Source organism: Chelonia mydas, chromosome 3 (genome assembly GCF_015237465.2).
Source record: "Chelonia mydas isolate rCheMyd1 chromosome 3, rCheMyd1.pri.v2, whole genome shotgun sequence".
Lineage (NCBI taxonomy): Eukaryota > Metazoa > Chordata > Testudines > Cheloniidae > Chelonia > Chelonia mydas.
The window spans coordinates 64,677,321-64,738,268 of NC_057851.1; the positions used below are offsets into that span (position 1 = coordinate 64,677,321).

Genomic DNA, 60,948 nt, shown 5'->3' on the forward strand with positions numbered 1-60,948 from the left:
TTCTATAAAAACAAAACAAATCAATTTATTGGAAAAAAACAACCACACATAATTGTCTGATGGTTTGCTTATTATCTGGGTGTAATTCATATCAATATAACTAATAGTTGAGCTTTAAGTTTGTGGGTTATCCACATCCTATTATCCTCTCTTGCCATCTTATATCTCTAAGAATCTCATTGCATATTCAGACAAGGAATTCCACATTTTAGATGCCCCAACAGAAAAGAAAAATTTCCTGAGAAATCTTCTAGTAAATTGTATTATCTACTGTATTTTTTTATTTTTTTATATTGTATTGTTTACTTCTACTTTACTTACATATGCAAATAGTTCAAAGAATTTGTCTAAAATTTATTTCTGTCATGATGTCATCGTTATAGAGAGGACTGCTGAAAATGAAGATTATTATTCTACTTTTACATCTTTGCCTTTTATATATGCAAATATAAAGCTTTCATGTTTATATATTCAATATCCTTTCTGTGAAAATAATAAATTCATTTTTTATGGTATGGGGCCTCTTACACTTGACATAGCGTAGGGCCTCAGAATGTCATAATCTGGCCCTGTCTGCAAACGAAAAAAGGTTGAAAACCACTGGTTTAGTACTGCACATTAATAGACACGAATCTGGAATCAGATGGGTCTGCATTGCCACTAGGCGGCACTCAAGGTCCATAAATACTGAATAGGATCAAAGACAGATACACAGAAAATGCACCTTCTATAGCAAAATTAAAACAAAAACAAAAAGCATCCAGCCCCTTTTCAATTTTCAGTAAAACTTCACACATTTTCTACATCATATTCACATTGTCACACATCCAAGACAACAAACTTGGATGACTGAAGACAATCTTTCTGGAAGAAAGCTTCCTTATCAGACTTAACTGAATGTGCAGTTGGGTAAAACAGATAGCACAAGAGATTTGCAGGAATCAATAATCTGTTATCTCCTGTCACTTAAGGCATGATTGCCAAGTAGAAGCATTTAGGATAAGGCTGCAGTGGAGGCCTGAAATCCTTACACATACTCAGAGGACAATATTTCAATTGGGAGAGTTCTACAATTATAACCTGTTGTCTCTGGCAGTAGTCATACGGGAATGAGAAAACAGCAGATTGATTTCCCCCCACCGCCACCCCCAACACTGAAATAATGTAGAGAGGAAAGGAGTTATTCAGTAATTTGTCTATCTATGTATATCTGATGTGCAATTGTGGTATCTGCACATCACTTATACCAATTTATCCTTTAAAAATAGTTTTATGTTTGTTTCTGCTTAAGTTCAAAGGAGAAAAGCTTAATTTATGTTGCCTGAAGATATTAGTGAGGACAAGCCCTTAGAGAAAGGATTGGACAATCATATGGATAACAAGAATATTTACCAAGGAGTCCAGTGGCACCTTAAAGACTAACAGATTTATTTGAGCATAAGCTTTTATGGGTAAAAAACCCACATCTTCAGATGCACAGAGTGAAAGTTACAGATGCAGGCATAAATATACTGACACATGAAGAGAAAGGAGTTACCTTACAAGTGGAGAACCAGCGTTAACAAGGCCAGTTCAATCAGAATATTCAGTTATAGTACTAAGGATTATTTTTCAAGTTTGGAAAGGATACAGACCCTCCTGCATCAGGGCATAAAACAACTTCCAACTCATGGGGTTAAGAAGAAATGTTCCCTGTAGCCATGTTATTCCATAGCTGTCTACTGCAGAGTTTGTTGCAGCCATTATTGGCCACTGACAGAAACAGCATGCTGAGCTGATGGATCAATGGTCTGATCAAGTATCAAATATTCTTCAACAAAAGAACTTCAAAAACAGACTCCAACGAGAGACTGCTGAATTGGAATTAATTTGCAAACTGGATACAATTAACTTAGGCTTGAATAAAGACTGGGAGTGGATGGGTCATTACACAAAGTAAAACTATTTCCCCATGTTTATTCCCCTCCCCCCCCCCTTCCTCAGACGTTCTTGTCAACTGCTGGAAATGGCCCACTTTGATTATCACTACAAAAGGTTTCCCCCCCCCCCCCACTTTCCTGCTGGTAATAGCTCATCTTACCTGATCACTCTAGTTACAGGGTGTATGGTAACATCCATTGTTTCATGTTCTCTGTGTATATAAATCTCCCCACTGTATTTTCCACTGAATGCATCCGATGAAGTGAGCTGTAGCTCACGAAAGCTTATGCTCAAATAAATTTGTTAGTCCCTAAGGTGCCACAAGTCCTCCTTTGCTTTTTGATCAAGTATGGAAATTCCTATGGTGCTAAATGCAAACACGAAGCAAAATAATGCCTGTTAACTATGGCCACCACAGGAGCTCCAAATTCTTGGCCATTGTAAATGGTGACCACTTTATAAAGGGGCGTGGGGGGAGTATTCAGACAACTTTCACCTATCTGAAAAGTTAAAATAATGAAATTATTTTTTCTTCACCTTAAAAGACAAATTCCTAATCTTGAAGCAATTAGTTCTCCAGCTCCCTTTGCAGAGTGATAGCAATACATTTCACATGCTTGACAAATGTGTGGATGCATAGAAACACACAGTAGCCATACTATTCCGGAGTCTTAGGGTATGATTCTGCACTGCACAGCACAGAGCTCCCTTGCAGCCTAGAGGAAGGAAGGGTTAAAGTAGCTTAAGGCACCTTTGCATCCTCTTGATCCTGGAAAGGCCCCCAGCAAAACTTAGACCTGGAGGCTTGTTTAAATTACAGAAGCCTTCCTGAGCTGTCCTATGGGCTGTGGCACTGCCTGGAATTCCCTCAGCCTATATGCTGAGGCCTCAGCCCTGACACAGCCTGCCTGGCCCCAGCCCCAGGACTTGAGAGGAGGTCTTCAATAGCAAGCCTTAAGGCTGTCTTCCACAGTACTTGCACATGCAGAATCCTCCCACAGCCAGATCCAGGGCTGTTAGGGCCCCTTTAGGCTGCTTAAACCATTTTACATGGCTGTGATGCAATCTACACACCTCATACTAAACCAGAGCAAGGCATGGAGCAGTACTGGGCCAGGAAGGCCTCGCCCCTCAGCATAAGCAGGGCATGCTCTAGGTGGAGGGACAGTTTACATTGGTAGTAGGGTAACCACCTTTTCAAAAGTCAAAAGCAGCACACATGCAGGAGCCCCGTCCCCCTCTGTGGCCCTTCCCCCTGCTTCTTCTCTTCCCCTGAGGTACCACCACTTGCTGCTCCTCTTCCCCCGAGGCTCCACCCTGTGTCCAAGCCAGAAGCCCATGGTAAGACTGCCCAGAGTCTCCAGTCCACTGTGGGGAGCCCTGGGCGCTCTACTTGCCCTGGGTGCGGGAAGTGGGGTGCCTGAGAGCAGCCCCCAGCTCTGTCCCCGCCTCCTACAAGACACCTACAAGAACCCAGTAAGCTGATTATGGCAAAGTTAGAGGGAAATTGATATATTTTGCAAAAAATAATTGTTTTAATAAAGCATTATACTACTTCAGAAGGCCAATTTGCTACCATGACCACTTTACGAATTTGTTGCACCTTTTTTCCCCTTGGTTTGTCTGCCTTTTAGCTGGCAAGTTCTTCAGAGCAGACGCCAGGTCTTCCTTTATGTTTGGGAAGTGCCTAGTACATTATGGGTAAAATTCAGTAATAACAGAAAAACAGGAACTGTCAAACTGGATTTGGCCCTAGAGCAGTCTAGTCCAGTGTTTACTGACAGCAGTGGCTAATACCTGATGCTTCAAGGAAATGTGAAAAACAACTATCATGCACAGCCATTTGTGCTGAGCAGCACATGATGGAAAAATTGCTTTCTAATGCCCCCAAGGCCAGCTTACTCCCTGAAGCATAATATTTGTTTACACTTATCATTATCTTAGCCTGCATAGTTACAAATGTTATTAATGATTATGCCATTATCCAATTCTTTTAAATGTTAAATTCCAGCAGATACAATCTGCTAGCTCCAGCCTTTTTACTCTAAGCCCCTGTCATCTGGAACTCCTTCCCTCAGACTCCCAGGAAACTGCTCTCTCTCTCTTTATGTCTTTTCAAGAATAAAGTTCAATATTTGGGGCTTTAATGTATTTGGTGGCTTTGAAGAATTGCTTTGTTTTTTACTGGAAACCTCCCATGGGATATTTGCAGGATAAGGAAGTGATAAATGGCTTAGCATAAAGATATGAAATAAGCAAAGTGACAAATGTAGAACTACAATTATTCTAACTCAAGTGGACTGAAAAATTAAAGGGGAAAAAAGTGAATAACTCTCCCTGAAATCTCTTTCCTGTCCTTATCTGAAGCTGCTTATGAAGCCCTAGATTGTGACTTCGGCTAAGCACACGTGCAATACTGTAAAAAACTCTATGAAGGCTACTGGCTCTTGGGGCTGAGTGCTCAGTGTTAAAGATACTGCCTTATCCTCTTACTGCTTCTCTGGAGCAAACGGCCAGGGAGGGATGGGGAATGAGCAGACCCTTGGTGTGCTGGTCTACTCACTATCTAGCTTAGCTCAGGCAGCCTATACTGTTGTAAATTACCAACCATCCCCGCACTTCTCAGGAGGGAGGAGAAAGCAGGGAAGGAATTGTGACTCAGAGGTATGTTTCTGAGTCCCAGTGCCTCCCAGATCTACTCCAGGGGGTTGTACAGCTTTCGCCTCACTCTTTCTTCAGGGCTGTGCTTAATATCACAACTATCCCTTACTACGTGGGGGATGGAGGTGTGGGAAGAGAGACTGCAGGCAGGAAGCTTCAGCTCTGCTTTATCTTTGAACCTATACATAAATGTATCTGGGGAAAATGTCTTCATGGAATTCCATCAGAGGAATATTTGATCTGTCCTGGACCTGACCTGACAACAAAGCCAATTACATTTCAGAAAGCAGTTTAGAGCAATTTCTAGCAGCCATTGGGTGGATGCTTTGTCTGTCCCAAGTAGCAACCTGAGCCAGCTAGACACTAAAAAGTAAGGAGTGGACTAGTAAAGGATGCTTAGAATGTTAAAACACAATAGAGTTGGCACACATGGCAAAAAACAGATGCTGGAACAAGCACAATGTGCAGCTTACAAGATGCATGTGCTTTTCAAAACTAAATAAATGGGAGGGGGAACTATTTCATTTGCGGAGAGACACTGTTCGATGTTCTGATTTCTTTGGATTGAACCACATTTCCACATATTTATATTTAGGCTCACTTCTGGAGTGAGTTCACCTTCTCTTTTGCTGATGTTTCACTCAGTAATTTACCTTCTGACCAAAACACATGTCCTAGAAGCACTGGCTGAAGCAATTCTGTTGGACTTAGTACGTAAGACACAATAGGATGTGTACACAGAGATATTTCCTTCTCTCATTCCCACCTGGAATTCACCTGTCAACTGAGTGTTTAAAAGAAAATGTGCCAGAGACTCGAGAAACTGCAGATCAGAATAGCAATCAGGGACAACCCCTAGCGAGCACCTCCAAAAAGAGGAAACCCACAGACCGTAAATGAAATGGTTTAACTGACATTTTTGCTTCATAATGCAGTGTGCTTACTCATTGCCTGAAGTCCCTGCTCATTGAGTGAGGCTGTCGCATATGGGTTACCTAGTTTCTCAAACTAATGCAGGACCGCCTTCCTAAAGTTGCAGCTGTAGAGCGACCATGTACAAGCCCTGACTGGTCATAGTGAATAAATCCTGGAATTATTCCTCCTCACCACTATTTTAAAGTCATCATTTAGCTGGGAAATTGCAAGACAGGGTAAGGAAAGGAGGTTTAATACTCAGTAATGCCAACCCCAAATATTCAAAAATAATGAGTCAGACACACCAAAAATCATGAGATTAGCTTTAAAATCATGAGATTATGTAAAAACAATAGATTTGGTGTTCTTTTTATTTGCCTTCTGCTTTCTGTACATTTTGGATGCATTGGGGTCACATTTTGAAGCTTTCCCCTCAGCCATGTGGGCTAGAAACTTAGATTTTATTTAAGAATGAAGGCTGAAATCATCACATATCCACTTGACTCCAGGAGCTGGGGTTTAAGAGAACAATAATTATCATGGGTTTCATAACATAATCATGAAAGTTGGCAACACTGAATACTGATTCATGGCCTCCCTTAGTGTCTAGGGAAATTAACTTTTGCCAAAGGCATCACAGTACATCTATTAGTAAAAGGTTTTGTCTGAAATGGAATTTATTGAAAATAGCTGTCAGATGTTCATTTTAGCCAAGGGCTTTTTTCCTTCTGTTGAGAATATGGCACCCCTGAATTTCTGCACTGTGGATTGGTACCGAAGTATACTTTGATTGATTTTAGGACTGTGATCTTTTGGATTTATATAGGTCACTATAATAATCTAAAATTACATTATTTATCTCTGCAGGATGTGAGCATGCTTGGTCTTCAGCATTTTTAATTGTGAGTATTGGCCTGGCTGCTTTATCTCTAGTTATAAGCTGTGCTCACAATCACTCAGTTTTATCTCTAAGTTCATATACCCTCATCCACAGATGGAGAAGATCCTCCTTGGCTATTTGGGTAAACAAGAGATTAGTCTCTGTCTTGATTTGATGAAGTTCTCGCTCAGTGTCCTCTGGATAATATATCACTGATTTAGCCTCCAGCTGAGCCATTTTATACTGTAAGGAAGTTATGGCTTCTGGAATTGAGGTTCTGGACCGGCCTTCCAACAGGAGTAGTGAGGGCAATCAACCTAAACTAGTTTTAAAAACAGTGGTGCAAGTAGAAATTATTTCTTGTGGGTATGCTGCACTGATGGGAGGGACACAAAGGGGGGGCATGTGACCACCCCACGTGATCCCCCAACGTGACTCCTCCCCGCCCTGCCCCCAGCCTGGGGACCCCACGCTCTCCTCATCCCCTCCCCATGATCCACATCCATCCCACATTACTTGGGTGTGGGGGGGGGGCTCTGTCCTCCTCCCGCTGCACCAGAGACTTCTGCTGTACAGATCCCAGGCAGGAGGACTCAGGAGACGCAGCTGCGTGGAAGGGCTGCGGCCCGGCTGGGGGCGGTACAGCTGCACAGGAGGAGCTGCTGGTGTGGGAGCGCCCAGTCCCACGTTCTGCCCCTTTCGCCACTGGGCTTCCCGGGAGCTCAGGAACCGCAGTGGGGAAAGGAGTAGAACCGCCAGCAGACCCTCCGGCGCGGCTGCTGTACCACCCCAGCCCCGCCCCCTGCCCTTCCACAGAGCTGTGCCTCCTCCCTCAGTACAGCAGCCCCACCGGAGGGTGGGGCTGGGGGCGGTACAGCCGCACTGGAGGAGCTGCCAGCGTTCTGCTCCTTTCCCCACTGCGCTGCCCAGCAGGGAAAGGAGCAGAACGCTGGCAGGTCCTCCGGCGGCTCTACCGCCCCCACCCCCGCAGCAGTGCCGGGTTTACAATGGCTCCAGTGGCTCCATGGAGGCGGTCCCATGCTCAGAAGAGGCCCCGGTCTGCTCCGCTTGCACTGCGGCCCGAGACCCCGCTGGCTCCCCCGCCCACCACTTGCTCCTCTCGGCCTGCCCACCAGCTGGCCGAGGGCTCCTCTCTGCCCCCTGGCCCCACCCCCTGCTCCTCTCAGCCCCCTGGCCAGACCGCAGTGCGCCTCCAGCTCTGGGCAGTGTCTGCTTCCCACCACCCGTGGGGCCCCACCTGTCTCCCCGGATCTCAGCCGCCTGGGACTGGTGCAGAAGCCTGGCCAGCCTCAGCCAGGTGGCAGGGGTGGAGCAGGAAGCCACTATGGAGGGCTTGGCTGGGCCCCTCCAGGCATGTGCGTCTTGAGGGAGCCTGGCTGGGGCAGGCCCTGGCCTGGCTGATCACGCCACTCCCGTGGGGCCGGAGCGATTCCCCACCCTGGGACCAGGCCTGGCTGTGCTGCCTGCTCAACCTGGCAGACCGTCACCTCCCAGCAGGCTGGTAAGTGCAGCCGGGAGGCAGAGCTGGGGGGAGTGGGTCGGGAGGGGGGGGTGCTGGGCTGTGAAGGGGCAGGGAAGATCTGTGTGTTGGGGCACTAGGGAGTGGGGGTTCAGTGTAGGGGATGCTGGGCAGTTGTGGTGGGGCTGTGGGCAGGGGTGGTGTTGTGCAGGGCGCTGTGCATTTGTGGGTGGGTCTGGGGGGGCGCTGGGCATAGTGGGTCCGGGGTGGCTCTGGCCACAAGGAGTTGGGGGGTGTTGGGTGGGGCGGCTGTGTGGTGTGGCATAGGCCCGCCCCTGAGGAGAAGGGGCATGCTGGCAGCACAGGGCCGGGCAGGCGACTATGCGTCTGGCAATTGCCTGTTTGTAAATAGTGCCCTCGCATTGGGAGGAGCAGGACCGCCCGTGCCATGCCATGCCCCCTTGCCTCTGGCTGTCCCCTCGCTCCGGGACTGATCTCTCCACACCATGCTCCATTGCCTCCATGGGGACCCACAAATATGTTTGGCGCCGGGCCCACAAAAGGTTAATCCTGCCCTGCCCCCCAGCCCTGTCCTCCGGCAGCTGTACCGCCCCCAGCCCCACCCTCCCAGCCCTGTCCTCCGGCGGGGCTGCTGTACAGACAGAGGAGGAATGGCTGGGGCAGGTTCTTCCTCTGTCTTTCCAGTAAGCCGTACCAGCTATAAATATCTCACTGGTACAGTGTACCGGACCGGACCACTGTACTTGCACCACTGTTTAAGAAGGAGCTTGATCAATTTATGAATGGGATTATAGGATTGGATTGCCTGCAAAAGCAGGGGCCTGGACTCGATGGCCCAGAGGTCCTTTCCAGTATTACGTGCCTACATTTCCCTCTTTTCTTTTCTATTTCTACTAAAAATCCAGCAGAGATTCTCCTTATATATAAATCTGGAATGCCTCCCAGTGTATGACCTTATTCATATCCCAAATGGTTTGGAAACTACTTATCCTCAAATAGGGTCAAATCCATTAACTTTCGAGTGACAGATAGCAATTGTTTCTAGCCCTGATGGTTCATGAGATATCAGACTTAAATTCAAAATTATTCTGATTATGATCTTGTTTTACATTCACTTCGGTTCTGACCTGATTTTAGTAGCCACTATCTCAAAATCTGTGATAGCTAGGACTATTGTTGTACATCATCTGCAACCTTGTATGCATAAAGTTGGAATTAATCTTTAAATCTAAGGCTATGTGAGAACACTGGCTTCTAAAATCCTGAAAGAATGGAGGTTTGGGTGGTAAGTGAGAAAGAAAATGATATTTTTGTGGTTGTTAAATGATAATTAAGAAAACTTCTCACTAGTTTCAGAAAAGGTAAAGAAAAGTTACTGATTGTCTCTTAGCCAGTCCCTTCTTGTGGACAGCACAGGACTAGGGAGACACAAGCAAGGAAGTGAGGCTGGCAGAACAACAGCGCAATGAGGTAAAGGCCCACTCCATGGAAAAGTTTGGGAGAGTGAGCAGGCAAAGCCCCTCCAGCAGTGAACTTCAGAGAGTAGCTCCTTACGTGGTCCCCATTTCAATACAGTGAAATCCGCAACCTTAAATTAGTGTATTTTTAAACAACTTTAACCATAGTCCCCTGAGTTCTAAAAAGCTGCTAATGCCAAGCTTTTATATCATATTTTAGTTGCATTTTTGCTCTTGCCCTACATGTTGCAAATATGCCAACTTTTAGGCTTATCCCCAGGATGTTGTGAGGCCTTAGAATCCCTCATTTATCCTTTCCAACAGATGATCCTACAAGGAACTTCCATTTGGGAAAACATAATTCCAACTATACATATAAAATGATGGGGTCTAAATTAGCTGTTACCACTCAAGAAAGAGATCTTGGAGTCATTGTGCATAGTTCTCTGAAAACATCCACTCAGTGTGCAGCAGCAGTCAAAAAAGATAACAGAATGTTGGGAATCATTAAGAAAGGGATAGATAATAAGACAGAAAATATCATATTGCCTCTGTATAAATCCATGGTATGCCCACGTCTTGAATACTGCATGCAGATGTGATCGACCCATCTCAAAGAAGATATATTGGAACTGGAAAAGGTTCAGAAAATGGCAACAAAAATTATTAGGGATATGGAACGGCTTCCATTTGAGGAGAGATTAACATTGGCACTTTTCAGCTTGGAAAAGAGACAACTAAGGAGGGATATGATCGAGGTCTATAAAATCATGACTGGTATGGAGAAAGTAAATAAGGAAGTGTTATTTACTCCTTGTCATAACACAAGAATTAGGAGTCACCAAATGAAATTAATAGGCAGCAGGTTTAAAACAAACAAAAGGAAGTATTTTTACACAAAACGCAGTCAACCTGTGGATGCTGTGCGTTTTGTGTAAACGCCAGAGGATGTTGTGAAGGCCAAGACTATAACAGGATTAAAAAAAGAACTAGATAAATTCATGGACAATAGCTCCATCAATGGCTGTTAGCCAGGATGGGCAGGAATGGTGTCCCTAGCCTCTGTTTGCCAGAAGCTGGGAATGGGTGAGAGAGGTTAGATCACTTGATGATTACCTGGCATTGGCCACTGTCGGAAGACAGGATGCTGTGCTAGATGGACTTTTGGTCTGACCCAGCATGGCCGTTCTTATGTTCTTTGATTCCTGGGGTAATCAGTCTTCAGCTTCAGAGAATTCCTCTCTTTGCACAAAAATCACAGGCAGTTTATGGCACATACACACACCAACCAGTAAGTCCCTGAATCACATGTCTTATAAACTTGGATGACAAAATTTGCAGTTGTGAGTTAGCTCTACTATTTTAATCAGCTCCGGTGTCTATGGTGATTCTCAAATTGGCACTGTTATGACAGCTGGGCCTACAAATTTACCCAAATTGTGTGCCCAACTGTAAAAAACATGTAAAAGTTCATAAGAGGTTACAATAATCTATAATAACCAATGTTGATGGGAAAAGGTACAAAAAGGGAGACAGAATAAGTGAATTAGTCTAAACAAAAGGGCCAAGATGATATGATTGAAGGACCGTGTGTAAATTATGCTTGTTAAAAACAGTAAGTGTGGAGCCAGAAATTAATGAGCCAAAAATGGGATGTTGGATATTAGACCTAACTGGTGGACAAAATAATGAGGGGCTGGGTTATTCCAACCATCACCCCCTTTTTAGGTCCCTAAAAGAGAAAGAGTTTGTGGGGAAAGGATGAAAGAATGAAAAGTATGACAGAGGCTACTAGTGCAAGCTTCACCATCATGGCTGCCACTACCACCACTTCCTGGTACTCCAGACCTTCATCTTCGTGATCCTGAGAGGTGTCCTGACCAGAACAGGTCAGAGAGAGAGAGAGAGGGATCCAGGTGACATCGCAACCCTTATCAGCCCCAGGAGAATCCAAACCACCACCTGGGATGACAGTTATTACCATCGTTAATACCATCTAAGAGATTGTCAGACCAGAGGGCTTTTTCTTCTAAGACTGGACTTTAACAACAACAGCAGCAATGACATCTCCAGCCTGTCTCAACGAGCTTCTTCTCTTTTCCCCAAAAAGGATTTATTACCATCTTTGATACCATCTAACAGACTGTCAAAAAAGGGGTTTTATTTCCTTCTAAAACTCTCTCCAGCTAAAGGGAAAGGGAACAAGGGATGCTGTTAAAATGAGAGTCTTATTCAATATTTTACATTTCAAATGTTTTCACTATTTTCGTTCTTTTCTAAAAAGTTAAAAGGATTTTTAATGTGTGTTTGCCATGGTGCTAACAAGTTGAGGTCTCTGTAGACCAAGACCTGGACCTTGTTTAACACTGTTTAATGTTGGACAGTGACTGGGTTACGTTGATACCATTAGCCCATTTATTTTATCTAAATTAATACAACAGCACCCACATGTACTTCTATAATGTCCTGAGCAATGAGCTAAATGATTGATAGGGCTCCTCGTTATGGTGTCAGGGAGTGCCATGGTGTATATTTTATAATATTTCAAAATGGCTTAAAAAGCATGAGAAACCTGCTTCAGAGCTGCCCAGTTCCTACATACAGTCACTACTCTGCTCCACCAGGCCCACTCCCCTCCATCCTATCCACATCCCACTCCCAGTATACCCCGACACCCCCTCCTTTCCTTTACACTGGTGGGGTTGGGGGCACAGCTGGTGTAGGAGATTACAAAGCCACCTGTACCCAATTTATACAAGTGGAGCGTTCCTCTTGGAAGGGGGAATTCTCCACTGGCCATCTCCAGCTCCTTTAGCGGCTTTAGCTAGCCAGAAAATCTGACTCTCTGTTTGTGCTGGGTTATACAGCCCCATTGTATATTTTCTCTATATATTCAGGAGTTGTCTGGGGAAAAAACAAAATATCAATACAATCAATTTTCAATACAAGCCTTTATTTGAAATTGGGTTATGTATGATGAGGTTCTGTTCTATACCACCCTCATGATCATAGTATCTGAGCACCTTAAAATGATGGCCTTCAAGTTCATGACCAACATTGAACATATCCCCTTTATCTGAAACCCTATTTTATAGAATAAATGCCATGTCAAGTAAATGTGGTTCAACTGAATGGAGACGGGTTTTGTCATCACTCATCTTCTTTTGCCAGGGATGCTCAATAAGGGTCCTATCAGAACTTTGTATTCTTCTTACCCCTAGACTTCAATGGTAACTTTGACTGAGTAAGAATGGATGAATAGAGCCCTTGGGTAGAATATTCAATTAATTTCTTCTGTTATAAGATCTAGAAAACAGGACATCAGCTACACAGGATGACAGACTGACTTGTGAACTGAACAATTCCTGCAAAGCTGGAAGCAAGTGCGGACAGGGCAGACTCGGAGCATCATGTGTATCATGTATGCATTCCTCCTGTTCTCCATTTGCCACAAGTGGGGTCAGCAGCATCCTCTCCTTCCTGTTCAGTGTGGTCAGTCATCCTGGTACCTGGCAATCCAAAAAGGTCCACATTTCTTCGAGCACCATTATCATGTATTTGCTGTGAGTGCACAGGTAGATGTGCTAATAGCTCAGGAGTTGTCTGACATGGGCTGGCATGTGGGTAATGTTTAGAAAAATCTAAAACATCTAAAAGCACTTTCCAAATCATGGGCCAAATCTTGACCTTGGTTCCTCCATGGTTGGAAGTTTGACTGGAGCTGTGCAGTCCCTGGGGTACAGGCCACAGAGACCCTCAACATATTGTGAAAGGATTATTCACTTCACAAGCACCTGTGTAAGCATCTGCCTGACTTTTCCCCATGCTGAGTAGGTTCTTCCCCATCTCATTGAGGGCAAATGGAGCTTGAACGTTTCAAACCAGATAATTAGATTGCTAAACTTAATTATTTAATGTCTGAACGTGTAATGTAAATCAATATGTAAGTGCTATTATTTATCTATTATAAAAAACCTCTCCAGATCTAAAAGATTGATATAAAATATGTCATGGACATTTCTTGGGTAAATTACTTCATTATTTATTTTTAAATATGCAAGTATCCAATAATGTATTGTATTTTTAGATATTGGTAGTATTCAATATTATATTTAAATAAGAAAGTTTATTCACATTGTTTGTTGAAAGTTCTACAATGCCTCTGAGCTACCGTTTTCCTGAGTCACAAATAAATATATTTCCCAGCTGTTTCTTCCTTCCACAACTCCTCATCCTTTCTCAAATGTAAACTTTATTAATAATAATAGAATAACTAGTCAAGTGTCTTGAAATGTAGCCACAGTGTGTAAGTGGCACTTGGGAGAGACACCAAGTTCCTATTCCATGTTCCAAGGAAAACTAGAGCCACTGCACAGAACTCACAACCAGGGGCAGACATGCCAAACCCACGAAAAAGATGTAGAAATTGGGCTTTTGGGGGGGCTTAATTGGCTTCTGAGTTGCTTGTTGGCTAGTTTTTGGCTTGTAGCTTGTTACTTGTTTGGCTTGTTATAGCTTGTTGCTTCTTGTTGTTCTTCTTTTCTTTCTTTCTTTTTTTCATCTGCTCCCAGCAAGCAGGGGCAAGGGGCAAGCAGGGGCAAGGAGGGGAGAGAGTCAGGGGTGCACAGCAGGCCCACCACAATCCCGGACTGCACGCCAGTGGGATCTAGTCACATAGAGTGTTGAGGTTCTTAGGCACTGGCTTGTTTTGGCCTTGTTTTGAAATGGAATTAGCTTGATTTTTGGCTTATTGTGAAAGGCGGGGTGCTTATTTACCGCGTGAAAGTTGGGAACTGTGCTCAGTGGGTGGGGGAGCTATTATGCATTTAAGTTACTTGCAGGCCCTTCAAATCCAGAAAGCTCAAGTTGACAAAGTTGTAATGCTTGAGTTTTTCTGAATACTAATAAGCTATCACAAAAATGCAAGAGGTCTGAGCCTCAGAAATTTTCTTTTTATGATTGAGCTGGGTCACTGCGGGGTACTGTGTTTTAATAAAGCTGCTGTTGCCTCCTATTGCTCCACTCAGCTCCACTTCACCATCTACAGAGGCTCCATCACCACCCCACAACACCTAGCTCAAGTTCCTGCCTCTGCCTCCATACCGGTTGATTGTTTAGGAGCTGAGAGCCAATCAGGTTCTGACCAGGCCCACCCCAGCCCCAGCCCCACCCTCAGCAGTGGCAGGGGCAGGGCACAAGCCCGACAGTGGGGAGGAAGTAACCAGAGCTGGCATGACAGAAGGGCAGCCAGACCAAATTTGAGTGGCATTGCAACCTAGCTCTTGGGCTCCTGCTCCCCGTTCCAGAGTCCACTCGGAGATTTCAGGAGTATGTGAGACAGGGTTCATATGGATGAGTCTCACAGCTCAGGTGTGAGACTTGAGGTGTCTGCCAAATCCTGAGTTGTTCCAGAGCCCTGGCATAATTTAGATGGTTCTGGGGGGCTGTCTATATGACAGCAGTCTCTTGGGGGCTGCACGGTACAGTGCAGCACTGGCCAGAATCTTAACTGCAGTTATGCCCCCAACATGGCCCTTTCACCCTCACAGTCCCACCCTGGTGCACCCCCTGTGCCAGAGCTTCCCAAGGGGTTCTCAGAAGGCTGCTTTACAGATGTCTTCCACAGTGTCTGCACCAGGGGGATCCTCGCCCGGACAAACAAGACACCTTTACCCACTCCAGCATTTATACATGGCATAAAGGGCCTGGAGCTAGCGTGAGGTGCTTACCCAAAGTGTTTGGGCTTTGTGTGGGCAATAAGCAAGGGCTGGGAGAGATGCAATTCATTTATCCCACTACCTGCAGGCAGGCCTCAGAGCTGTAGAGCAATTCCTCTATACGCATTACTCCAGCCCGTATGCTGGAGGAGTGACCCCTCTGCAAATCCTACATAGGATTTTAGGAGTAATGGATTTGCTCTGGCAAATGTCCCATGCTGCACACTGGCCAACCATCCCTCCTCTCATATGCGCTTGCCCATTTGGGGCTGATGCATTGCTTTTGTAGCTTATATAGAGCCCCATTCTATGGTGCACAGAGAGTTCTGAGGCCCCCTTTATGTGGATGGTCTGTCTGTACCACTCCCTCTTCTCTGCACACCCCACACATGAACGCATACCCTCTACACCCTGCGTGAACTGTATTTTAGGAGCATCTGATCTTACATCAAATAAAACATGTCAGAGAAGGACTAGTTCAAACAAGTGGGGAAAGGTGACACAGAAGGAGACCACTACATAAAGGTTCTATGTGGCTTCCTATACGGGTGAACTTCCTTGCCCACAATGGAAGTTGTGAAAGGAAAAGGAGGGAAAACAGGAGAACAGAAACTTTGCAAGTTTCAAAAAAAACCCATAAAATATATATCTAAGCAAAAACAATAGACTTGCGTTCCTTTTCCCCTTGCACCCCCACCCCACAAAGTCCTGGGACTCAACCCCTGCAAAAATGTTTTTAGTTTTAAACTATTACATTGTCTTTTTCCTGACGAAAACATTGATACTTTAATTCACACTTTATTTAAAAATGGATCAAGCTTTTTTTGTCATGCAAAGTGCTATATTTCACTCCTAATGGAAATAATTAAACTTGGTTAAATACGTGACGAAGTAAAGAGGAGATAAACAGCTGTACATCTCATCAGATCGTACACTAAAATGCCCTGATTGGAAAACCTAATATTTTAAATAGAGGTGCTATAAAAGCTGAAAAACAAACAATTCCATTCATTGTCATCCGTGGTCACTATCGATGGGACAGGCTTTAAGATTTATGATAGTAGCAGGTACTGCAATGACAGTCTGTGTGGTTCTCTATCTTCACGTTGTCCTTAAGGGTAATCTTTTAAAAAGAAACACACACAAAATTACAATTAACTACATTGCTAAAACAAAATTCTTCATGCAAAGTGTTTCTGAAGCCTTTCTTTTTTCAACTAGATACCGTACAAATGTCTTTTGAGATATAGGTATCGAAATGGCACCTGAATCCTGTGTACTATTACACTGGTTTTCTATAGCTCAGAGCCACAAAGCCTGAAGGCAAGGTTTTCAAAAGCACTTAGTGATTTTGAGTGCCTAACCTGGCACATAGAATCATAGAATATCAGGGTTGGAAGGGACCTCAGGAGGTCATCTAGTCCAACCCCCTGCTCAAAGCAGGACCAATCCCCAACTAAATCATCCCAGCCAGGGCTTTGTCAAGCCTGACCTTAAAAACTTCTAAGGAAGGAGATTCCACCACCTCCCTAGGTAACGCATTCCAGTGTTTCACCACCCTCCTAGTGAAAAAATTTTTCCTAATATCCAACCTAAACCTCCCCCACTGCAACTTGAGACCATTACTCCTTGTTCCGTCATCTGCTACCACTGAGAACAGTCTAGATCCATCCTCTTTGGAACCCCCTTTCAGGTAGTTGAAAGCAGCTATCAAATCCCCCCTCATTCTTCTCTTCTGCAGACTAAACAATCCCAGTTCCCTCAGCCTCTCCTCATAAATCATGTGTTCCAGTCCCCTAATCATTTTTGTTGCCCTCTGCTGGACGTTTTTCAATTTTTCCACATCCTTCTTGTAGTGTGGGGCCCAAAACTGAACAGAGTACTCCAGATGAGGCCTCACCAATGTCGAATAGAGGGGAGCGATCACGTCCCTCGATCTGCTGGCAATGCCCGTACTTATACATCCCAAAATGCCATTGGCCTTCTTGGCAACAAGGGCACACTGTTGACTCATACCCAGCTTCTCGTCCACTGTAACCCCTAGGTCCTTTTCTGCAGAACTGCTGCCTAGCCATTCGGTCCCTAGTCTGTAGTGGTGCATGGGATTCTTCCGTCCTAAGTGCAGGACTCTGCACTTGTCCTTGTTGAACCTCATCAGATTTCTTAGAGGTGCCTGTGTTTCAGACACTGTCAAGCATCCACGCTCTGAAATTTCAGGCCCCTTTACGGTATCTGAAGGTGGTCCTCCAAGCATGGAGACATTCAGAACAACTAGTCATGAAAAAAAAATCTTGGCCAAAGTATATTGGCTGAATGGGAGCAAGGATAATCTGGGTGAGCTAGAGCAGTGGTTTTCAACCAGGGGTACCACTCCTCCATTCCTCCCTTGATGACCCTAAAACCACCTCCATGCTTGCCTATGTGGAGCTGGCACAGAGGTTGGCTATGCTGTGCGCAGTGGGTGTGCAGTTCTGCCACATGCCCACTGTCCAGCCATTGTGGACTCACTGGATTGGTGGCTTTACACAGGCCCACACCCCTGGGTGAATTTAAGGCTGTGTTCTATGGAAATGGGTTACAAATTAATAGGGGTAGGTGAAAAACAGGCTTCATTGGAGGTATACTGACACTATTTTTTACCCTACCTTAATAATCATTTCTTGTCCTGACCAGTCTCCGTGCTGCTCAGAAGGGTTCTTGCCAATGCAGGGAATAGGCAAGGGAAATCACACCAAACAGAGTCAAACACCGATTGAGTGATATTTAGTGAGATATTGCATGTCAAGGGGAATTTCCAAAAAAAATAACCTGGGGGAAGGGCAATAATTCAGGGCCAGACCTTCAGAAGGTATAAATCAGTGCAGTACTATAGAAATCAGTGGAGCGCCCACAATTTATTCACACCAGCTGAGGATCCGGCCCTCCATGTTTATCTAATGTTTAACATGCTAATTTCTTTAAAAGAATAGAAATCAGACACTCAGAACATAAGAATCTAGGATTTTTTCCTCAAATGGTGGTTAAATGCCCTACGGCAGGAACATGCTCTGCTCTATTCATTGATTTATGTCATATCATAAAACAAGCTTAAACAGGATTCGGCCTTGTCCTCACCTTTGTAAAGGTTTTTGCTACACAGCATGTTGCCTCTGATGTAATGTTCTTTGGAACCAGCATTGTCTTCTTTGACCTCATGGGAGTGGGATACGCCCTGGAGAAACAGCACCCTGTGCACTGGTAAATGGGAGCTCCTGGCTTTGAGAAGAACCTGTTCTCCCCTAGTTTGCATTCTGGACAACCTACCACAAATACATAAGTAACAGAAACTATAAACAAGCCACTGAAATGTTTCCCTATATGCCATAGCCGATTTGAAGTTAGATTTTTATTTTCACTAACAGACCAAAAAAGAAGCACAACATGGGTTACGCCGCTGGTCATCCCCAGTTATCATCTAACAACAGAAAGAAGGATTTTCTCTGTTAAGGGTTTGGAGCTCTGGAATACCCACAACTAGCAAGGCTACATTCATGGCATCTTTCCAGCTGAGATGCAAACATTTATTGCTACTTTTCCATGTTTCTCGTTAATTTTCTTTTGTAGGGTTGGGTTGTAGGTGAATATATATAGTTGTCATCCCTAAAAACTTGTTAGTGGCTAAACAGTATTATCACAGTATTTGCAGTATTCTTTAGACATTCCCCGTGATAAGAGATTAAGTTATCTAAGACAATAGGGAACAGTTTTTATCACTGTTGCCAAGGTTTTTCAAAAGTGATTGGTGTTACTGGGTGTCTCCATTGTTACATGTCTAACTTGAGATTCATCAAAAGAACCTGATTTTCAGAGAGCAGATGCTCCCCACTTTTTAAAAGTCAAGCCCCTTTAAGCATATCAAGTTGGGCACCCAAAAATTGAGCACCCATAATCCCTAGTAACAGGAGTATGAGTTTAAGGTTAAGCATGTGCTTAAGTGCTTTCTTGAGCAGGGATTAACTCAATCACGTGCCTAAAATTAAGCAGGTACTTAGGTTCCTTGCTGAAATGGGATCTCATTTGAGATGATCCTCCTTGCCAATCATGAGTACTGTGTTCACCCCAGTTTGAAGTCAATGGGACTTAAGCATATGCTTAACATTGAGCATGTGTATAAGTGTTGTTCTGAATTTGGCCTTTGATTAATCAGGGCATAAACATACCACATATTGTACAGAAAAAATATTTTACAAATGTTGTAGAGAATTTTAAATTTTTTATTGGGTCTTATTTTTATAATCTTCCCTATGTAAAGTCCAGAGGCCAGGTTCCGTGCTGCACAAGTATCTAAGAACTGCAGTACGGAGTTCACAGCCCAGGAAGTAGCACAGCAGGGGGGTCTGTTTAAGTTACAGCTGCCTCCTCAGGCTTCCCTATGATCTCCATAACACTGCGCTGCATGCTGTGACCCTGCCCCGACACATTCCTCCCACATTGGTTATGTCCACACTGCACACCAAGCCTGGGCCCTGACTCAGGATTAAACTAACACCCCTCTTCCGTTCACACACAAATCAGTCTGACTCAGATCAGCAAGCGCTCAGGACCCAAGTCGTAAGATCCTGCTGGAGGAGGGTGGGGGTGGGGTCAGAGCCCAAGTCCTGCTGGGACTCAGGTTAAAGCACTATTATTTTGCAGTGTAGACGCAACTCAAGCCACAGACCTGAGTCTGCTGTGTAATGCAGTACAGACATGTTATCACAGTTCTGTGAGACTCGAATACAGCAACTGTAAACCCAGGTTTACAATGCAGTGTGGACACTCAAGTATGAGCTTGGAAACACCAAGTCCATAAACCCAGGTCCCACAAACCTGGGCTTAGTGTGCAGTGTAGTCATACCCTCTCAGCCCCTCCCTCAGCATGGCCTTTACACCAGGGTGTGTGAGCAAGCTTTGGGAGACAGCCTTACTGCTGTCTTCCATAATGCCTTTGCCGGGGACTCTTCTACAAGGCTCCTTGGGCCTTTTTACAAGGTATCTGTCATTTTACACAGCATAAGGGCCAGAGCAGGGGTAAGGATCTCACCCGGGGTGCGTTAGTTAGCGTGAGATCAACTGCACAGGACTCGGGGGGAGAGAAAAAATGATAACAAATTTAAAATACTCTAAAACTGACCTAAAATATATATTTCTTTAAAATATAATGACGTCTATAAAATCCACTATCCCAGGCTCTACGAGGCATAGACGCATATGCTGTGTGTTATCAAGAGAAGCAAGGCTCTTCTCTTTCTAATGTTATAAAGCTGCCATTTGTAGCCCTAAAGGGTCACAAATAAACTTTCAACTTGCTCTGGTTCAGGAATTAATATTACTCCCCAGCACCTGAGGGCAGTGTCATTTGGGGGGAAATCCCACGTTTGGGAAAAATCCTGCATTTGGGGGAAGAAAAGGAAATATTTTATGGCAGACTGGCTGAGGGGGTGTTTTTTAATAATGATAGCAGCTTAAAGTTTCTTATAAGTTTGGAATGATAGAAATTGTCCTAATAGAGAAGGATTAGTAGGGAGAGTGCAGAGAAGTGGGCAAACGTCATATGTGTGGGATGGAGAGACTGGGTTGGGTTTCACAAAATGAAAAACATGATGGAGGGTATGTCTACACAACAGAGATTACATGTGCCAGCATAGCCCCATAGGGTTGAAGTAGCCTACATGGACAGAAGGGATGTAGGAACACAACTCGTTAGCTGTGGTGACGGAAGTCCTCTTCTGTCAACATAGCTGTGTCTACACTGAGAGTTATGCTTGCACAGCTACCTCAGTCAGGTGTGGGGGGGGGGTTTTGACCCATGTAGCTATGCCGATGTAGCTTTTCAGTGTAGACCAGGCCCAAGTTGCAGCTGAACAAAGAGAATTTTCTGTTTGTAAAACTCTGAACTGAACAATGTGGTAAGAGATGTCTCAGTGTTAGATGCAATGTATACAGTGGCATTTAAATGAATATGTAATATATCACTACAGCATTATATTTTCATTTCATGTTCATATTACAGTCTAGCGTGCCAAGAAATGTATCTGGCAGATAAGATTTATGACCACAGTATACAATGAGTGGAAATTTAATTAATGTTTTTATTGATACACATCTTATGTTTGTATTGTCATTGCTGAATGTTAAAGGTAGCTCACCCTGCATGAGGAACTCTCCATCTGGAAAAGAATGAAGAATATGCAGAAATACGGACAACATGACTAGAGTGACCGCTGCGTACTTCCCATAGTAATCCATGATTCTTCTGCAAAAAAACAGACAGAAACAAAGGCTTCATCTGACATTCTTGCATTATTGTCATTGGAAACACCATCAACTATAGAGACTATTTAGAATGATGATTAGAAACTGCAGATGTATTGTACTACTGTTCATTTTACAGCCTGACATCATCATCATCATCATCTTAACAATAATAGTTTCTATCTTTGTATTTTTAATACATTTTTCTGGATGTCAACACTAACATAAAATATAAAAGATATAACTGGCTAATATTTATGGTCGGTTCAGGGGAAAACAGAGAAGCAAATATTTGTAGTCTGACCAGGATAAGGAACCTTGAGTTTTCAGTTAAAATAATTGCATAATTAGCACATGAAATTTCAGGCTATGGGCCCGATTCTCATCCCTCCTCTGACCCCCGTAAGGGCTAGAGGAGCATAAAGGGACCCTCAAAGTCTCGTATCCACCTGGGAGAGGCTTCCCCTGGTGCAGGCACCACAGAAGGCTGCCTCCTGGACACCACAAGCCCAGGCAGAGGTGACACTCAGGGGGGTGAGGCTGGGAGCAGAAGGGTAGAATGCTGGGGAGGTTGGAGTGGTGTAGTAGGCCGAGATTCCAGGCAGAGTGGCAGGGGGCTGCTGCCTCAATCAGACAGCCCCCAGGGCTCTCAAAGTTATACCAGCAGCTTCTCCAGCCCCCAGAGCAGCTCAGGCTCAGAAGGGGGTAAAGGTAGTTTAAAGCTATTGTCACAGAGTGGCTGGCCCCTGCAGATGAAGCAGGTCTGGCTCCCTTATGCCAGAGTAGATGCTGTCAGTTTGGCCAATTAAGAGGATGGAGCAGCACCCGGGGCTAAAAAAGATCCAGGGGAGCCCTGCGGAAGGTCAGTCAGGAGACTGGAGGAGAAGATCTCCGGGGAAAGCTGCTGAGAACAGAAAGCTCTCTGCAGGCTGTCCCTGGAAAGGGTGGGTAGGGGGGTTATCAGGAAGCCAGTGAAGGAGCTAGCCTCAGTCAAAGCCAGTGGTAGAAGGCAGAAGAGAGCTAGGAAGCCAGTGGAGGGTCTATCCTGTTGACACTCCTGACCCAGAGAGCCATGGAGCGGGCGGCAGAGGGCTGAAGGCAGACAGCAGCAGAGGGAGCTGCCTCCTGGCTCTCAGAGCTGGAAAGCTGAAGCTAGAGGGCCAAAGGGGGCTGAAGACTGGGATTGAGGTATGGTGAATTTTGCTGGTGTTCTACCTCTACTTGATGGATTGTCTGGACTATGGTTATGGGGCTTAGGTTATGGTTTATGTGCATACGGCTTTCTTTTGTAATAAATTAACCCTACAAGGGCTACTTGTACTTAGAAAGACTGTTGGGACTATTTCTGGGGACTATGAAGGAGAGAAACTGATGCAGGGGCACCTGGCATGCTGCAGACTGCCACAAGAGGGTGCTCCAAATGGGGCTGCTTTGAGATGGCCACCATAACTCCCCTCCCTCTCGGCTGTGAGCACTTTCATACACACAGCACCGAATCTCACCCCAAGTGCTTTTCTTATCTGGCCCGTGGTTTGTTTGGGTTTTTTTAAGCCTTCACTGAGGAGGAAAGAAGCCTCCATTTTCTCTCTATCCTAACTTCAGGTGTGCCATGCTAATAAAGGTTACTCATTTTGGAACAGACAGAATCAGCAGGAAACTTTTTGACAAGTACTGTGGGGTTTCTTGCATCTTCCTCTGAAGCATCTGCTACTGGCCACTGCTGGAGACCATACTGGACTAGCTGGACCGTGGTTCTGATCCAGCATGGCAATTCCTATGACAAAATTCAGACTGACTTTCTCTTGCAGAGCCCAGTCTCAGAGTCGGGGTCATTTGACATGGAAGGGTCCTGCACACGTCTTCAAATGTTAGGTGGACTAAAGATAAGTGTTAAAGTCTTGTGTTAATCTGCACTATCCAGTGCTGAACATTTCAGCTATTGTAAATCAGTTGGCCATCTTTCAACACAGATAGCATCTTTAGCATGAGGTCTGCAAACTTTCTTCTCAAGCACTAAACTTCCTTATTGCATTGTCAGCCAAAATGTGCCCATTCAGCCCAGCTAAATTTACTTTTGTCCCAGCTTTCTCAGAAAACAAGCTATAATGGCAATTACCCATTTTAAAATAACTCTCCTAGAATGGATAGACCTAGACCTCACCTTTTGAAGTGAACTGAAGTTATTTATGTCCTGTGCTGAGATAATGGAGTCCATGGAGAAAAGCATTATATAAAGGAGAGCTAAGTACTACATTCTACAGCTAATGCAATCTGGTCAGATAGTAAATAAAGGTAGTGCTCTTTTGGTCTAACAGGGCTCAACCATGATTCAGTTTAAGGATTTTATTTCAGGTCTCTTTACAACTGACACACCCAATAGCTTACAACAATGGATCCTTCATTGCCATTGTAGACTGCCCTGTCAGGGGGTTCTGAGTGATTCTTACATCCAAATTATTCCACTGTCATGTATTCACACTACGGCCCCAATCCTGCAACTGGATCCTCTAGAACAGACACCTGCAGTTGCACAGAGCCCCACTGACTTTTCTGAGCTAAGCTCAGGCACTGGAGTCTGTGCTAGCAGATCCAGTTGCAGAATCAGAGTCCAAGCCTGTGAGCTAAATACATACATAATTTTTAAAGAGAAAACCTCACTGTGCAGAGGCAGTAAAAATACATGTCTAAATCAATTAACTTTTTGTACTTAAACTTTTTCTTTATCAACACTGCTACTAAATTATAATGATCCTTGAGGCAGGGATCATACCAAAAACTAGCACTGGGACACTAAATTTTAGCTAAAGGGATCTTCTAAAAATACAGAGGCAATCAAAATAACCCTAAAGCCAAAATGAAGAAATTAAAGCCCTTAGACTTCTCGTGCAGGTTACGTAAGCATCCCATAACGCTCACAGAAGGCATGCATTGCTCTAATAGCAGAAAGAAAGTGGGAAAAGAGTATAGGTAAATGACAGGTATCCTCCAGATAATGGCAATCTGAATCTAATGAAGGCACCAGAAAGGAACAAAAATTAAAGAGGCAATGTGCAAGGTGGAAATTAGCAGAGTGAAGTGAACTTTGAAGAGCAAATAGTGAAAGACATAAAAACAAATAACAAGAAATTGAAGTATAGCTGAAGCAGTGCTCAAAATCATGCAGTAAAATATGTAAAAGCCAGTTTTGAAAAGAGGTAGGATGAGATCTTCATTCCATTCTAGCTCCTTTACACTGTGTAAAAGGGCCAGAGTATCCTAAAAGGGCTCAAAGTTCAGTATCTGGCTGGGTGAGAATTCCGCCTAGCACAGGCATGGCAGAAGAAACTGTAAGGCTGCTTCTTGCAAGCTCTGGCATAAGTGGTGTACCAGGGGTGAGAAGTGTAACAGCATGCCTGGAATTTGGAAAAAGAAGCACAGGTTGCAAGAAGGAAGAGTTTGGAGGAGATGCCACAAGGAAGCCAATCTCTGCACATGGCTAGAATACTAGACACAGCTGCAGCGTTTCTGTAAATAGTATTCTTAATACAGAGCCAGTTTAGTTTTAGAAACATGGAGTCCTCTCATGTTATTACCCAGCATGTGGTACATGAAACATGGTGGCAATGGCCAGTCTACAATAAAAGCATTCTGAGGCCAGAGGCAAATTTGGGCTGTCAATAAAAAAAACCCTGTGAAACAAGAGACATTATCATTTGCAGCTTATAGTAGTTGACATACGGGAGTACCACCCATGGCTGGGCAGCAGGGCAGTGCAAACCATGGATTTGATCACAGTGCAACACCAGAATATCCTCACCATGAAAGAGGAAGGAGAACAGTCATTCTAGCCAGCATTCTAACAGAATATAAGGACATATTTCAAGGAGATGAACACCGAGGGCAAGCTGAAGTTAGAAATAGACTTGCCAGTGCAGCCCATGAGACTACCAAAATGTAGAATTGCATCAGCCTTTGTGGAGCCATTGAAGAAGAAACTGGCAAGTCTGCAAAGAGCCATTGCTACACCTGTTGAAACTAGTGCAGCATGGGTCAGCAGCCTAGTAATAGTGAGAGAACCTTCAGGTAAAGGGAGGATCTGCATTGATCCAAAACCACTTAACAGAGCACTGAAAGGAAGTCAGTGCCCATCACCAGCCATTGAGGGTGTACTACCCAATTTAACTAGTGCAAAAGTGTTCCCTATGTGATGTCAAGAATAGGCTCTGGCATATTGAGCTACATGAGCCACCTGACAACCTTTGCCACATCTTTTGGCAGGTATCACTGGGTACAAATGCCTACGGGCATTAGCCCAGCCCCATAGGTGTTCCAATGTAAATCAAACCAGACACCAAAGGACTCCTAGGTGTTAAGGCAGTAGCTGATGACATTCAGAGAGGTCAAGGAAGAGCCAATCCAGGACCATTATACCAAGCTGCAACAACACCTGCTCAAGTGCCAGGAGCAGGAAATTAGGCTGAATGTAGACAAGCTGAAGATGAGGAGAACCGGGGTCTGCTACATCAGACATATGTTGATTTCCGTGGCATCTGGCCAGCCCCTGGAGAAGTGAGAGACATTAAGGAAATATCCAGACTTGTTGGGATGATGCCAAATTGGTGTGGCCATACTGAATAAATGGTGAGAGCATAACTTGACATGACTTAAACATGGCTGAATGGCTGCAGAGGATCCTGGGAGCAGATTCCCTTTAAACGGAAGCAAATTTAATAAAGACCTGGCAAAGTCTGCGTGTACAATCAATATTGAACCTATTGGTCGGCAAATACGGGCCCATGCAAAAGTAAATATCACATGTATAAAGTTCCAGCAAGGAGCACAGGTTGACCTGGTTGTAGTGACCTTACAGCAAGGACACCATGCAGAGAGCCAGAGTGAATGATTAATGAGTAAGTAAATGTGGGGTGATCTTCATTCGGTACCACCCCTCCAGCCCCTTCTAAAATACTAATGCGTGAAAAAGCAACGCTGCTAGACAGAATAGCCAAAACTCTGCTCCGTGAGCTCGAGTAGGACTGTGAACCAGAGGGGTCTCAAGGCAACCAAGGCCTTGCCTTGAGGGAATCCGAGACAGACCAGAGGGCTGAGAAGGACAGACCAGGAGGAAAGAAGCTATCTATAACATTGGTAACCACTTTCTCTGTTTGCCAAGCAGGAACTGCGTGAGGCTAGCACAGGGCCTGTTTGTATGTTTGTAAAAGAGAGACTCATTAAGAGGAGTGTATAGCTCTTAAGGTATGGCTCTTAATGTCTAACATAGAAGTTATGTGCTTAATATAACCCTTTACCGCTTATGTAATTCCTTCTCAATGAACTGCGATGTACTGAAGATAATTACTGAGGACCTTTTTCACTGGTATGACAGTAATCTGCTCCGCCAGGAGCCAGTAAAAATCCATTTCAGAGGTAGTAGCACCCCCTGTTGTCAAAGGATGTGAAGGGAGTCCACTGATTTACAGGGATAGCCGACTATCTTTCCAGATTCTGTGCACACCTATCAGAAGCCTGTGAACCCTTGACACAGTTGACACACAATGACAGAGCATGGGATGGATCAGAGACCCAATTACAGGCATTTGGAAGAGTACTGAAAATCATAAGCAAGGCACCAACCCTAAGCACTATAGTCCTGTGGAGCAGCTAGAGCTACTGTGTGAGGCCTCAGAAGGAAGCCTAGGAGCAGCACCGATGGGCTGCTGGCTTTGCATAGCATTTGCTAGTGGAGCCCTAACAGACCCAAAAATGGGATATGCTCAGATAGCAAAGAAACCAATGGCTGTGCTCTCTGGAATGGAATGATTCTCTCAGTTCCCTTTTGGGCACAAGGTGGACATGCAGTCTAATTATAAGCCATCAGAAAGCAACATAAAGAAGCCACTGCTGAGTGCACCCAAGTGACTACTACATGTTATTGAGACTCCAGCATTATGAGGCGAGGATAAGGTACTGTCCAGAAAAGTCCCAACGGGTGGCAGATACACTGAGCAGAGCATACCTTCAAGAGTACAATACAGATGGCTTTGTGGAATAGGAGATAGATAGACTATCAACATGCTACAATACTGTCACACTTCTAATGGGAGACTCCAGGCAATTCAACAAAGCAACAGACATGATGAGATGCTGCCAGCAGTGAAACAATTTATTCTCCAGGATTGGCCACATTGCAAGAAACAAGTGCCACCAGACCTTTACTACTAGGTGAGGGTGGATCTCTGCTGGTTGGAAGGCATGAGATGCACTGTCCTGAGATGGGGGGTTCCACGACCACCACTCCCAAGAGAAGGAGGCGGGTGGTGGTGGTCGGGGACTCTCTCCTCCGGGGGACTGAGTCATCTATCTGCCGCCCTGACCGGGAAAACCGAGAAGTCTGCTGCTTGCCAGGGGCTAAGATTCGTGATGTGACGGAGAGACTGCCGAGACTCATCAAGCCCTCGGATCGCTACCCCTTCCTGCTTCTCCACGTGGGCACCAATGATACTGCCAAGAATGACCTTGAGCGGATCACTGCGGACTACGTGGCTCTGGGAAGAAGGATAAAGGAGTTTGAGGCGCAACTGGTGTTCTCGTCCATCCTCCCCGTGGAAGGAAAAGGACGGGGCAGGGACCGTCGGATCGTGGAAGTCAACGAATGGCTACGCAGGTGGTGTCGGAGAGAAGGCTTTGGATTCTTTGACCATGGGATGGTGTTCCATGAAGGAGGAGTGCTGGGCAGAGACGGGCTCCATCTTACGAAGAGAGGGAAGAGCATCTTTGCGAGCAGGCTGGCTAACCTAGTGAGGAGGGCTTTAAACTAGGTTCACCGGGGGAAGGAGACCAAAGCCCTGAGGTAAGTGGGAAAGTGGGATACCGGGAGGAAACACAGGCAGGAACGTCTGTGAGGGGCGGGCTCCTGCCTCATACTGAGAAGGAGGGGCGATCAGCAGGTTATCTCAAGTGCTTGTATACAAATGCACAAAGCCTTGGAAACAAGCAGGGAGAACTGGAGGTCCTGGTGATGTCAAGGAGTTATGATGTCATTGGAATAACAGAGACTTGGTGGGATAACTCACATGACTGGAGTACTGTCATGGATGGTTATAGACTGTTCAGGAAGGACAGGCAGGGCAGAAAAGGTGGTGGAGTAGCACTGTATGTAAGGGAGCAGTATGACTGCTCAGAGCTCCGGTATGAAACTGCAGAAAAACCTGAGTGTCTATGGATTAAGTTTAGAAATGTGAGCAACAAGAGTGATGTAGTGGTGGGAGTCTGCTATAGACCACCGGACCAGGGGGATGAGGTGGATGAGGCTTTCTTCCGGCAACTCACAGAAGCTACTAGATCGCACGCCCTGGTTCTCATGGGTGACTTTAATTTTCCTGATATTTGCTGGGAGAGCAATACAGCGGTGCATAGACAATCCAGGAAGTTTTTGGAAAGCGTAGGGGACAATTTCCTGGTGCAAGTGCTAGAAGAGCCAACTAGGGGGGGAGCTTTTCTTGACCTGCTGCTCACAAACAGGGAAGAATTAGTGGGGGAAGCAAAAGTGGACGGGAATCTGGGAGGCAGTGACCATGAGTTGGTTGAGTTCAGGATCCTGACGCAGGGAAGAAAGGTAAGCAGCAGGATACGGACCCTGGACTTCAGGAAAGCAGACTTCGACTCCCTCAGGGAGCGGATGGGTAGGATCCCCTGGGGGACTAACATGAAGGGGAAAGGAGTCCAGGAGAGCTGGCTGTATTTCAAGGAATCCCTGTTGAGGTTACAGGGACAAACCATCCCGATGAGTCGAAAGAATAGTAAATATGGCAGGCGACTGGCTTGGCTTAACGGTGAAATCCTAGCGGATCTTAAACATAAAAAAGAAGCTTACAAGAAGTGGAAGGTTGGACATATGACCAGGGAAGAGTATAAAAATATTGCTCGGGCATGTAGGAGTGAAATCAGGAGGGCCAAATCGCACCTGGAGCTGCAGCTAGCAAGAGATGTCAAGAGTAACAAGAAGGGTTTCTTCAGGTATGTTGGCAACAAGAAGAAAGCCAAGGAAAGTGTGGGCCCCTTACTGAATGAGGGAGGCAACCTAGTGACAGAGGATGTGGAAAAAGCTAATGTGCTCAATGCTTTTTTTGCCTCTGTCTTCACTAACAAGGACAGTTCCCAGACTGCTGCGCTGGGCATCACAACATGGGGAGTAGGTGGCCAGCCCTCTGTGGAGAAAGAGGTGGTTAGGGACTATTTAGAAAAGCTGGACGTGCACAAGTCTATGGGGCCGGACGAGTTGCATCCGAGGGTGCTAAAGGAATTGGTGGATGTGATTGCAGAGCCATTGGCCATTATCTTTGAAAACTCGTGGCGAACGGGGGAAGTCCCGGATGACTGGAAAAAGGCTAATGTAGTACCAATCTTTAAAAAAGGGAAGAAGGAGGATCCTGGGAACTACAGGCCAGTCAGCCTCACCTCAGTCCCCGGAAAAATCATGGAGCAGGTCCTCAAGGAATCAATCCTGAAGCACTTACACGAGAGGAAAGTGATCAGGAACAGTCAGCATGGATTCACCAAGGGTAGGTCATGCCTGACTAATCTAATAGCCTTCTATGATGAGATTACTGATTCTGTGGATGAAGGGAAAGCAGTGGATGTATTGTTTCTTGACTTTAGCAAAGCTTTTGACACGGTCTCCCACAGTATTCTTGTCAGCAAGTTAAAGAAGTATGGGCTGGATGAATGCACTATAAGGTGGGTAGAAAGTTGGCTAGATTGTCGGGCTCAACGGGTAGTGATCAATGGCTCCATGTCTAGTTGGCAGCCGGTGTCAAGTGGAGTGCCCCAGGGGTCGGTCCTGGGGCCGGTTTTGTTTAATATCTTCATAAATGATCTGGAGGATGGTGTGGATTGCATTCTCAGCAAATTTGCGGATGATACTAAACTGGGAGGAGTGGTAGATATGCTGGAGGGCAGGGATAGGATACAGAGGGACCTAGACAAATTGGAGGCTTGGGCCAAAAGAAACCTGATGCGGTTCAATAAGGATAAGTGCAGGGTCCTGCACTTAGGACGGAAGAACCCAATGCACAGCTACAGACTAGGGACCGAATGGCTAGGCAGCAGTTCTGCAGAAAAGGACCTAGGGGTTAGAGTGGACGAGAAGCTGGATATGAGTCAGCAGTGTGCCCTTGTTGCCAAGAAGGCCAATGGCATTTTGGGATGTATAAGTAGGGGCATAGCGAGCAGATCGAGGGACGTGATCGTTCCCCTCTATTCGACATTGGTGAGGCCTCATCTGGAGTACTGTGTCCAGTTTTGGGCCCCACACTACAAGAAGGACGTGGATAAATTGGAGAGAGTCCAGCGAAGGGCAACAAAAATGATTAGGGGTCTGGAACACATGACTTATGAGGAGAGGCTGAGGGAACTGGGATTGTTTAGTCTGCGGAAAGAGAAGAATGAGGGGGGATTTGATAGCTGCTTTCAACTACCTGAGAGGTGGTTCCAGAGAGGATGGTTCTAGACTATTCTCAGTGGTAGAAGAGGACAGGACAAGGAGTAATGGTCTCAAGTTGCAGTGGGGGAGGTTTAGGTTGGATATTAGGAAAAACTTTTTCACTAGGAGGGTGGTGAAACACTGGAATGCGTTACCTAGGGAGGTGGTAGAATCTCCTTCCTTGGAAGTTTTTAAGGTCAGGCTTGACAAAGCCTTGGCTGGGATGATTTGATTGGGGATTGGTCCTGCTTTGAGCAGGGGGTTGGACTAGATGACCTCCTGAGGTCCCTTCCAACCCTGATAGTCTATGATTCTATGATTCTATGAGGGACGAGCTGTGTACACAAAATGGGATTTTGCTTACAGGGGACCAAGCAGTAATCCCAGCATATTTAAGAGCTGACATCATGAGATGGTTACACATGTCACACCTGGGTATAGAAACATGCCTGAGATGAGCCACAGAGTATATCTGCTGGTCAGGCATGTGTCCAGTGTAGGATTCATACAAGGTTCATGCGCTTGGCAACATTCAGGGCACACCCGGAGTGTTGTGCAGGAGCTGCGCACACACAGCTCCTCTCAAGGGCATGAACCTTGGAATCTCTCCCAGATGACATGAACCGTGGGAAGCCTCCCAGGACTGGGCTTAAGGCCCGAGAGCAAGGAATGCGGTAGATAGAAATTGGTAAATAAGAATGTTAAACAAAGCCAGTGTATTCCTTTTATCTGTTGGAGAATGTAATGCGCGGGGGGGAGAGAGAGAATAAAGGGGAAGGTGGAAAGCTGACAGGCAGAAGCCCGTTAGCAGACCAGCCGCTTGCATGCTAAAAGCTGTGTCCCGTCTTGTCATTGAACCGCCACAACTGGCGCCCAAACGTGGGGCCCTCAGCACTCACCTCGCCCGGCAAGGGTTTCAGAAGCGTCACTCATCCACTTTGCGGATCCGGGTGAGTATTTTTCATTGTGGTAAGTATGGGAAGCTCCCTCTCTGCTTTGCAAGTGCAACACCGCAATGAGCTACAGTATTTGCTGCGTAAGGCTCAGCATGACTGCCCCACTCGAGAACTCACTCTCCTGCTACAGGAGGTGAGTGCCCAATGCCCGTGGTACCCTGAAGCCGGAACCCTTAAGCTAGCGGACTGGGAGCGGTTGGGCCAGACATTGCACAAAGAGCCTCGGGCGCCCGTGCAGGCTTTACATGCCTGGCACCTCTGCCGTGACGCAATACAGCGTGTCGCCTCGGACAGGCTCTCCCTCACGAGGCTGGTGATCTCGCCACTCCCGTCCATTCCTGCAGCCATCCCCCCTCCTAGCGATGCGACACACTGTGTCGCCTTGGAAAGACCCTCTCCCGCGCCAACAGAGGGGCTGCCGATCCCGCCACCCCCGTCCGCTCCTGCAGCCATCCCTCCCCCTGCTTCGCCCCCAGTGCCTCTATTGCCACCGCCTCCCTTGCCTTCCCCACCGGAGCCGGTGTGTGATCACCCTCCCCCCGTGGGGCCCCATGTTCCGGGGCCCCCGGGGGGGTCGTCCGCGTCTGCCCAGGGGCTTTCGCTGGTGCAACAAATGGTTCACGCAGCGAAGACTCGCTCAAACATTACAGCAGAAGAGCTGGCTGATCTGGTCTCAGTTTGTCCGGTGACCTGGCAGGATGATGGCCAGGGCAACCAGGTTGCAAACCGGGTTAGTTTGCCTTACGCGGTGATCAGAGAGGTAAAGAAAGCGATTCGCGAGTTCGGCCTCACTAGTATGTATGTACGTGGTCTCATTGAAGGGCTAGGTACTGGGTACACCCTGATCCCTGAAGATTGGAAGGCGCTGTTGCGCATGATGCTGACGCCCAGTCAGTATGTTATTTGGCTTAGTGAGTATCGGCAGATGGCGGAACACCAAGCCCAGGTATATAGAGAGCAAGGTATCATTTATGAGCACTTGGCAGGGGAGGGCCAGTTTGCTACTGTTCAGCTGCAGTCTCAACTCCCTCAGGCCGTCTTCCCCATTATTTCCACCTGCACCCAGCATGCCTTCCAGAAGGTCCCGGATTCGGGCAGGCCTACTAAAAGCTTTGCCAGTATCCGTCAGGGTGCATCAGAGTCCTTTATGGATTTTACCAACAGATTGCAGGAGGCTATCCTCCGACAGATGGATAACCCTGCGGCAGCTCAGGAGATCCTGTTAAAAATGGCGGTTGAAAATGCGAACGAGGATTGCCGCCATGCTCTCCAGGCTGCACAAGCTTCTGGAATTCTAGAGCTGTCGGGCATGCCAAAACATCGGAACCCAAGCACATAAAGCTGGGGTTCTGGCCGCCGCCCTGCGGAAAAGCGGGAAGGAGGGGAAGCGTTGTTACCGCTGTGGTAAGGAGGGTCACTTTCAGCGGGAGTGCCGCTCATCGACGGCGCCCGCCCGCCCCTCAAAGAAGTGCCCCAAGTGTCAGAAGGGCTATCACTGGGCTAATCAGTGTCGTAGCAGGTCGGGAAACCGCACGACGGGTCTCCCCCGAACCCAGGGCCAAACGGGGGTGTTCCCCACTCAGACAACTGTTCCTCTGCCTTACTATCCGTAGGCTCCATGAGGGCGGCGACTGCCGGAAGTGCAGGGCTTGATTTGATTATGCAGGAGGACGCTGATTTTCAGTTGCCAGGGGAGGTCTGCGCCATACCTACGCAGGTGACGGGACCTCTCCCTGACGGATTTGTGGGTCTGGTTCTCCCTCGCTCACACGCTGGGAAACAGGGTTTTTTTGTCATCCCAGGGGTCATTGACGCCGATTACACCGGCGTTATTAAGGTTCAGGTGTGGACCCATCTTCCGCAGTTGCTCCCGCGTGGATGGTCAATTGCGTAATTGATTTTAGTCCCCTATCAGGTGCCAGCCGCAGAGGATCGAGCCCGGGGCGGAGGCGGCTTTGGATCAACGCTGTCCCAGTTGCCGTCTCACAACACGTCCTCTCCACTTGTTGCTCTGACAATGTCGGTCCGCCCCTCGAAACCTCAATTAACACTTCTCTTAAATAATGTTCCCTTTACAGGGCGGGTGGACACTGGAGCTGACGTTACGGTGATTCGTGATCCGGAGTGGCCGGTCGGTTGGCCAACAGTTCCTTCTAAAGAGTTGTGGGGGATCGGGGGTAGCAAACCTGGGCGCCAAAGTTTGTCTTGGGTCACGGTCTCTAAACCAGGAAGCCGTGCCCTTGCTACAATCCGCCCTTTTGTGCTCCCTGTCCACCTCAATGTTTGGGGCCGTGATTTACTTACAAAGCTGGACACCACCCTCGATATTAATATATAATGGCCCAAAATCCTCCCTCACCCACCTTGCCATCCTCATTACCATTGGTATGGCAATCCTTAGAGCCCGTATGGATTGACCAGTGGCCCCTCCCTCTAGAAAAGCTGAAAGCACTTCATTCACTTGTACAACAATATTTGCATGCACAGCGCTTGGAGAGCTTTACTAGTCCTTGGAACTAGCAGCTGTTATTTTGGCCTTTCAACTTTTTGCTGATTGTCCCTTTAATTTGATTGTGGACACGCATTATGTTTATTAGGTAATTGATTATTTACCCCTTGCCCTCATTACCCTCAGGTCGATGTGGACCTTCTTCGCCTGTTTTTGTCCTTACAGTATCTCCTCACCACTCGTAATTTCCCTTATTTTGTTGCTCATATTTGCAGTCATACCCCTCTGCTTGGGCTACTCATTGAAGGTAATGCGCGCACCGATCACGCGTTACGTGGTCAGGTAAATTCCCTTTTTTCTGACCCCATTGAAAGCCATTCCTTTTTTCATCAGTCTGCCTCTGTTTTGGCCCAACAGTTTCATATTTCTGCTGATCATGCATGTTCTATTGTTCGTTCCTGCCCCCACTGTGCCGCTGCTGCCCCTACCTTTTCTTATGCTGTTAACCCCAGAGGTACCACAGCGAATCAGCTGTGGCAAATGGATGTCACTCACGTGCCACAATTCCGCCCCTATTCGTTTTTACATGTTTCCGTTGATACTTATTCGGGATTCCTCTGGGCGACCCCATAGTGTGGGGAAGCCACTCCCAAAGTTATTCACCATTTGCTAGCCTGTTTTGCTGTTATGGGTCACCCGAGCCAGATAAAAACGGATAATGCCCCAGCCTATTGCTCCACAGCCCTCTCCACCTTTTGTGCCCAATGGGACGTCCGTCTCAAACACGGGATCCCTTATAATTCCACAGGCCAAGCTATTGTTGAACGTGCAAATTGCACGCTAAAAACCTTGCTCGACAAACAATTAAAACAAGGGGAGCTGCGTCTCCGAACCTTAGGAGACATTCAGCAACAAATGCATATCTTTTTGTTTACTTTAAATAATTTAACGCTGAACGCAGATCAGCAGACCCGCGCGGATCGGCATTTTCACAAATCCGAGGTACTGGAAAGACCGCGTGTCTATTACCGTCAGCTGCCCGATCCGCAATGGTTGGGCCCAGTACCTTTAATTACTTGGGGTCGGGGATATGCTGCTGTGTCTCTCCCTGCAGGACCGTTGTGGGTTCCGGCCCGGTGTGTGCGACCGGCACTGAAACAGCATGGCGTGGCACCAGGGGCTGTAGAACCCCATACCGGAGTTTCAGCTGACCTTGGAGGAGAACGCGGTGCCTCCCAGGTCAACAACGACGGGACGGAGACGGAGGAGACATAGCATCCCAAGCCAGCCCGTGACATGGGGAGCAGTAAAAGCATTGGTCGCCGCGGCTCAACGAAGACTGGCAGCAAACCAACAGCCAGAGACTCCTGAGACTTTGTTTGTGGCAATTCTCGCCCAAATTACTGCTAATTCTGTATTGATTGTATGCCTTTTGTGCCTGCTATTTCCTGGAGGGGTTGACTCGGGAGCGCTTCCTCCATTACGGGCCCGAATGACATATAACCTATGGGAAAGATTGGCTTCAATAGCAAATGTTACCCACTTTTGTTCATTTGATTTTGTAGCAGCTGAAGAATTGTTAGGTACGTGCCTTATTCCAGTATGTCATCACCCTGAGGAAATTGGGAATGAGATTATGCTCGCTGCTTACTCGAACCTCTCTTCCCAGTACTCTAGCATGGCTAATTGGGGCCCTGCCAATTACACTTTACCTTTTTAAGCTTATTTTTTGCTGTTGCTGTGTGCAGTGTATTTCCTTTTTGTTAAGGCTTTGTCGAGACCCGCCCTGGCAGGCTCCATGAGTTATGACCTTGTCTGTCCGGGAGTTAATTGGCTTGCAAAAGCAAATTGATGGCTACCATGAGATGGCCGAGCACAGATAAACAAAAAAGGAGGGGATGTAGGATTCATACAAGGTTCATGCGCTTGGCAACATTCAGGGCACACCCGGAGTGTTGTGCAGGAGCTGCGCACACACAGCTCCTCTCAAGGGCATGAACCTTGGAATCTTGCCCAGATGACATGAACTGTGGGAAGCCTCCCAGGACTGGGCTCAAGGCCCGAGAGCAAGGAATGCGGTAGATAGAAATTGGTAAATAAGAATGTTAAACAAAGCCAGTGTATTCCTTTTATCTGTTGGAGAATGTAATGCGCGGTGGGAGAGAGAGAATAAAGGGGAAGGTGGAAAGCTGACAGGCAGAAGCCGGTTAGCAGACCAGCCGCTTGCTTGCTAAAAGCTGTGTCCCGTCTTGTCATTGAACCGCAACAGTCCAGTTAAGAACTTTGCAGATCCAGGTGTGCAAAGGTCTGCTCAGAGTACAGTGATCGACAACAAGAGGAGATACTACAGCAGTGGCAGCCACAGCCCTATATACCTTTGCACAGTGTGTATAATTGGCGCTGAGCAGAGACCCAGCAGCCTCTGCCTCCCCTCCCATCCATGCCCAAAACAGCAGAGTCGGCAGCCCTGTGGCAGGGGAGCTGCCACCTGCATAGGGGGCAACAGGCTGCGCTGCCTGCATCCCAGCCCAATTTGGCAGCCCCTGTTGGAGTCCTGGCACTGCTGGCTGGGAAGGGAGGCCCAGACGAGGCAGCAATGGGGAGGGGGGTTGCACCCAGATGCTGGGGCTTTCCATTGGGAGCAGAGGTGCTGGGATAGTACCTCCCTCTGCGCTTCTTCCTGCCCTGGCACTGGGATTGGTGTGTCCCACTGCTTCACTTCCCTAGGGCTGATTGCCTAGTGTGTGCTCTCTGGAATGGAATGATTCTATCATTCATTGATCCCAAACCCTTTAACACAGGGATGGGCAAAATATAGCCCGCGGGCCATGTCCGGCTCATCAGACGTTTTAATCCAGCCCTTGAACTCCCGCCGGGGACCGGGGTCTGGGGCTTGCCCCGCTCCGCGCGTACTGTGGCTCTGCACAGCTCTCAGAAACAGTGGCATGTCCTCCCCCGCAGCTCCTATGCGTAGGGGCAGCCAGGGGGTTCCGCACCAAGGAATCATGGTCAATGGGAGCTGCAGGGGAGGCGCCTGTGGATGGGGCAGTGCGCAAAGCCGCCTGGCCGCCCCTCCATGTAGGAGCTGGAGGAGGGCCATGCCACTACTTCCGGGAGCTGCTTGAGGTAAGCGCTGCCTGCACCCCTGACTTCCGCCCCAACCCCTTGCCCCAGCCCTGATCCCCCTCCCCCCCCCTGAACCGCTCATCCCCAGCACCAGAGCCAGAACCTGCACCCCCAGCCGGAGCAGCCCTCACCCCCTCCTGCACCTCAACCCCAATTTTATGAGCATTCATGACCCGCCATACAATTTCTGGAGGACGCTCTGAAAAGAATTGTCATCAAGAATCATAGAATATCAGGGTTAGAAGGGACCTCAGAAGGCCATCTAATCCAACCCCCTGCTCAAAACAGGACCAATCCCCAATTTTTGCCCCAGGTCCCTAAATGGCCCCCTCAAGGATTGAACTTACAACCCTGGGTTTAGCAGGCCAGTGCTCAAACCACTGAGCTACCAGTCCCACCCTGCACTCCTGAAGGCTGATTTTGTAAAGTATGGCATACCTGAGACAGGGTGTTCAGACAATGGGCAACAATACTGAATGCAGCAGGATTCAAACAATTCAGTGCCAAATGGGAATGTAAGCACAAGACACCTTCCCCTGGGTCTCACAAAGAAACAGGAAGGCAGAGTCATCAGTAAAGACAGCCAAGAGATTGATGGCAAAGGCAAAATTGACAGGAAGGAATCCCTACTTGGCAATGTTGGACCATTTCAATACACCCTCCCAGGGACTATATAGCGTAGAGACTGATGGACTATAGAACGAAGACTCTGCTTTTCTTGAGGAGTTCTCTTGTTCCAGCCTAGTGAAGGAATGACAGACAGTACACAGAAGCAGTTAAAAGAATGCCAAACTAGGGAGTCAACTAGCTACACCGAAGGAGCCAAGGACCTGAGACCACTATGCACGAGTGAATGGGTCTGGGTTCAACCATCAAGTAGCAACACAAAACAATTGCAAAAGACAACAGTCCAAGCTGCAGTGGGACACGGGTCATGTGTGATATCTACAGGCTCAGGATAGCAGTGGAGATGAAACTGAAAACAACTGCAGACAGCCTTCACACCCAGACAGACAGGGCCAAGGCAGGAGCAGAAGGACATAGAACAACCCCCAAACTTTAGCTGACCTCATGTAGGATAGTCATCAGAAAAGTGGTTAATGAGTAAGGCTAAGATTTTGTCATGGTTATTTTTAGTAAAAGTCATGGACAGGTCATGGGCAATGAACAAAAATTAATGGAAGCCATGACCTGTCTGTCTGCTCCATGGTTTCCCCTGCCAGCTGCAGCTCCCTGGTTTTCCCCTGCCACCGTGGTGACTGGGAGCTGCAGGGGTCTCTTTCTCCTCTCTCCCCACACTCCCCTCGAGGCTGTCCCCAGTCGCTGGAACCCTGAGCAAGGCCCCCTGAGGAGGCTGTCACTTGTTGCTGGAAACCTGCAGGGGACCCTGAGGAGGCTGTCACCTGTCCCCTGTTGCTGGCACACTGCCAGGGCCCCACTGGCTGCCAGCTCCAGTCCTGCAGCCTTAGGGGCTGAAGCAGAAAATGTCACGGAGGTCTCACGAAAATGTCACGGCATGACATAAATTTAGCCTCTTATTTATGAGCAATATGGGAGACAAACTGGACACCATCCAACAGAATGAAGGCAGCAACAGAATGGAAGCAAGTCCCTACCAACAGCAATAACACAATCAAAAAATGGGAGAGTGGTTGGAGATCAGCACATATGAAGGACTATGAAAGCTAATAGGCCACAACAAGCAGGTGGTAAAGGCCAGGTGCCTATGGTGGGCTATGTACTAGTAATTTTTGGTAAATCAGCAAACACTGTGTCAAAGTTTGACTCAGACTCACAATTTATCAGACCACTCTGTTTTATTAGCAAAGCTGCTCTGCTAATACATTTAGAAGTGAGCCCCCCGAGTGGGGCTTGTGTCTCTTAATTTATACAAAAAGAAAAGGAGTACTTGTGGCACCTTAGAGACTAACCAATTTATTTGAGCATGAGCTTTCGTGAGCTACAGCTCACTTCATCCGATGAAGTGAGCTGTAGCTCACGAAAGCTCATGCTCAAATAAATTGGTTAGTCTCTAAGGTGCCACAAGTACTCCTTTTCTTTTTGCGAATACAGACTAACACGGCTGTTACTCTGAAACCTGTCTTAATTTATACAGTTTTTTGGAGAACAAGTTACAGAGAAGTTACAGACAAAAGAAGAAAAAGATTTTAGTCACCACCCTTCGAGATCCCTGAGACCAGTCACGTAACTTCAATTACCTGCCACCCTTAACAATCTCCTTTAACAGCTTCTAGTTAACTTAACTAATTGCCCTTCACACCTTCCATTCTGATGCCTGCCTCTTAGACATGCTGGCTCTATCTTAATTGCTTCTCCATTCAAAAGCTAACTGTCCCTACGTGTGCTCCCTCAGATACTTTGTAACATGTTTTGGCATGCCCTCTCATATACAATGTATCCAGCATGTCCCCTTATACAACGTTATACTTATACAATGTTATACTTCCACAATCCCCCCTTTTGGTCAAGGCTACGCCCATGACCAATGACTTACTGGATTCCATACATCAATCGTTCTTTTTCATTACTTTCACTGGTGACATTTAACAACATTAGATTAGCACTCTGGTTAGGGGTAACCTGATGGATGGTGTGTCTTGTGCAGTTTTGGATACAACAAGAAATCAATTGAAAACACACAAAGATTATTAGAATTCCAAATAGGATAGTCAGGATTCCTTGAAACAACCAGTTTCCCAGACTAGAGAAATTGAATAAGTTACTTATCCATTTCCACATGGAACTTGGTTCTTCGTGGGGAAGGTATGCAATTTGCTCCAGATGGCTAGCACGATTTACTACCTCATTAGTATTATCAGGTATGTATACACAGCATTCTGTTCCAATTAGAGCACAGGTCCCTCCTTTGGCTGCCAGTATTATATCTAATGCCCGACGGTTTTGGAGGGCCACTTGTCGGTCCGCTCCTGCTTCTTTGGCTAGAGCTTTTAAGCTCTCTCCTGTTTCATTGGCCATGATCTCAACCACCGCTTGTAACCTTAAAAGCCTTTTTGCATGGTGGATTACCCCCCCTACTGGGACTAAAGAAATGCCAACAGCTTCTTCCCAAGTTAGGGGGCTTATGTTATCCACATACCATTTAGCATCTGGCAAGTCCCTCCTTTTTCACCTGAAATTACGGAGGCGATTTCGTGGGAGGGATTCAAGCACCCGGAATTGTGGGAAAAGCTGAGCAGGATAACAGATACCTGACCAATTTGCTGGTAACACAGTGTAAGCATTTTCCCCACAAACCCAATGATGTCCCATTAAAGCTGGGAAGGGTTGACTGCAACCCTTTGACATGTAAGAATTTACGAAGGAGGAATAGTATCCCCCAAAGGGCACAGGATGATTTTCACTGGGAGAAGAGGTAGCATTCACATGACATTTGTAGATGGTGCTGTTTTTCTCAGGGAGGCTGTAGGGGGAGCAAGAGATTGAATCTTTGGTTTGATCCCAGGTTGAGAGGAAGTTTATCTTTCCATACCCAGTTCGCCATTCTCCAACCTTGTTTGAATAGTCCCATACACCATGGGACACGATGTATTGGAGACAGCTGCTCCTCCCTAGATTCAGCCCTGTCCCATTACACACCCAGCACCAGTGGCCCTTTCCTTTCACCACACTTATAAGTTTAGGAACATATGTTTTTCCCAGCCCTCAAGTGTCATTTTCCTTCCATGTCCTTTTAAGTGGATAGGGTTCTCCAGCAAGCTCTGAGGAATTCAAAGGGATTGCCATGGTGGGGATACTAGCTTGTGAGTGAGCTGGGATGTGGCTGCAGACCCAGCAATTAGAAATATTCAGGACAGTTGCAAGGCAGTCATGGGGTTAACCATCACTAGGTAAAGGAAGGAGGGTAGCAGGGTTTAACCGGGAGCAGCGCTTAATAGTGATATGTGAGGCTGAAAGCAGCAAAAGTTCATACCTAGGCGAGCAGAGGAGAGGTGAGCAGTGTTGCGTTGCAGAAGGAGAGTTTCCACAGAATGGGGAACCATGAGAGTGAGAGGAGAGCGGAGGACAAGGGACTCAGACATCTCGACCAGGCGCGCTGCAGCAGCTACAGCGCGTAGGCAAGGGGGTAAACCCTGTGCTACAGGGTCCAAGGTTGCAGAAAAATAAAACACCGGGCGATTTCTGTCACCGTGCTCCTGAGTAAGAACCCCGAGGGCACAAGCAGATTGTTCGTGACAGAAAAGGGTAAAAGGCTTGTCATAGTTAGGTAACCCTAAGGCAGGGGCAGAGGCTAAATTCTGCTTAAGGGAGATGAAAGCAGCATTTGCTTCAAGTGGCCATGGCATGGGGTTAGGTACAGAGGATCGAGTGAGTTTTTCTCACTCCAGTAGGGGACAGAGGTAATAAGGGAGCTAAAACTTTGTGAGGTTCCCCAGCATCCCGTCATTGTTGGGGTGAAAAATAGGGTTGGGGATCAGCTGGAGGAACCAGCGGGGGGTTCACTTGATTTCCCATACAATTATTAGGTCGTCTTGGACACTCTTTTTTCCAGTGTCCAGGCTGTTTACAGTAGTTACAAACCCCAGTTAATCCAGCCCCCCCCGCCCCCTTCCGCAGCCCCATCCCTGTCCCCGGTATGGTCTGTTTAGTCCTGAATAATGCTGTATCTGCAGAGCCATTAACTTTTGGGAGGACTGTTCCTCCTTTCCTTTTAAAGTGCGGTGGCAATGCTCTGCTACTGCCAGCAATTTGTCCATGGTTTCAGTCTCCCATCCCACACTTATTCGTTTTAACATGCTGCCTGTGGCAGAGAGAAGACCATCAACAAATGCATGTGCCAAGGCCCCCTGCCCATTTACATCGGGCTCTTGTATTCCTGAATGTTGTAGGAAAATATCAGCTAGCCGGGACCTATAGTCGCCTGGGCTTTCTCCTTGCCCTTGCTTACAGCAACGTATTGCTGTCCAGTTTGTTTTAGGAGACCACACTTTGGGAATGGCTTGATGCAGGCACTTCCAAAGAGCCATACACCGGTCTCTGTATGCCGAATCTGGGCCAGTACTTTTTATGGTTGAGTGGCGTGCCTCAGCTGGCCAGTCTGCGGCAGCCAACCATTTTTCATAATAACTGGCAGGAGCTAACAATTTACACAGTTGGAGGAGATCTGTCTCAGAGGGTTCATAGGTTTCACAGATTAACAGAAACTCCTCAGCAAATTTGACAGAGTTTTCCTGTGGTTTGGGAAAACTTTTAACTATAGATAAAAGTTCCGTACGAGTCCAGGGCTTATAATCCCTTATGGACTCACTTTCTCCCATCTTAAGGACTCGTAAGGGTGCCACAACAGTTTGATCAGAGTCTCTCATTAACCTCCCATCAGGTTCTCTTTTCCAAGAAGAGATGTCAAGAGAATCTTTGCAGTCTGCTTTGGATTTCTTCTTCATAATATTTTGCAGAGCTGCGAGGCCAATGAGGGTATCTTCTTCACTTTCATTATCTGTAGTCACTGAAGATTTTTTCTTTTCTGATTTCTTATTTGCGCAGGAGTATGGTGGGGGTCAGGTTTGATCCGGATCATTGCACAGGACTGGGCAAAGGGGAGCGCTCGGACTAGTGGTGGGAGAGACTGCATCCAATTGAACTGTTAGTTTTTTGATAGAATTTTTAAGAGAGGTGAGTTTTGACTCAGTCCATCTACGATTTGCCTCTTCCCACCACTGCATGAAGCAGTCTGCTTCTCCTCTCTCCAGTTTGGTTTTTGGGAGGACGAGTTTGCTTTTTAAAGCATCCACTCGATCCTTGTCACAAGAACCTAACAGTGGCCACTGTAATTTGGGGTTCTCTAGAGCTAATTTGGACCATTTTTCAAGAAACCTACAAGAGTCCGGACCCTTCCTAAAATACATAAAATAAGCTGGAGTTCCCTTAGGGAACTGTTCTACCTTAGACTTCTGATTACCCATCCAGGAGGACTTCACACAGCACTCACACAAGAAGGAAATTCGGGCTCAGCAGAGCGGTACCCGGTGCAACACACAGAAAGGAGCCCACAGGCTACTGCCTCAACTGCCCTTGCTTTCACACCAGGGGTTATACCCAAGGCGTGGTGCGGCTGCAGCTGTGCAGATTCCACTTATTCAGACCGTGGGGACGGGGACCCCTTGGTCAGCCAGTCTCCGGACAGAGATGGCTCCCAGATTCACACACACACCACGGGGAAGACGGATAGATACAAAGACAAGACAGTCCTCAAACCGGTTAAAGCACAAAAATAATAATTACCTGAGACGTCTGATTCCAGAAGCTGGATCCAAAGACCCCTACCCAAACAGAGTGGGAACCAACAAGTTCAATGGTGTAGACTGCGCTGCTGCTGTGTACCTTTCTGTCTTGTGGAGGATCGCTTGGCCTAAGCGTCCAGGCGCCGGCTGCCACGATCGTCCTGCAAGGCAGTCAGGGATCACACAGCCTCAGTGAAGCCGCTTCCCATCTCGGTGGGACCTCCAAATTGTCAAAGTTTGACTCAGACTCACAATTTATCAGACCACTCTGTTTTATTAGCAAAGCTGCTCTGCTAATACATTTAGAAGTGAGCCCCCCAAGTGGGGCTTGTGTCTCTTAATTTATACAGTTTTTTGGAGAACAAGTTACAGAGAAGTTACAGACAAAAGAAGAAAAAGATTTTAGTCACCACCTTCGAGATCCCTGAGACCAGTCACGTATCTTCAATTACCTGCCACCCTTAACAATCTCCTTTAACAACTTCCAGTTAACTTAACTAATTGCCCTTCACACCTTCCATTCTGATGCCTGCTTCTTAGACGTGCTGGCTCTATTTTAATTGCTTCTCCATTCAAAAGCTAACTGTCCCTGCGTGTGCTCCCTCAGATACTTTGTAACATGTTTTGGCATGCCCTCTCATATACAATGTATCCAGCATGTCCCCTTATACAACATTATACTTATACAATGTTATACTTCCACAACTGCTACAAAAGACACACAATAACAACAATTGTTAAAAGGAAAGATTTAGCAACCAGCATGGAACTTAGAGGCAGGAGCACAGGCTGCAGGAGGAAAGAGTTGGGAGAAAACACTAGGAAGCCGGTCTGCATATACATGGCTTGAATGCTAGTTGCAGCATCCCTTTAAATTGACTGTTTATTAAGGGAATTATTTCATTTTAGAAACATGATGGAGTCCTCTCAGTTTATTACCCAGCATGCAGTACATGAAACAGGAGGGTGTGTTGGGAGTGGGGCCTGTGCTCTGCTCCTTAATCAGAAGCGGTCTCCCTATGTATGCTTCTGCTTAGTGTCCTCAGTTTCACACAGGGTGACCAGATGTCCCGATTTTATAGGGACAGTCCCGATATTTGGTGCTTTTTCTTATATAGGCATCTATTATCTCCCACCCCCTGTCCTTGATTTTTCACACTTGCTATCTGGTCACCCTAGTATCACACTATTTGCCCAACTGCAGTTTCTTCAGCTTCATCCATCTCCACCATTGGATACTGCAGAAGAATGCCCAGTAATAAGCCTATGTATCAGCATAGGGCCACCTGGCCAGAGGCTCACACCAGTATCTTGGTGAAGCTTTCAGCCAAGGAGAGTAAAACCCAGGACTTGAACTCCTCACAGAAGAACATTGAACTGCATGATGGTTGTCTCAGCAATTCTGGCTGATCAAGGGATTAGGCAGATTAGACAGCAGTGCAGGGAGAAGATAAAGGGGCTCAAGGTGAAGTATTGGAAAACCAAGGATAAGAATAAGAAATTCAATACTGCCCCGACAACCAGTATGTTTAGTGATTAAATGGACCATTTTCTGAACAGCAGTGTAAGCATGGAGCCCCATTTCTGCATGGACTCATTTATGGAGCTGGAAAGGATGTAGGCTCAGAACTTGGATGTCTGTGAAGACACAAAAACACACACACACACCCTCAGAGAGGCGGGTGGACCCCAGCTTCAGAAAGATGTGCAGCATCAAATCACAGGCTTTCTTTCCTGATCTGGACCATGAAGAGCAGAGTGGGGTGGAAGGTCTCCTCACAGAAGAACAAGGGGATGACACAGCCTCCCAGTCAGGTAATATGGGTGCAGCCATCTTTATTATGAAGGATATTACAAAATATTTGGGTGGGGTTTACCCTATAATCCTAGTTGCTGCTTCAGTTTGGGGCAATTGCTGTGCCATTATGCTTCTCCAACCCACACTCACCCCCTTTCCCTCCCCTTGCCCTCTCCCCCCGCTATGCTGCTTAAAATGGCAGACAAGCAGAGAAGAAAAAACTGCAAACCGTCAGTTTACAATGACTGAATGCAGTAGCACTGTAAGCTGCCAGTTTGTACGCCCACCCCCTTTCCCAAAACTACATTTTTACCTTCCAATTCTCCCAAAAATTAGCTCACCATTTCTTTTCCTGATAACATAGCAGAGTTCAGACCCAAGAGCTGAATAAAGTTCTGGGACCAAGTTCTCTTCTCATTTGTATTGGTACAATCCTAAGAGAAAGAAGCCTCAGAACTGACCCAACATTTTAGGTTAATCGTCACCGATGAGAACGTTGAGTAAAAAGCGAATGTCTAGAAAAATATATCAACTTTTCCTCGTCCATAGCAATGGGAAAAGAATTACCTTATTTCAATGTGTTCAGTGCGGTCAGAGTAGTTGATGTAGAATCTGAAGGATGGTTTTAGTTTCTGTGTGGTGTCCCTGAAGCTTATATGTACCTTTCTGTCACTGTGGTAAGAAAAATTGTACCTTTCTTTTATACCATTAAAGTTAGATTGCACTCTCCCGCCTACATATAAGCCATATGGCACAGGATCAACACAGGATCAACTGTGCATTCTTCCTAATGACTGAACATTACTTGATGTAATTACCATTACATCATTTTGGTCTTATCTCAAACCCACTCTCACAGATCACTTTTTTTCATTATACAATGCAAGAAAGGTCAGCTTGTGGGCCCAACACTCAGTTCTGTTCACCATGTGATTTTTCTCAGGGACTTTTATATCTAGCCTCTTGCAATTTGCTACAGTTTTCAGTAAACACAATTCTTTCTAAGAAAACAGAAGATTAGCTGAGATTTTCCTACAGCTTTTTAAACTGTGCAGGGAATTATTTTTTAAAGGGCATAAAAATTTTCCACACTTGTGATCTTATTTTACTAGAGAATAGTAAAATAAAAAACAAGAAGACCGATACAAATGTTAAAAAGAATAATCTGTTTCTGAACTAAATACCAGGGCATAGAGAAATGTTGCCTGATTTTTAGCAGATTTTGTAGGAGCGATTAGTACTTTTCCAAAAGGGACAGGAGTTGGAGAAAAAGTTAGAATGGAGTCAGTATCACGCATAGGAGACAGGCAAGAAAACTCACTGTTGGCAGGAGCAAGCAGCTGCCAGCTTAAGATCGCTGGACGACCATAACTCAGGCCATGGTCGATTGTTGGATTGAATCAGGGAGTTGGAAAGTATTTGTAATAGGCTAAAGGTTACAGAATAAATGAATGGATGAATGTAACAGGATTATCTATTCTGAGGATTAAAAGATTTTTTTTGATGAGATTGTTTCTAGAACTATCTATATGTAATAATATGTCAAAACATGTATTTTCAGTCCACTGAAACATGTCATGTCCTTTGTTATAATTTAAGACATGACCCTGCAAACTCATTCAAAACTCCCATTGAAATTCATGGCAAATTTGAATACGTAAAGTCTGCAGGATTAGGGGTAAAATTTTCAAAAGCATCTAAATGACTTAGAAGTGTAAGTACTGTTTTCAGAAATTACTTAGAGCAGGATTTTTGAATATATTTAGTCACCTAAAGATGCAGATAGGCACCTAATGGGATTTTAAAAGCACTTAGTTTCCCAACCTCCCACTAATGGGAGTTAAGCACCTATGCACTTCTGAAATCTCACTAGGGCTCAAATTGTTAACAGTATGTAGGCATTGCAAGGCCTTGAGTGCAGGGGACTGGACTAGATGACCTCCTGAGATCCCTTCCAGTCCTACACTTCTATGATTCTAAGTGACTTAGACTGTGAAGTCCCATTTTCAAAAGTGACTTAGACACTTAGGAGTTTACTTTGCGTTGAAAGTCATTGGGATTTAGGAGACGCTCATCAGTTAGGCAACTCAATGCTTTTTAAAATCTCACTAGGCACCTAAGTCACTTTCGAAAATAGGACTTCACCTTCTAAGTCACTTAGGCCTTGCAACACTGAGTGGAGCAATGCCTACATACCATTAAAAGTGCCTATCTGCATTGTTACAGACTAAATACCTTTTAAAATCTGGGCTTCAGTGCCTGAAACACGTTTGAAAATGGGACTTAGGTTCCCTAGTCACTTAGGCACTTTTGAAAATTTTATCCTACCTCTATAGTTTGATTCTTAAAATTCTAAATCTGTTGAGTTGCATGTGTCTATTTCCATTGTATTCATCTCCTGCCCCTCTCTCCACCTCTCTTTTTAATAACAAAAAACACTAATTTGAGATTTGAAACGTACTGGTAAAAAAATTGTTTTAAAATTCCCATAAAAGATAGAAGTATAATATTGTGTGTAATTTAAAGCAAAAGTAATGAAAACTGCTAAGGTTGTAGTATATGTGTGACTGAGCCTACTCTCCATGATGTCTTGTTACCATGATTGCATAGTAGTCCCTCAAATGACTCAACCAGGAGCTCTCTTGCAGTGTTCTCAACCAGGGATCCGCGGCTGGAACCCAGAGACTGAGCCTGGGCCCTCCTCCACTGCACAGTTGAAGCCAGGAGCCACGGGGCTGAACCCCTCTCTGCTCTGCTCTGGCACTGTAGTTGCTGCCCCTCCCCAAAGTGCCAGAGCAGAGCAGTCCCAAGGCCAGCTCCACATGGTCTCAAGTTGCAGTGGGGGAGGTTTAGGTTGGATATTAGGAAACACTATTTCACTAGGAGGGTGGTGAAGCACTGGAATGCGTTACCTAGGGAGGTGGTGGAATCTCCTTCCTTAGAGGTTTTTAAGGCCTGGCTTGACAAAGCCCTGGCTGGGACGATTTAGTTGGGATTGGTCCTGCTTTGAGCAGGGGGTTGGACTCGATGACCTCCTGAGGTCCCTTCCAACCCTGATATTCTATGATTCTATGAATAATGACCCCCCCGCCAACTTCCTCCTCTCCCTGTCCCCGAGGCCCTGCCCCTTGGCCAGATTGGAGGCGGGAAGCCAGAGTCGGGCAGTGTGGGGAGCTGCTGCTCTGGCTGGTGCCATGGAGCGGGCAGCCGCGGCATTCCGTCTCCTACTGCTTGTGCCCTGGGGTTGAGGCTGCTCCTCAGCTCACGCAGACAGTAAGAGCTGCACAGGCAGGGGGACACGGCTCTGTGGACAGCAGAGCCCTTGGGGAGCAGTGACCACAGTGACCTCCTGACGCACAGCCCCTAGCTACCCCCTCCCTGCACCCTGAGCTACCCCTTTGCCCACACACAGCCCCTAGCTACCCCCCTCCCCGCACCCTGAGCTACCCCCGTTTCTGCACACAGCCCCTAGCTACCCCCTCCCTGCACCCTGAGCTACCCCTTTGCCCACACATAGCCCCTGGCTACTCCCCTCCCCACACCCTGAGCTACCCCTTTGCCCACACATAGCCCCTGGCTACTCCCCTCCCCACACCCTGAGCTACCCCCGTTTCCGCTCACAGTCCTAGCTACCCCTCCCTGCACCCTGAGCTACCCCGTTGCCCACACACAGCCCCTAGCTACCCCCCTCCCTGCACCCTGAGCTACCCCCGTTACCGCACACAGTCCTAGCTACCTCCTGCCTGCACTCTGAGCTACCCCCGTTTCCTCACACAGTCCTAGCTACCCCTCCCTGCACCCTGAGCTACCCCTTTGCCCACACACAGCCCCTAGCTACCTCCTCCCCGCACCCTGAGCTACCCCCATTTCCGCACACAGCCCCTAGCTACCCCCCTCCCCGCACCCTGAGCTACCCCCGTTTCCGCACACAGTCCTAGCTACCCCCTGCCTGCACCCTGAGCTATCCCTTTGCCCGCACACAGCCCCTAGCTACCCCCTTCCCCGCACCCTGAGCTACCCCTTTGCCCACACACAGCCCCTAGCTACCCCCCTCCCCGCACCCTGAGCTACCCCCGTTTCCGCACACAGCCCCTAGCTATCCCCTGCCTGCACCCTGAGTTACCCCCCTGCCCACACTCAGCCCCTAGCTACCTCCTCCCTGTACCCTGAGCAGTTTTCAAACTTTTTGAGCTGAACCCCCACCACACACAAACCAGACAGGCTGGGTGGTCTGCTGAGGTGAGTCAGTTGGTGGAGGTGGTGCTGCCTTCCTGGACCCTGCCGTGTGGAGCTGACCCAAGCACCTGCCAGCCCCTGCCCCCCAAAATAGAAGTTGAAACTATGCCTATGCCCGAGGGCCCCCCCTCCCCCGGCCCAAAGCCCTGAGTCTCCCTCTTTGCCCGCTGGGCCCTGGAGTTTTTATAGCATGTTGAGGGGCACCTCAGAAAGAAAAAGGTTGAGACCCCCTGCTCTATTGGAGACCTAGCTTGAGTCTGAGTAAAGCTTTTCAAAAGACAGACAACTATCTCCACAGTCAGGGGAACACATATTGTCCGATGTATTCACTTTTTGACCTTTGTGAACATTGTGTACTGTGGTGTATAATCTGGTAAAAAAGACAGATTGGATTAAATACTTTTTTATTGAAGAATTCAAGGTAGACTGCTGTAAATGCTACTTCCACTCCACTGAGAAACAGAAAGATGGCCTAGGACCTGATTCTCCTTTCACTAGAATGAATCAGGAATATTCTTTTGAAGTCAACAGAATTTACACTCGTATAAAAGATAGCAAAAAAAAAAAGCCCGTACTTTTAATAAGGATTTTTTGCTTTAGCAAATCCATATCTCCAACTGAAACATACTTGGCCAAATCTGGTCTGTTACATCAGTGAAAGTGAGAGCAGAATTTGACCCACTCTTCTGAAAATGTGACATTTTTGTTTAATTTATTACACAGTGCAAATTTGAATCATTTAATGAGATTCTCATTACAAATTGCAAACTTGGGTCCTCTAATAAGCTTTTCTTGCACTCAGGTAGTACCGTGATAGGGGTCATATAAGTATTGAGATAAAAAGATATGTGAGCATTTGTACCATATTTTACCATCAAATATGCTTTGTAGAGCTCATGTTTTTTGCCATTTATGAGCAGAACGAAGCCATATTCTGAGGTGGAGAAAGGGGGAATTGCTGGATCTTTAAATTCCTATTATTCTGCAATCTTCCTCAATTAGATTTGGACTCTCATTAAGTTACAATTAACATTGTAGGTATTACACCTCCAGCCTTCGCCCATACATTTCTTCCTTGCTCTGTATGTGTGTTTGAATTCTCACAAGAGTCCACGCAAATTGTTCCGTTTTACTGATATATGTTCCATATACAATTCACTGGGGTTGCAAGTATTTAAACGTCTCCCTTCCAGGAATAAGCTCTGTTCCCTTAAGACAACAGCTGAAATAGAGCCTGTGTCTCCCCCATGACTGTAAAAAACAGGAGGCATCCAGCTGAGCTTCTAGGGACAGGGAAGAAGTGGGGAAGGACCGCAGGCCCCTCCTCAGCCAGCCAGAAAGTGGGCAGGATCAAGCAGGAGCAGAGGGATCAGCCAGACACAATTCTTCCCAGCTATGTGTAGCCACCTACAAGCGGAGAAATGAAGAGAACAGCTGAGTCCAATTTTATAAGGGCTATTGTTGGGCCTAATTGAGATAGACTAATAGGGAAGTCTTTGTTCACCTGTGGGCTGTTTGGACTTTGCTTCCAGTTATAAAAGCCTTTCTTTAGGTGCTCAGGGAGAGATAAAAGCCTGTGAGTGTGTGGCTAAGGAAATAATAGTCCTTTGAAGTATTTCCTCCAGGAGCGCTTTACTTCTGTTTTTTGTCTACAAAGGCATTCCCCAGAAGCATTTCCCTTGCAGGGATCTTATCTAGAGAGAGATTCACCAGAGGTTTTTTCTCCCTCCCAGCCACTTTGTAAAGGAATTTAATAACAGTACACTATTTTTGATGGGTTTAAAGGTATATTGTATATGATTTTTGTGCTCTGTGACATATTTTTTTACACAACACTGACTGGTCATAGCCTTGGGATTTACTCTCTGCCATGCTGCAGAATCAGGCTATCAAAGGGGCTGTTTCTGCTGGGGGGCTAGAGTATCATTTGACGTAGTCATTTTCCAGTGTGGTGACGCTTCCTGCTTCCCCCTCCTATGACATACTATGGCTTTTTGCTCCTTTGGAGGGGCTTCTCCCGCGTATCTCCTTTTATCTGGCTTTCTTTAGGAAGGAGGGTACTGTTCTTCTTCCCTACCCCTGCCAGCTGCTATCTCAGACCCCCAGTTTGTAGATCAGTCTGGGGCTTAGGTATAAGATAATGTCCAGATGCCTACCGTGAGGCAGCAGTGTGCATGCCAGATGCAGAAAGTTAGGCACCTACGGAACTTTTGCAGCAGAAATGTAGGCACCGAGTGAACTGACGTGCTTACAGTGTTAGGCAGCAGCCAAATGGGGGTTTTCTGGATCACGTGGGGCCTAAAACTGGGACTTAAGCACCTAAGTTCTCTTGTGGATGTTGACCAGAGTGCGTATCCTGTCTTCCCCTCCCCATAAGCAGTTACAGGGAGTAGGCTGCTGCCTGATCCTGCCTCTTCCCACATCTCTCAGCTGGATGAAGGCCTCTTTCTCCTTTGCTGCTCAGCAGAAATCTAGGACACCTCTCAGATAGTCTCAGCAGGGTATGGGACTTAGAAGGGTCCCAAGGGCCCTGAATCTCCCTGCCCCAGAAAATTAAACTCTTCTATTTAAAAAAAAAAAAAAAAGCAACCTCTTAATCCCAGATTTGATTTTAGGATGGATTTAAGTGATTCTTGTAGAATAAAAATCAGCTCAAATTTCAGAATTTTCTCCAAATGCTGCCAAAATTAAGCCTTTAGTGTATGTATAGATTCAGAAAAGGACACACCAATCTCCTAGTTACTCTATTCTTTCATAACCCTAAAACCAGACTCACTTTCTTTCCTCGTGATTTCATAATATACCTTTGGCTTCCTTTCACATGTTCTTGTTTCCCTTTTCTCTTATAACCTCACATAGGTCCCACCACTCGGAAGATCCTGATGCAGGATCCAACAACTCTGGTAGTGTCTCTACTGGATTTTGATTCCCACTCCATTCATTTCGTGTGTAATCTGGTGCATAATGCACTTCTGAGTGCTTCTATGGCCATGGAACCTTCCAAATGCTAGAAGTTGCAGTGAATAGATGTAGCCAGACTATCAGAATTGCTGAAGCCTGGTAGCAGTAAAAGGGCCTGCAGACTGGGTTGAGGTTAGCCCATAGTATATTGGAGGATCCCTGGGAGAAAGATGGGGACCCATGGAGAGGAAAGGAGCTGAGAATTCTTTTATGTTGCAGATACAAAAACAGATGGGGCTTGTTTGGGGGAGCTCTGAGGAGAGATGAAAGAAATCTCCTTCAATAAATTCACAAGGAGGAAGAGGACTTCTGATGAAGAAAACAAAGAGATGGATTCTAAAATGGTTCAGAAATATCCAGATAGTTGGATTATTTTCTGAGCCTCTCCACATTTTTCAGGTTTGATCTTCACCATTGCAGTTCTTATCCAGGTGGTAAACAAAGGAAGACAAACATGAAGATGTATAACTGTTTACTTGCTTTATAGGGAGGTCACCAGTGACTCAGTGGGCACACGGAAAAGAATATACATGAAAAAATGGAAGATACAAATATGGAGCATTATAAAATGAATTAATAAGCCGTGTTTGGATGAAATAGATTGCAAAAATACTATATGATATTTCCCAGGTTTATTCAACTTATTGTCTAATATTCTCACTGAAGCAACTTCCTTGGACCCATCCTACTCCCACTGAAATCAACACGAGTTTTGCCATTGATTTCAGAGGAAATTGGATCAGGCCTTTTAAGATTAGCTATTATGCCTCTCAAGCTTCAGCCAAACATTGATTTTTCAGAAAGAAGATGACTGTTAATACTTAGTGTGGGTACAGAATTGACTGCTAAGCCATTTCTGTTTTAAAACCAAAGTGTAAAGGGAAAGAAAAGCACCAGTTTGGATCTTAAGAAAAGGCACCTAAATACTACAGTTGTTGACATATTAGAAATATGTACAATAATAATTATTATAGCAAAGGCACCATGCCAGCTAAATAATATAGCCCCTGAACTGAAATAAGTTTACAAGGGAACACCTACAAAAAATCAGAACTCGGCTCTTCATCTTGCAACTTTCCAAGGTCAAAGTGTACAATCATGAGACAATTTATGGCACTTATTTGGATATAAGGATTTACTAGTAGGATGACTGATTCTGTTTAGCTCTATTTTCATGCTTCTGTCAGGAACAGGTTTATCTGAAATCCAATTCTTCTAAGCAGAATTTGAATACAGTAGGACCTCAGAGTTATGGATACCTTGGGAATGGAGGTTGTCCGTAACTCTGAATTGTTCGTAACTCTGAACAAAGAGCAGTTCAGTCTCCAACTCCAGCAGCTGACGCTCCAGGCCAGGATTCAGCAGCAGCTGAACTCCCTACTCATCCCCGGCATGAGTTTGCAAGCTTGTCCCCCTCTAGGGTGTGTGTGTGGGGGGGTGTAAACAGCATGCAACAAGTCCCCCTCCTGGCGGGGGAGGGGTGAAAGCTGCGCAGACCCCAGCCCGGGTCCTGCTCTGCTGGCTCCAGCTGCCTTGGGCTGGCAGCTCCAGCCTCTTGCTAGTAAGTGGCTGCCCTGCCAGTGGGAGTGGGGTGGGGATAGGCAGTCCAGATGTGCCTACCTTTAAGCTGCAATACAGGCACAGCACAGTACTCAAATTTATTTATTGATTGTCTCTGCTGCTGTCTGATTGGTTACTTCCGATTTAACGTGGTGTCTGGTTGACCAGTCAATCTGTAACTCTGGTGTTTGGTCTTTGAGGTTCTACTGTGGATAATATGATTGCTAAAGTGTTACAAAACCAAAAAAAACCCTCACATTAACATGTTTCAGTTTGACCTCCATAGTTTTAATTATCAGGTTTCAATTTGACTTCAATATTTTTAATCAGTAAAGGTAACCAAACTTTATACTAATGTAACCCTTCTGCCCGTCAGAGTTGGCAGCAACAAGGGCCAGGTTCAATATCTAGGGGATCCATTCCAATAACACAGTGCAAAACTGACTCGAGCCCCCACCCAGTGACCTGGGACAAATATATACCACCCCCGCTGGGCGCCTCCAAAAGACAATACTTCCCCACTCTCAAGCACAGAGTCTGAGTGTGGCAAAAAGCCTTTTAATAACAGAAAGAAACAATGTGGCATTATGTTGGGGAAACACCACCAACAGGATTCATAACACCCATGAGCAAAAACCCACCCCAAGCAAATTGGGTCGTGTCCTTTCCCTTTGGTTCTTGAGTCCAGCAACCCGAAATCACCCAAAGTCCCAAAAGTTCAATGACCCAAAAGTCTCTGTCCCTGGTCAGGGCAGCCCCAGAGTTTGAAAGTTTATCTGCAGAGCTTTACCTCCCAACCTAGGTGGAGATAAGGGGGGGAAGAGAGGTAAGGGGCACCTTACATGATCCGAAGCTGACTGCCCCACAGCTCCACAGGGCTCCGCTCCGCTAACTCCATGTCCCACAAGCAGTTCCCGCCACCCCACGAACTGCTCCGCTCTGCTCCGCATCCCACAAGCAGCTCCCACCGTCCTATGAACTGCTCCACCAGCCTGTCCACAAGGCACTCCAGCCATCCCGCAAACTGCTCCACAATATATCTTCAGGCTCCCCCACTACTTAACACAACGCTCAGTGATTTCAGCTCTTAGTCAGTTCAGGTCTTTGGTGAATTCAGCTTGTAGTAGTGGAGCCTCAGTGCTGGTGCACCATTAGCCCAAAGTGAGCTCAGCAGCCTGTAACTAGACTCCTAATAGAATCAAAATTAGCTCTGATATTCCACAGTGGAGAGAGGAGGAAGTGCAATTAGCATATAAGGCCCTCATCAAGGGGCCCATGCCACCAAGTATTAATACTTATCTCCAGTCTCTCTCAATTCACAGAGTTTTGGAACCCATGATCCTTGCCTAGCGAGTGCTACTTAGTTGATGGTGAGTCACTCCATCATAACAAAATGCCAAGTACAGTTCCAAGCACAGTTCCCATAATCAGGGTAATAACAATTTATTCTTCCTGCCCCAATAACAGAGACACTGGGGATCCCACAGCAGCCAAAGTGGCCATTTGGGCAGCTATGGCTTCACTCTAGGCAGGGTGGGTGTGCCTATGCAAATGAGATTGGCCCCTGAAGTTCTTTTCCACAACTTACCACACCTCACCACCAGATGTCAGGGTGGAGCTCATCCTGACTCTGCTTACACTAACTTCATGTCTGATTCAAACTTCTTGTCTGATTCACCTCCAGGGATCAGAAAGGACTGTTTCCCCTGTGTACCACATTGCTCAGTTAATTGGCTGTGTATAGTAGAGGACATTTTAAAATTCTTCTGAAACATCAAGTACTCATCATTAGACAGAGGCAGGATACCAGACTAGATGGACTATTGATCTAATTAGGTATGTCAATGTCTATGTTTCTGTGCTCTGTTCCTTTCTAATCCTTCAGGAAACAGATAAGGGTTTGTTTTTAACCATGTTGTAATATTTGTAACATAAATATGTCTAACGGAAAATACATGCATCTAGTGTGAGCATATTCCTGTGAGTTTTAACTTTACATCTGATAAATAATTATGTACACTGTACAACACAAGATATTTCATGTCATATATTAATTTCTACTGCCAATTCAGTTAAAACAGAGGCCTGAATAATGCAAAGATGTCCTGGTTTCTGTAGGAAACAATATCTGCAACTCTAACAGATATGCAAATAAAGAAAAAATTGTTGATACAATTAGGCATAAACTGTCTCCAGTCTAAAATGTCAATAACTTTAAAATGCAGTTATTGTATATTTACCCTCTCTTGTTCTAGCAGAGCTTTCTGCTGTGAGTTGTTTTCAGATTTCATATAACTGAATGTCTAATTTTAACAGATGAAAACGGAAAATGTACTAAAGTATCTTAAGTAATGAATAAATTGTGACATAAGCAACCTCTGTTAATGATAGTAGAGGAACACATGAAGACAATCACTAGAAATCACAAAATGTATACTGAAGAAAATAGCTTATATGTCACTTTAATAAAACAGTGTTGTTATTAAGACTGCACTTACTCTCCCCACCATCACCTGGAAAAGTATCTGTGTCAGGTCTCCCTCTGGACATGCAGCTGAAACGTTAATTGTATTGCAGTAGCACTTAAGAGTCCCAATCATGGGCCAGGACTCAACTGTGCTAGGTGCTGTACAAACAGAACAAAAAGAGGGTTCCTGCCGCCAAAATCTCACAATCTAAGACAACATTCTCTTTCATGTTAGTCCTTCAACTGGCAGAGCATTGGACACTCTTATGCAGGTGCCCTGTTCTATCCTAGATGTGGGTAAGGTCTGCATCTCTTTCTGAAAGATATGCTGTAGCTCAAACAGAAGTTACAGGCTTGATGTTTTTATGTTTTATGGCCTGTGGGAGGTCAGCCACTATGATCATAATGATCCTTTCTGACAGATGCATCTCAATATACCTTACTACTCCACAGGGGTATTGTGAGGCTTAATTTAATTATTGTTATTAATACTTGCAAAGTATGTTGAGATCCATGGATGAGAAGTACTATAGATGGTCAAAGTATTACATTTCTGATTAGTGATGAATCACTAGAAAAGTGGACTAGTTCGTGATGATTAATTCCTGATTGGAAAGTACAGTGTGCTAATGTTATCTGTCTCCAAAAAGTACTTTTCTGAAATAAAACTGTTATGCATTTACATAATCACATTTCATCATGAACGATCACAAAGTGCTACAAAAACTGGATATACAGGATTCATTTCACACCTCACTAAAATGCAGTCACCTCGAGGATGCAATACAGGTGCCTTTCTCTGCCACCAGCATTATGCAGCTGTTCTTAAGAATTTAAACTGTATGAAAAATGTAAGTAGACTTTAAATGCCTGAGTTGGATTTATTGTATTTTATTTTATTGGGAGACTGGTGCTAAGACCCCTGACAGTAAAAAAAAAAATGCTATGGCATTCAATTTCCCATCCAGACTATCTGTTTACAGACATGGCTGTGCAACAGGGTTTAACAACCAGGAAAGGGCTCAGGGCTGCCAGCCTGTCACATGACTCAGCAGGGAACTGATTGAAGGAAGGGGTATGTGTTCTTTCCAGAACTGTAAGAGGCAAAGGGAAATGTCTCTGGGGATGTCAGCCTGCTTTGCTCTGGGAATCACTTTGTTTTCTGTTACTGCATGAGTTTTTGTGTGTTTGAATAATAAATTGTGCCCTGAGTCAAAGGCCTGAAATAGATTCAGGCTTGGCATTTATTCTTTCCTGGGCTGGTTTATAGGCTGCCTGATCATTTAAGCCTTTAAGCATAATGGTAAGAAAATGCAATCCCATTCTTTGCTAAATTAAGCTTTCTGCAATAGACAATTGTAATTTGATTCTGTTGTATGTGTTATTGTTTTGTTAACTAATAAAGGTCTAGATTCTTCCTGATTCTCCCACAGGTGCATGGAGGAGGAAGAGACAAAGCATCTTCCACAGACAGCAAAGCAGCTGAGGCATACTGGAGAACTGGGTCCTTAATTTGCCATTGACTTCTTGATTTAGCATGCTAGCAAGATGAGCACTGTGTGAATGGGGGTAGGGAAATGGACAGAGCTCAGTCCCTGTATCCCACTGTCTATGTTTTAAATCTACCTATAGCCAATATAATTATAGCACCACTGTCCACTCAGTTGCCTCTTTAACACCAGTCTCCTTATGTATGGGCCTGGGTCAATAGCACCAGAATGGCCTGACCCATCCACTTTTCACCAGGGTGGACCCTGCCCCCTTCCCCTCTTCTTCCCCTGGAGGCCACACCCTCCCAGCCAGACCAGCGTGGAGCCCAGGCAGAGAGCCCAGGCAGCTGTGGGAAGCCTCAGCGGACCCTTCACCTGCCCAGTGTGCAGAGGGGCTGAGAGCAGCCCCTGGCCCATGTCCCCGCCCTCTGGGCTCCCCACCTGGCTGAGAGCAGATGGAGGTGGAGAGTCCATGACCTGGGTGGAGGAGTCCCAGGGGTGTGGGGAAACGGGCCAGAGGCTGCTCTCCTCAGGCCCCCTACACCATGGGCAGGTGGAGGATCCGCCGCGGCTCCCCACAGCTACCAGCCCAGCTCTTATCATGGCTGGGCTGCAGCTGCAAAGCCTCCATCCCCCGTAGCCAGAGCTGGGTCGGGAAGAGCAGCAGGGGCATCTGTGGGAAGCCTGGATCCCTCCACCTGCCCTGGGCAGGAGGCCCTGGACATGGGCAGGGGGCAGCTTTCGCCCCCCACCCGAGCGAGGGGGGTGGGTTCCCTGGCCCCATTCTGGCTTCCAGCTTGGCTGGGACCAGGGCCTCAAGGGGCAGGGGCCCCTGGTACCCCACTTTTGGGAGGTCTCCACTGCCCTTGCCCTGGGTTCATCTGGATCCCACCTCCAGCTCAAAAGGGTATAAACTTCTTTATTCTCTTCCCAGATCAATTTACTTGGCTGTGCCACCACCCCCCTTGCTCTTCTGTAGCAGAATCAGTGGAGCAGCTTGGAAGGGAAATTCTAACCACAGTTGACTCTGAATCACTTGCCAGATAGTTGGAGACTCCCAAGGAATAAACACAAACACAATATATTCAACAGAGTAACTATATTAAACGGGAAGTAAATATGACAGAACAGGTTAAACCAATACTCTCAGGGGCATCACTGCCCTCTCCACACTAATAAATTTCCCTCAAACTCCCAGGAATAAAATGTAATGTCCCATTGGTATGTGTTATCCATGGGATCACTTGATGACCTGCAAAAACAGTATCTTCTGTAGCAGCAATAAGCAATTTGGCTGACTTGATTCAGCCCAAAAGTCTCTCAGGGGGGATAAGATGCTAAGCAGGTTTACTAGATTGTAGGTAATAAAATCCTAAATCCTTACCCCAGGCTTGAAGGCACAGTTCAGGGAACAGAGTGTCTCCCAAACAATTGCCCTGACTAACTAAAAGATGGTGTGCCCACAACTCTGTGAATGATCCTCAGGTTCAGAGCTGAATCCAGATTCCTCAGCAACTGCAGAGGGGCTGACGATCGCAGTTAGCAGGCACCCTCTTCATACAGGAATCAGGATGCTTCTGGTCCCAATATTGCCCCTCACCATAAAAGGATGCAGGGATCAAGTGTAGACTAGAATAACTATTCTAAAAGCCCTAAGTCCCAATCTTCCGCCCTACAGCTCAGATGTAATTACAGCAGGTGGGCAACCTTGAATTAGCAGCAAGAGCAGTACTTGCCATGTGGTAACTGATTTATCTAGGTATCTGAAAGACTAACTTACCCTGACAGAGTAGGGAGTTCTCCTAACACAACCCTATAAACTGGAAGTTATCTTGGACAGGGAATGGAACAAGCTTAGGGCTATTGCTTCCAGATATCCAGAGGCCAGTTCTCAGGAATTACCCCGTGTGACCGGGGTCCCGGGGCAGGTGCGGGGAAGACCCACACTGAGGTTGCTCAATTAGGGCTAACTGCAAAAAATGGGGTAGGCAATCCCCAAAGCTGGTGGTTATTATAATACTTAGATTCACCAAGCTAGCAACAGAATAGCTTCTACAGTACCTCACTGATTACACAGAAACTAAAACACAGTTCCCTTAAAGCAACCCAGCCTTGGGCTTCCACCCAGACACCCAAGTCAAGTATGATGAGGATTACTGAAAATCTTACTCATCATATAAGAAATTTCTACCAATCCCAAAGGATCGGACATGCTACCTCCCAGGTTAATGAATACTTCAGATTTTACCCAAATACATTCTCACAGCCAATTCTTACAAACAACTAAACTAAAATTTATTAAAAAAGAAAAGAGAGAGAGTATTGGTTAAAAGATCATTATACATACAGACACGAGTACAGATCTGAGATCAGTTTCATAGTAGAAATGGTGAGCTTAGGAGTTGCACAGAATTCATAGAATTAGTCCATAGGTTCCAGTCCAGTGTCCAAAACCAGGGTGATACAAATGAATTTGGAGACCTCAGTCTTGCAGCTCAGTGCTTCCCCTGGTAAAGCATAAGTAGATTTGAGATGAAATGTCAGGTTCCAAGAGTCCTTTATGCAGTTCCTGGGCAGCACAGAGTCCTTGGATGGACAATAGGCTTTTGAAGTAAACTTCTCTTTCCTAAACATCACTGGTAATTAACTACATGGATTAACATAAGCAGTTTATAGACAGTTTACCACAAACTTTAAAGAGACATATAGACAATGACATTATTTCATGCAAGTTTCATCTAAATGCTAATGTTTCCTTTTGATCTCTGAATTAACAGAATACAGCCCTAGACAGGAACCATTTGGCTACATTGTTAACGTCTAACAAGATATAGGTAAACATAGACTATTACAGTCACTAT

At 46.1% G+C, this 60,948-nt stretch overlaps 1 protein-coding gene across 1 annotated transcript; it reads right to left on the reverse strand.

Moving 5' to 3' along the window:
• Positions 1 to 15,817: 15,817 nt before the first annotated feature.
• CGA (glycoprotein hormones, alpha polypeptide) lies at positions 15,818 to 46,041 on the reverse strand. Its single transcript, XM_007052575.3, has 4 exons — positions 45,941 to 46,041; positions 21,219 to 21,325; positions 18,166 to 18,350; positions 15,818 to 16,174 (listed from the first exon to the last, which is right to left on the reverse strand). Exons 2-4 carry the CDS (start codon positions 21,316 to 21,318, stop codon positions 16,097 to 16,099), a joined length of 363 nt encoding a protein of 120 aa, XP_007052637.1. The 5' UTR covers positions 21,319 to 21,325; positions 45,941 to 46,041; the 3' UTR covers positions 15,818 to 16,096.
• Positions 46,042 to 60,948: the final 14,907 nt, after the last annotated feature.

Bases quoted from the DNA above. Each gene is read 5' to 3' on its own strand.
- CGA (XM_007052575.3), bottom strand. From the start codon at position 21,318: ATGGATTACTATGGGAAGTACGCAGCGGTCACTCTAGTCATGTTGTCC. The intron at 18,351-21,218 runs GTGAGCTACCTT...TATTTGTGGTAG, and splicing joins TGGAGAGTTCCTCATGCAGG to GTTGTCCAGAATGCAAACTA. The intron at 16,175-18,165 runs GTGAGGACAAGG...TCTTTTTAAAAG, and splicing joins TAGCAAAAACCTTTACAAAG to ATTACCCTTAAGGACAACGT.